The 60,948-nt window shown below is 37.6% G+C and overlaps 1 protein-coding gene and 1 non-coding gene across 2 annotated transcripts; both read left to right on the top strand.

Annotated features, from left to right (window-relative positions):
- Positions 1 to 5,334: 5,334 nt before the first annotated feature.
- Positions 5,335 to 5,416, top strand: TRNAS-AGA (transfer RNA serine (anticodon AGA)). Its single transcript has one exon. It is a non-coding gene; the product is annotated as a tRNA-Ser (tRNA).
- A 21,402-nt stretch (positions 5,417 to 26,818) lies between these two features.
- Positions 26,819 to 30,239, top strand: LOC143631094 (auxin efflux carrier component 3-like). The gene is made up of 6 exons (XM_077099949.1): positions 26,819 to 28,170; positions 28,387 to 28,648; positions 28,836 to 28,921; positions 29,022 to 29,179; positions 29,267 to 29,343; positions 29,858 to 30,239. Exons 1-6 carry the CDS (start codon positions 26,943 to 26,945, stop codon positions 29,922 to 29,924), a joined length of 1,878 nt encoding a protein of 625 aa, XP_076956064.1. The 5' UTR covers positions 26,819 to 26,942; the 3' UTR covers positions 29,925 to 30,239.
- The last annotated feature ends 30,709 nt before the right edge of the window (positions 30,240 to 60,948 follow it).

The following is a 60,948-nucleotide window of genomic DNA, read 5'->3' as shown; positions in this document are numbered from 1 at the left end:
GAGGTAAGATCTGTGAAAGATGATGATAGGAAGAGGGGCCGAGGCGGTTGCAACTATAGGTCCTTCAAAGGTTGTGACCCGCCTAAGCTGACTGGTTCAGGAGACGCAATCACTACTCTTCAATGGATAACCGCCATGGATAAGGTTATCCGCATCAGCGAGTGCCGTCCTGACCAAGCTGTCGGTTATGCCACCCAATCATTTGAAGATGAGGCTATGTATTGGTGGGAGAGTGTGGAGCAGAGGAAGACCCGTGAAGAGATCAAGGCGATGAGATGGAATGACCTAAAAGACATGGTGATGAAGAGGTTCTGCGCTGATACAGAAGTTGAAAGAGTGGAGATGAAGTTTCTGAACTTGAAAGCGGGAGAGATGACACAACGGGAGTATACTACTGAATTCAACCGCATGTCTAGGTTGGTACCTGACATGGTGAACACCGAAGCTAAAAGGATCAAGTGTTACGTAAGGGGACTTCCACGAAATGTTCGCACTTTGGTTAAGTCTAGTAAGCCCGCAACATTTGACTCGGCCGTGGAATTGGCCGAGATGATTTATGAGGACCCATCGCCTTGATCTCTTCACGGGTCTTCCTCTGCTCCACACTCTCCCACCAATACATAGCCTCATCTTCAAATGTTGGTGGAATGACCTAAAAGACATGGTGATGAAGAGGTTCTGCGCTGATACAGAAGTTGAAAGAGTGGAGATGAAGTTTCTGAACTTGAAAGCGGGAGAGATGACACAACGGGAGTATACTACTGAATTCAACCGCATGTCTAGGTTGGTACCTGACATGGTGAACACCGAAGCTAAAAGGATCAAGTGTTACGTAAGGGGACTTCCACGAAATGTTCGCACTTTGGTTAAGTCTAGTAAGCCCGCAACATTTAACTCGGCCGTGGAATTGGCCGAGATGATTTATGAGGACCTTGCCAGCTGTGAAGAGGAGAAGATGGAACCGAAGAAAAAGAACCCAACCCCAGAACCAAAGGAAGCCAATGAAGTGGATCCACGCAAGAAGAAGGCAAGGCAGAAGGGGTTCACTGCTTGTGAAAAATGTGGGAAGAGACACTCCGGAGAGTGCAGAATGGGATTAGGTGTTTGCTACAGGTGTGGAAGAGCACGACATTCCTCTTGGGAATGTAATGATTACCATAGGTGTCACAACTGTGGAGGACGTGGGCACCTAGCAAGGGATTGCAAGAAGCCAAAGGGAGGACATGAAGGAGAGAAGAGTGCTTGAGGTTAAACATATTCCTCCGTATGCTTAGAGAAGCCATTCAAGAAGGCTAGATGCTAGCCATAAGTATTAAATCTATGTGTAACTTATTGATGACTCGATGCGTGTTGTTTTATGTTGAAGTTTAGACTGGTGTTTATTAATTATGGTACGAATTGTCTGAATGCATGTTAGTCATGATAAATTGTTGTGTTGTGATAGAGTGTCGACTTAGGCTTTAGCATTAATATGATATAAGACAAAGCCTTTTGAAGATCGAAACGAGACTTGGTACATTGAGGGCCTCATGGACAAGCTACCGTAATAGCTAAAGCATATGAATACCACTCGATGACTACAATTAAGGAGTAAGAAGGATAACCTAGAAAGCAAAGGCGATAAGGAAGTGTTCGTTTCACAAGGAACAAGTTAGGTTTCGGGGACGAAACCTCTTTAAGGAGGGAAGACTTGTAACATCCCAAAATTTCAAAGTGATATTAATTATATTACTTACTAATAGAGGGAAAGTTTACTCGGGTTGTCAGGAAATAAATAATAGAGTAGGAGTTGGTATGAGTCGGGCTAGTGTTGGATTAATGGAGACGGGTTAAATGAGAATGGGCCTTAGGTCCATGGGATTTCAGGGATATAAATATCCCCTAAACCCAAAATATCTTTCATTCCTTATTCTCTCTAACACTCCAAAAACACACACACACCACCAACTTCGCCGGCGGAACGGACGAGAGAAGACCGAGATCAGAGAGAGAGAGAGAGATTAGTTGTGTTAACAAGTTAAACGAGATCCAAACAAGCTCAAAAAGGTATGATTCTTGATCTTTAAAGTTTAAAGATCCAAGCTTTTTAGTGTATAAGCGACCGAAAATGGTCGGGAAGCGTAGTGGGTGATATTGAACCATAGAAAGGGTGTTAAAATCGCTCGAAATGCTGGAAAGAAACCGAACAGCGGCTGTCTGGGCAACTTCGCCTGCATCTGGGCAACTTCGCCTTCAAAGCGATGAACTTCGCCTGCAAGCTAAGTTCGCCTGATGGCAACTTCGCTGTAAAGTTAAGTTCGCCTAACTGGTAACTTCGCCTGAGGCCAAGTTCGCCTGATGACAACTTCGCCTGAGGCCAAGTTCGCCTGATGACAACTTCGCCTGAAGCCAAGTTCGCCTGATGACAACTTCGCTGTAAAGCTAAGTTCGCCTAAGGTTTAACTTCGCCTAAAGCCAAGTTCGCCTGAGGTTTAACTTCGCCTAAAGCCAAGTTCGCCTGAGGTTTAACTTCGCCTAAAGCCAAGTTCGCCTAAGGTTTAACTTCGCCTAAAGCCAAGTTCGCCTGAGGTTTAACTTCGCCTAAAGCCAAGTTCGATTAGAAAATAAATTAAAAGCGATAAGTTAAAGTAAGCTAATACTAGGCCACCAGATTAGATCAGGCGAGTATTGATACGTGTGACTTGTACAGTCAGCCGAGCTCAGTTAAAGAAGGGATTTACAGCTATCAGAAAAAGAAGCAGAGTTCAGGTGAGTTTCTAGCCCCATTCCTTGTTATGTTTTCGGGGTGTGTGCATACTCAATATGTTTGTTAATACACTTATCCTAAGAGATAAGTGTATGCCTTATGTGGATAATGTGAAATGTATGAATGATTGCTTGATGGTACGTGAACGATCTTCGGATATTGCACGTACTGTCAGGTTGTAACGCTATGTATAAAGTAAGTATGTTATGTATGTTTATGTGTATGAACATGATAGAGATAATAGAAGAAAGAAATGATAATGTATGGTCGTATGGTTACGAAAATGGTACCGAGCCCTAATAATACTCGAGGTATGATGTATGGCTGTATGGTTACGAAAAGGGTACCGAGCCCTACTAATACTCGAGGTATGATGTATGGTTGTATGGTAACGAAGAGGGAATCGAACCCTACTAATATTCGAGAACTAAGGAACCGAACCCTACTAATATTCGATATTGCACGTATTGTCGGGATATAAATAAAGATATTAATATTGTATGTAATGTAAGGATGATGTATGAACATTATGAATGAAAGCTTGTCGGTACGTGAACGATCTTCGGATATTGCACGTATCGTCAAGGGAAGTGAATAGCTCCTTACATGGATATTAAATAATAACTTATAGATAGTGTTCCTTCTATGGAAAGTATAGTGTTCCTTCTATGGATAGTAAAGTGTTCCTTCTATGGAATGTATACAGAGTGTTCCTCCTATGGAAATTATATATAGTATGGTAATGGTAATGGTTCTTTTAATAGATATTACGTGACGATCCTCCTATGGATATTTATACGAGGGTAAGGTAGTAATATGTGTCTTCGGATACGGGAAGAAATATATGGGAATAAATTGTATGTTGCCTGATTAACTAGAACTCACTCAGCGTAGCTGACTTTTAGTATGCACGCAGGTGAGCTGATTATAGAGTTAGCATGAGGATGACACACGGCATGGATTGAACGGCTGGCATCTGAAGAAAGAAGTAAAGATGTTTTAAAAATAAAGTTTTGTGTTATGGTATCAAAGAAAAAGATTTAATGTTTTGTAACAAATGATTGATGTTTTATATTCCGCGAAAAGTTTAAAAAAAAACTCTGATTTGAAGAACTGTGTTTATGAGTAAATCCGACGCTAAAGTAGGGTCACCGGGTTCGGGGCCTTACAGACATCGACCCTCTTCCGACCCTTGTTATTGTTTATGACTTGATTACTACATGTTGACGTGCTTCATATGTTTAGATAAGTTAGCTAAACAGTGTAACTAATTGCTCGAATGGTTCTTACTAAGTATTAAGTAGCATTATCACTCGTATAACAATTTAATATTATGTTTGTCGTCGAAGATTAATGTTAAATCAAGAAAAAATCAATGCTCTTAGAGGGTGTTTGGGATTCCTTATTTTACCTCCTTATACTAATTCAAGGCATAAGTTATTAGTTACAAAGCTGTAACTTATACCTTATACACTCACAAAAATATAACTTTTCCAAACACCTTATAACTTGTAACCCATAAGTTATATGCTATAAGGAGCTAAAATAAGAAATCCCAAACAACCCCTTATTTGGATAGAAGAAATAGTCACAATAATAGTATTTAGCAGACATCATGACGACGCACCATCCTAACATAGCTTCTTGCCACGCCCTGGTTCGAAGATTTTCATCTATACAAATAGGTTAATGAAAGAATTTCTCTAAGCTATTAGGCACGTAATACATTTCAACTATCTCTTAATACTTAGGCTTACGTACATTCTCTCGTGACTTACTCAATTTTCTGAGTTTATACTTACTGCTTAGAGCTATAGCCTAGAGTTAATCCGATATGTTTCTTTTGTGTGTTAACCGTTAAAATAACATATCAACTCACAAGAATGCAATTTAACTTCTTTTTTTTTTACTTTGTAACAGCTCAAAAATCCATCTAATCTACTCTAGTCCTAGTATTTTACCTCATAAAGTCATAGTAAACAAAAAGACTCGAATAACTTCATTAACGCAGGGCTGGTTCAACGTCCACGGAGGCCTAAAAACTAACTAAAATGTCGAGACCTTTTTATTTTCTTTTCTATATGCATATAGCGTCAGAGAGTACACAAGAATTATAGAATACGGATGATATGGCATGATAATGAATATGAAGCAATCATCCTTACCTTGTGGCTCATTATTGTGTTACTAATTTAAAAAAAAAATTACTTTCAAAATCTCATAATACATAACTCTTATTTAAGATGGAGGTCCTATAAATCTGGAGGCCTAAAGCCATTGCCTCATTTAGCTTACCCACGAGACGGCCCTGCATTAACGACCATCAATCAAGTTCCTCTGACAACCTAAAGATTATGTACGTGTTTGATTATTAGCTTTGTAGGTTTTAAATTTCTTTCCTACCTCCTTCATGAAAAATAATATCATTTCTTATAAGTTGTGTTGCTATGGTTATCTTAAACTTAAATGCGTAGTACTTTGAAATGACTCGCATTATATCACTGGTGAATTTTATAAGATTCGACTTCTCTCATCATAATTAACTTCCAAAGTTACATTCATTAATACCAAATTTAATTCAATACAAAGTGGACGTGCCGGAGTGGTTATCGGGCATGACTAGAAATCATGTGGGCTCTGCCCGCGCAGGTTCGAATCCTGCCGTCCACGTTTTTGCTGTACTTTTGATACAGCCAAATAGTTTTTTTAGAAAATGTTGTCGATTATAGCAAAACGAACTGTAAGTTCAGTTTTTACGAAAACATAGAACCACAATCTTGGTTTGTTTCGGTTTGGTTTTTTTCGTTTTCTTGCACACGCACACCTCTAGTTTATATTTACAATCCTGAGTTGATATATGGTTTATAAATCTTATTTTCTTTTCTTCATCAAATTTTTTTCAGAACAAGAGCCGAGTATTCAAGAGGTCCAGTTTTATGCATCATATCCTGCAGGAATGAGCTTTTGACTGATACTACTAAGGTAAGTTAGTTTTAGTTATATCTTATTATTCTTAAAATAAAATTGTTTGTTTATCAGAGTTTTGAAAGGTTTTAGTTTGTGCTTAGTTGTATACATTTGCACTCGGGAATTGCTTTGAAGTGGAAGAATGGGGACCGATTGAATGGTCTGTAAAGACTGTAATGGCTAAACATTTCGAGCGTCAGAATCACCATACGCGTATCATGGTGTAAGTTACATTGACACATTGAGTTCTCTAATCTGCATAAATTTTAGAAATGTATATTGAAATGTTTTGTCTTTTTGCATCAATACCAGGCTCACATTGCCTCTAATGGACACCTTGATGGAAGTGGCTTATAGTAAACATAAGCTTATGAGGGTGTTGTTATGTTACTCATTTATTGTTCTTTAATTCTAAAGTCTATGTTTCACCATACTCAAATTGCATGCTAGCATCTTCAATTAATATGGATATACTTATTTATCAATAAAGCCATATATCCATCTGGTTTAGTATCTGGCTATTATGCTTTAAATAGAATATATTAGTTTGTTTTTATTTAAATACATATATACTTGTCTCTTTTTTTTTTATAAGATAAGTTTTGAAAATAATGTATAAACTTTCTAAAGACCTTAAATAGAGCAAATTTTTTGGTAGAATTTAGTGGCTTATATTTTTATGAATTTAATGTTAAGAAATAAAAAAAAATGGTTATTATCCTAGGCAGAATAAATCACTCTTCTAGCTATGAGATATGTGGTTTCATACGTTAGATTTGCACAACATTATATCGCGTATAAGTTATACCTTTGTGTGTCATCATCAAACATTCAAAGTTTCAAACGTCCTTATTGTTGCGAGGCATGTGTAATATGCGACTAGTATTTTGTTGCAGTACACGGCTACGAGGTTACATGTTATGGTAGAGATTTGTTTTTGTGCGAATATAGAGAGTAACTGCGTCTGCTTGAATGATTTTCTGTTTATTTGTATTTCACTGGATCAAGTTAAACCCATTAGACTAGGGCTAACGGACTAAGTCTACTAAATGAAACCTAAAAAGGCCCATCACCCGTTATTTCTATTTGACTATTTATAAGTTATATAGATAAGAGAAAAGATAGAATACAATAATTGTTTAACGTACTTAGATACCAGAATACTTATATTCATGATATCGATCCATCAAATCACATCACAAGATCTCAAAATCGTCAATACATATCCAATTAATCATTGGTTCACCGAAATAAACAGTTTTTGGTCGTTAATCGGTAAATTTTTTACTTTTCTTAACCAAAACCGTTTTGAGCGTTTTAGTATTTTTGGCTGAGCGTTTTAGTTTTTTGGTTGAGCGTTTTAGCTTTTTTGCCTTTGAGCGTTTTGTTTTTGTCTTTGAGCGTGATTCGCGTACCTATTGTACGTTAAGCAATTATTGTACAATAACATCACCCGTATAAATAAAATAGCGTAATATGCTCTTTCGTAATAAATTAATCATTTTTTTAAAATACGTTTGCATTTTATTATCATACTATACCTCTATAGTAATGTAACATTTAAACAATTTTTGTTATTTAGTGGTTATTAGAATTTACTATAATACTTTATACTGTTTATAACTTAAATTGTATTTTTGTGTTTTTTTTAATCACCGGATATAATATGTTAAAATAAATCATTTGGATTGACAAGATGAAAACTTTGTTTGAATAATGTCCCGCTCCTTGTGATGTGGTGGTAAATGTGTTAATGTTACATAGCAAAAGATTAAGGTTCAAACCGGACTAGTTACTAAAAAAAAAATATCAAACTCAAAGGAATGTTCTTTGTCTAACACAAGGACTCTTTGGAATTGACAAACCTACTCCCAAAAATCACCATTTCCACCACCCATGCTCATATTCGGGATTCACCTTGAAACTCACATACACATACTTCTAAAACTATTTCTTTATATATTTATTTCATCAAAGATTCACTTTACAAAAAATAAGTGTTTTTATTATATTTGGATGATAATAGTTCAAAAAGTTCATTAGTAGTATAAGAGAAACTAGAATTTGTTAATTCATTCTATAACATTCACTTTTTTATTTAGATTATGTAAGGTCCCGAACCCGGTAGCCCTACTTTAGCGTCGGATTTACTCATAAACACAGTTCTTACAAATCAGAGTTCATTAAAACTTTCGCGGAATATAAAAACTTTCATGAAACGTTACAGCAATCCAAAACTTGCCTTAATTAAACATTCCTGTCTTTCAAAATAAACGTCAATTACATTAAAACATCTTGAGTCTTCAGATGCCAGTCTCCTATTCGCCCACCATGTGTCCGCTCAAGCTAGCTGTCTCATTCTACTCACCTGCGTGCATACTAAAAGTCAGCTACGCTGAGTGAGTTCTAGTTAATCAAGCAACTTATCATACAACCACTACATACAATATATATGTATCCGAAGACACATAGTCCACAGTCTAACATGCCACTGCTTAACCACTTAATTACCCCTATAGCTTAGCCTCTTAATTACCCCTACAGCTTAGCCACTTATGCCACTTTATGCCACTTGATGCCACTTTAATAACGAATATCGTTATGCCATTTTGCCACTTTAATAACGAAGTCACGTATAGGCTTACCCTACCACGTACTATCGTCATGCCACTAACACTCTTACTAGACTCTGCCACTTCTATCACAATCTACCCCTACTTGTCTACAGCACACTTTATATCAATACAATATTTACATAATAAGCAAGTCACATCATAGAATACATACACACTAACAACCACTTGACAATCACTATCCTTGGCGATACGTGCAATATCCGAAGATCGTTTACGTACCGACAAGCATTACATAATAGCTACTTGTATAACATCTATACACTTACCACTTAAGGTAAGTGTATTCACACTTTCACATCTAACCTGCTTACCTTACCACTTAGCCTCTTATTTACACCTACCACCTTGCCACTTTAATAACGTATAACGTTATGCCACTTTGCCACTTTAATAACGTAAAACGTTATGCCACTTTGCCACTTTAATAACGTAAAACATTATGCCACTTTGCCACTTTAATAACGTATAACGTTATGCCACTTTGCCACTTTAATGAAGTAGTCACGTATAGGCTTACCCTACCACGTACTATCGTCATGCCACTAACACTCTTACTACACTCTTGCCACTTCTAACACGCTCTACCTCTACTTGTCTACAACATGCTTCATATCATTTACATAATAAGCAAGTCACATCATAGCATTCATACCCACGTAATAACGATGGCACGTACAGGCTTTCCCTATCACGCGCTCACGTTATGCCACTAACACCCTTAGACTCTTGCCACTTCTAACACACTCTACCTCTACCTGCCTATATCACACTTCATATCAGTTCAGTATTTACGTAATGAACAAGTCACATCGTAACATTCATACACGCTATCAACCACTTGGAATTTACTATCCTTGGCGATACGTGCAATATCCGAAGATCGTTCACGTACCGACAAGCATTATAAAACATATACCTCGTATAACATCTATAGCATACACTTACCACTTAAGGTAAGTGTATTCACACTTCACATCGAGTATGCACACAGCCCCGAAAACATAACAAGGAATGGGGCTAGAAACTCACCTGAACTCTGCTTCTTCCTCCGATAGTTGTAAATCCCTTCTTTAACTGAGCTCGGCTGACTGTATAAGTTACACGTATCAATACTCGCCTGATTTAATCTGGTGGCCTAGTATTAGCTTACATTTACTTATCGTTTTTAATCTATTTTCTAATCGAACTTGACTCTAGGCGAAGTTAAACCTTAGGCGAACTTAGCTTTAGGCGAAGTTGTCATCAGGCGAACTTAGCTTTTAGGCGAAGTTGTCATCAGGCGAACTTAGTTTTAGGCGAAGTTGTCGTCAGGCGAACTTAGCTTTGCAGGCGAAGTTCATCAGGCGAACTTAGCTTGCAGGCGAAGTTGTCGGCTGCAGCTACTGTTCGCTCTTAAATCCTTCGTTTCTTAACTAAATAACTCGATTTAGGTATCCACTGAATCGTCTGACCAGCGCCTACAAACCCCAACCATCAAATCGACCTAACATCGATGTTTAAAGGGTGCGATTTAGGCATATAGGTTACAGGTTCTTTTTATCAATCGATTAACCCATCAAATCATAACCATTTTCAGTAAGATTAGCTTTGTTGGATTCGTTTTTACCATACAAACTCAGATCTATCATTTCTCAAATCAAACCGAACCTATACGAACGATTTCTAACTATAAACGTACCTTGAACGAGTCGAACTACGAACACGGTTAAGCCTTGATGTTGTTTTGGTCCGTCACGACGTTCCAGCACCAACAAGCTCGGGTTTTCGCCTTCGGATTTTGGTTCGGGTTATAAGATGGTGTTGTGTGTGTTTTGGTGGTGTATGGAATATGTGAGAATGAGGATTAAATGGTGATTAATGGTATTTATATTTAGGGATCATGGGCTTAAGCCCATGGACTCTCCTTCCTTCTTTCATAACCCAAGTCCATAACCCATATCCATTACCCAACACTAGCCCGACCCATACCAACTCCTACTCTATTTATTTATTTCCCGATAACCCGAGTAAACTTTCCCTCTATTATTAAGTAATACAATTAATATTATTTTGGAAATTTCGGGATGTTACAGATTAATCATTTTCCTCAATCAACTTTCATTGTATCTTTAGTAAGTAAAACATCTTATTAACACATCTACAAGATATATTACATCATCAAGCTTAGGCAACTACATCATTAGATGTCTATAATCAACTTAATGAATGTACTTTATACTATACTATGTGATGATACATAATTGTTACAAGAGTTAGCAGATTCATACATAAACAAACCGGCCATAGGCAGGGGCAAATCTAATGTGGTTTCACCGGAACTCACTGAGTTTCAGATTTTTCGTAGAACATCCATATAAAAAGACTAGAATGAACCCATATATAAAATACATAGTGAACCCATAAACAAATTGGACAAATGCTTTAGTGGTTAAAGTTGTGCTTTGTAATTGAAGAGATCCGTGTTCAATTATCTCTTGTTGCATGCTTTCTAATATTTTTTATTCAAAACAGATTTAGGGTTTCTTTCTTTCACTCTTCCACCATACCGAATGTACATTAACTAGATTCAAGCAAAGGCTAAGTCATGAAGTATTGTTGCACATGTCTCCATGTTAGCTTTCTTGTGTGCTGTGTAATTGATGTATATGCTTCATATATATCTATAATCTAACTATGGGGAAAGATGAAGATGTGGCCTAATTAAACAAATGTGATTGTTTTAAGTGTAAAGGTGCAAGCAATTGCATCATTTGTATTTATGTTTATGAAACTTTATCTTCTTATGACTTGTGAAATCAAGAGGAAATTTAAGATAGATTTAACTGTAGGAAAAAACATGGTCATCAGCCCACTCGTAAAGTTACACCAATGGCAAAGGCATGTGGATTATCCTATGTTTTTTAATGGAGACGATTTTTAATTATTGTATCGTATTTTTATTATGTGAGTAACCTTACTTGACCCAAAACGTCGCATCAGCCCGAAAATTTTTATGCCCAATCCTATGAAATCGAGCACCTAAAAACAATGAACCAATTGGAAAAAATTTCTGGATCCGCCACTTGCCATAGGTAAACATCCTAGAAAATGACTTAAGATATATAACTTGTGATCCGTTTGGATTTGTGAGACCCATATATAATACGAACTAAAATGATGTAACAAGCTGTATGTTTTGACAAATGGCCTTAGCCGGTTTTCCCTACTCTCAAAATCACATTTCTTCGTGTGAAACCCAAAATTTAACTTCCAAAACACTGTACTCCTTAATTTTAATATTTACACTTGTTTAGTTATATAGTTTTTATATTACTTATCTCCGTTTTATATATAAAACTTGCTTAAAATTTACACCCTTTATAACAATTGTTTTTATGTTAATTCATTATTGGTATGTCAATATTCGTGCAAAGTTAATAAGAGAACTTTTGATGCTAGAAGGTGCATGTTCACCCCATAAGCGAAGGAATCAAAATTTTAATTATAGATACAAAAATCTTCGGTTAAAAGAAAAGCGTAGAAAGAAAAATAAAATTGAAATATGTCGAAACCCGACGTGTGAAGATGGTAAAGCAATAGTGTGAGAGAATCACATATTACTTTACAGGACGTGTCGTGTAAAGACCGGTGTTTGGTGCACTCAACTAGTTACTTAGACACCCTTTTCTCTCCACTTCTAATTGTTAGTAAGTAAAGAGGAAACACACTTGTATAGTTGGGCCAAGAGATGAGGATCTTGTTATATCAAAAGTGGCAAGAATATTTGAGGAAATAACATGTATTAATTGGTTAGGTTGGTTAGCCTAACGTGTGAGGATGGTCATGTAATTGAGTGGTGTGTGGTGTTAAGCAGAAATGATTTTGATAAAGGGAGGATGTAAGGTTCAAATGTAGGCCACCCTTTTTCTCTCCACTTAATAACTTGTTAAAAAGCAAGAAAAAACACACTTAAAGATAACATGATCTTGTTGTATCAAAAAAAGGCAAGAATAAGTAAGCGAAAAGTGGCAAGAATAACCAAGGAACAGGTGTTTGGTTAACAGAACTTTTATAAAGGAATTGAAAATTCTGAAGTAACTGAATTTGAAATCTAATTTTATTAAAAGATTTGGAATTTGAAGGAATTATAATTCATCAAATGAATCGGAAATTGTGATAAGAGAAACAATAATGAAAGAGTTGGAATCTATCACTGTCGTCACCACCCACCGATCATTCACTGTTGTTTGTTACCATTGTCGTCGCCATAACAACAATCATCGTCACTCGCACCACTAGGGTCAGGCCCAAGAATCCTCAAAACATTTTGGGCTCGAGACAAGTGATAAAAATGTGAGCCCCAATAATTTTATTTTTGATGTATGTAATGGGTTTAAATATATAGATTTTTATGTCTTTTTTTAATTTGATTAAATAGTTTAAACAATTATGGGCTGTGAGACACATAAAAAAAATATACTGCTATTTTCAAAACTAGAACTTGCGACCTTTGAAATTTCTTATAATATTTTCCAACTATAATAAAGAAATATTGATGACAAAATGAATGTGTAAGGTAACTGTGTTATTTAAAACATAGATAAAAGTTTAAATAACTTTAGGCCCATTGGAAGGGCGGGCCCGGAGCAGTAGCTCACCCTGCCCTAGGCCCCCCTCTTTGGGTCGGGCCTGCACACGACCACCCACCAAACGTTGCTGCCACCAATATCGTATCATATGCCACCATTTATTAGCCCTCAATGTTTCCAACATCTACATTACCATCACCATTGTAAGGTGTCAAGCACGTGGATGCGATGATGGAGGCTGTGGTGGCAGCGAAGAGTAATATTGGTGTCAAAAAAAATTATAGGGGAATAGCCTAGTGCCTAACTTTAGTTGCATGAATCGTTGGGTGGTGGCGATGGTAATAGATTCTAAATTTGATAGGTGGGTGATCCGATTGTGATGTTGTATCACCATAATTATGCAAGGTGAAATTAACATGAAAGCATCTATTAATACACTAAATTGCATGATTAGTGGTCTAATTATACAAACTTTATGTCATGGACCATTCTTGAAGAAAGGAGTTGTGTAATCTAGAATGGATGTGGGGATCTATATTGTAACAATTTAAGTCCATGAAACACAAGTTTAAGATTAGGTATGTGGTGATAAAGTATTAAAGTATCAAATGTTAGGGTTGTGTGTGTGCATGTGGAGGTGCATGGAATGGATGATTATGCCACGCGAACAAGATCAAGCAAGATGAGGAATTTATGTATATTGATATGATTGAACTTCTATAGGTATAGCATGTAAACTTTTTTTTAGGTAAAACTTTTTCTTTAATAGCGTTGAAACTATACTCGATACCTGAATAAAACTTACTGAGACGAGATGTCAACCGTCCATACCGATTTGATGCTCCAATCATACTCACCCAGGAACACCATCAATAAGGAAACCCACAAGTATGTGAAAAACCCACTGAGTCGGGTTTCAAACGCAAAACCATAATATCTCAATCTTTAACCATCACCGCCATACCATTTAAGCATAATATTGAACTAATGATAAAACTCATTATATTTGCATAGACCGCCAATGAGCTGGTGGTTTAGCGGTAAGGAAAAGACCTAGCGCTCCATGTAACCCATGTTTGAAATTTGCCCCCATCATTTAATTTCGGCGACACTAGGTGATGATAGGAGACCGGACGAGTAGGTAGCGTTCACTAGTTGGATCCTTGAATTGAATGAGTTTTATCTCACCTTACTGTCTGTGAGTGTTCATGGGAGTTAGCTTTATGTGAAGGTTCACAAGCATAACTTATTTATAGAATTCGTTGGCCGTTAGAAAAAATATATTTTCTTAGACCAAGTAGGCCGACATGGCGCACCTATTTTGACCCAATGCTCCCCAAGCCTAACCATGCCTCTAAACCTAACCATCCATCGAGACCATTATCCCATCACTAAACTTCAACCCTTTACACTATCCAATTACATCAACCCAATTTACCTTTTAATTAATTTACTTTTACTTACTTAATTTATGCCTTCTTTTATTAAACTTCCATTTTACGAAATGTCATCGACCAAACCAAGAAGAGCCGCACATGAATTTGTGCAAACAAACAATTTCAACAATATTCATACATTTAATAATAATAATTCTATTATCAAAGTCATTTATGTCTTTCAAATTACATCATATAGCAAAGTACAATTTACATCATTTAGTAAATGGACGGAACAACTTGTGACCCTATTTGTAAATTTGACCCCATTTGTATGCGGAGATGGAGTGGTGGTCGTCTTAACGTTCAAATTTAACGGATGAGCACAACGTATAACAAAATTGAGGCCACGGGAGCTCAAGCGGTTAAATTTTAAAAATAGAGTCGCAACTTGTTTATGCTCATTTATCACAGGAACGCAAATTGTACTTTACACTACATCATATTATGTTGTTATTATCATGTCAAGTATTACAAATAATCACCCACATATATGTGAAGAGGATTATAACAATGGTGAAATGATATTATGCTGAGTTAATTATTTTAGAGTAAATTGCGGTTTTCTTCATTGTGATTTGTTTAAATCTACAGTTTTATTCCAATAGTTTCAAATCTGCGATTTTCGTCCATGTGGTTTCATTTCACTTGCAATTAAACCCGACCTAACTAACCATGTTGAGTCTGGTCGTTAAACCCATCAGTGCGCCCCTCGCATGAGGGCAATTTTGTCATTTTTCTCTTCAAATAAACCCAACCTAATTCGCAAGCCCCATCGCGTGAGAGGTTGAGGTGTATTTGGGGAAAAAAGGACAAAATTGCCCCTCACGTGAGGGGCACACTGATGGGTTTAACGATCAATCTTAACGGGGTTAGTGGGGCTGAGTTTAATCGCAAGTGAAATGAAACCATATAAACGAAAATCGCAGATTTCAAACTATTAGACTAAACTTCATATTTGGACAAACTACGGAGACGAAACCATAGTTTACTCATTGTTTTATCTCAGCTGCACAATATGATAACAACTGTTAGCTTTGCCATAATGATAAAAGTGGTTCGTGTACTAACAGACCTATACAACTCTCCACCAATTTTAACGATTTTGGTTTCGGTTTAAGTAACCGTACACATCAAATATCTTATTATAAAAATGATACGTAAAGTTAAGAAAAAGAATTTGAAATGAATATCGATTGCACGAGTGCATCTAGACTAGACCCACTTGAAAGTTGAAAGTGAAATATGTATCCAAACAAAACAGCTAAAATCCATAAGACTTAACATGTGCAATAATAATCACAGGGCTCCAAATTGTTTGCTTTACACCGTCTAGTCCTTTTCTTTCCTTGGTGATTTTCAAACACATATCATATGATATGATAATATGATATGACCTCTTATATACTCTAGAATTTGTTTATTATGTAAGGCCTTTTTTTTGTACACAACAATCATAAAACATTAAGATATCATGAAAACATAATGAAAGGTTAATACTATATTAGTTGATGTGGATCGAGGTGAGAGCCGAAAATGCTGAGGTGGCGCTAGGGGCGGACCTATTTACAAACTAAGGGGGCTGCCGCCCACCTTAAATTTTATTTTTTAGTGTTATTTGTATGTGAAAATCCCGATCGTCCCTCTTAAAATTAGTGTTAATTCCCGATGTCGCCCCCCAAGAAAATAATTCCTAGGTCCGCCACTGGGTGGCGCCTCAGTAACTGGCGAGAACACACTTTCTCAGTTGACGTGGATATAATGAAGCTAGAGAACGATTAAACTAAGAAGGTTCTGGGTGCATATAGATTATAAAGGATGCTAAAAGCTGAAGGAAGTGTTCCTCTTTAATCGACTGTGCTTAGGCTATAGTGGAATCAACAACATGGTAGTTGGAAAATGGATATTCGACAATTATCGTAAGACCCTATCTTGAAAAATTCGACACAACGCTCTACCCAATGTTTAGGAGGGTAAGGTCCATTACCGTACACTAAAGTATTGGGATGATATAGAGAACAAACATTAGTCTAAAGCGTTAAACTTTTTATTACTAGTGGTGTATGTTTTTGAAATCTTTAACTTCTTGGAGACAAATATGTATACACAATAAAAAAAAATCATTAAACTATTTTGTTCATACATATATATTTTTTAGTTTTTAACCGCTAATATAATAACCAGTACATGACTTTTTTCATATGTAGGTTCTATATATATATATATGCGAAATTTGTTCTTATATATTTTTTTTAATTCTAGGATTAAAAAATATTGCATATCAACTATTTTTTTCTTATATTTTAAAATTTTAAGATTGAAAAATAAATAATTTATTTACTTTTGACAGTTCTCACAATGCAGGTTAGTTCATACAAATAGGAAGTTAGGAACATATCCTTGTGAAGTTGTGTGGCCTCATCTAAGAAAAAACTAGTGGATGTCTTTATACCTAGTCTTCAAAAAATCGGTTTTATCTCTCTTATCATTTCATAATGAATAAGGCTGAGGGGTGTGAGGCTTCAGCGGGGGCGCTAGAGCCCCTCCGCTCGCGCCCCAGGCGCTAGCACCACACCCCCGGGGCGCGAGAGGGACGCGAGAGTGGCGCGAGCACGGAATTCAAAGCAGGCGCAAGCCCCTTAGCGGGACCAATATGGCGTAAAGGGACATTGGGAGACGTGAAAGAGCCGTTGGGACATGAGAAATGAGCCGTTGGGCTCTTTAATTTAATAAAAAAAAATGTGTTCTTCCTATATATAAACCCAAGATCACATAAAACAATTACCACACCCAAAATCACATAAAACAATTACCACAACTTCAAACAAAAAACCCAAAATCAACCCATCTTCCAAATTTTTTTTTAAAAACATGGCTGGAAATTGGTACCCAAACCTAGATTCAGATTGTTTTTTTTTAGTACTTTAATTTTTATTTTATTTTTAGATATTAATGTGTTTTTTTAATTAATGTTTGTTTTTTTAAATAATTTATGAGTTTTTTTAATACATTTATAAAAAAATAAAAAAAAAATCCGCTGGAGCCCCTCCACACCAGGGCCAGGGGCTCCAGCGGGGGCTCCAACACCCCCCTTATCCAGTTTCTCTCTCTGCCACACGTCATAATATTATTGGCTGGAGCCCACACTCGCGCCCCCATTAGAGCCCCCCACACCTAGAGGTGCACAAATCGGTTTTTTTAAAAAAACCGGTTCGGTTATTAACCGGACCGGTTTTTTTTGGCCCGGAAAAAAACCGGTTCGGTTAATAACCGGACCGGTTATTAACCGGTTTTTGTATATGAAAACCCTAACCGGTCTAACCGGTTAATAAACCGGTTTTTTTATTAACCGGTTTTCTAATAACCGGTCTAACCGGTTAACCGTTTTTTTTTTTTTTTTTTTTTTTTTAGGGTTTGGGGTTTAGGGTTTAGGGTTTAGGGTTTAGTTTGGAAGACCGAAGCCATTCTTTGCTTTCGTTGTTAGGGTTCTTTGCTTGGAAGATTAAAAACACATAACTTTCATTTATAGCTTTTACATAAAAAATACAAACATTAAATCGTTATCGCATATTCGTAACTCAAAAATACAAACATTAAATAATGCTTAGACACGATTACATTAACAACTTGCTGTTTCTTTAACTAATTTTCTTCGCTACCCGATCCCGAGCTATTCCTTAGGTAATCGTCGTACGCGGCTTCTTCATCGGTCATTGGTTGAGTGTGTCCTTGATTGACCTCGTCTTCATACAAGGCCGCCTCATAGTCCATTTCCCCCTCGAGTGAGCGTTGATGTTGTGCCCTATCTAAAGAGTCCAAGTAATCCTTGTAGCAAATCGACATCTCTACAGCTGGTGGAGTGAGTCGAGTCCTCCTAATCGATATAACCCTGCCAGAAACAGAAAAAGCAGACTCCGAAGCTACCGTGGAAGCTTGGACCGTTAGTAAATCTTTGGCCATGGCGGCGAGGATCGGAAACTCATCCTCCTTACCTCTCCACCAAGCCAGCAAATCAAGACTTCTAAATTCATCCGGAGTCATGTGTTTCACAAAGTTGGTACCACCATACCTTCCAAGTTCACTGCTTGGGGTGTTTACCTTTTGACGTTTACCGGCGTCTTCCCAAATCATGTAGTACATCCCCATTTCAAGGTCGGTTTGGGATTGGGATTGGGCAACAGCTCTTAACGAGTCATGAATTTGGGAAGACGACCCGTATTTTGTAAGGTAAACATCATACATGTTTGACAAGGTGGTGTTGAAAGCATTCTTTAAAGTTTGGTTATAATAGGGGTTTTGATCGTCGTTTAACTCTAGCTCATTACAAATTTTTTCTATTAAAGCTTCAACACCACCAACATTGATGCAAGGGTTTAACGCAGCAGCACATGTCAAAACAGCGGGTAGTTGTTGAAAATATTTTCTAAATTTTTCTTTCATTTTTACACCCATATCAAAATAAGGTGCACCCCTACAATGAAGTTCACTCAACTTTGTGCACATGACAGCAATTTTTGGTAAAGCAATGGGGCTTGTTGGATAGTAAACCCCGGATAAACTAGCTGTGCAAGATTTAAAAATTTGAAGGATCTCCATAACGATCTCAATCAATAACCAGTTTCTAGGATCGTACGGTGCACATTTACCCCTATTTGACAAAATTTGATGAAACGCAATTAATGATTCTTTTTGTTGGATGGCTTTCTCAAACATATCACAAGTCGAGTTCCATCTTGTTGGACAATCCCAATTTGGCCCCAACCATTGACAATTAGCTTCTACACAAAATTTTTTGTATCTTGAAAATGTTGTATTGTTGCTAAAAACATCTCGTAACATTCTTTTAAAATTGTTTCTTTGCGTTTCGATCACGTTTAACCCATCTTGCACGGCCAAGTTGATAATATGTGCAATGCATCGGCTATGAAAAAACGCTCCATCACAAATAGGTTTATACTTTAATTTTAAATGGCCAACCGCGGCCGTATTGTTGGATGCGTTATCAAACGAAATTGAAAAGATTTTATGTTCAATCTTGTATTGTCGAATGACTTTATCCAAGAGTTTAAAAATATTTCTACCCGTGTGCGGGTAATCAAACAATTGAAACGCAACGGTTCGTTTCATCATTTGCCACGACTCGGGGTCAACCCAATGAGCCGTCACACAAATGTATGAGTCGGGCGAACCATTAGGTACCGACCACACATCCGTTGTTAAGTTTACACCAGTTTGTAAGTTTGAAAAGTATGAAATTAGTTCGGATTTAGCGTTTTTCCATGATTTAAGACAATCTCTTCTAAGGGTCGAACGACTTACGTGTTGGTAGCGTGGTTGAACATACTTTTGCATCATCTCCGTGAATTGAGGGTTGTCGAAGTGGTTGAAAGGAAGTGTTTGTTGAATCACAAAGTTTGAAAACTGTTGACGTACCGCTTCAAGGTCGTACGTAAACACCGTTCCTTGATTCGTCATCTCCGGCTGCGAACTACTTCCCGATTCGTCCTTCAAGGCCTTGCAAAAGGGCCTTTGTACATGCGCTTTTAAAGTGGAGTTTGCATCTTTGCCATAAAACTTCAAACAATGTTTGCATCGAGCTTTTTGGCTACCGTTAGACATTTCGCATAGGTCGAAATGTTGCCAAACATCATGGTTTCGTTTCGTGGGGATGACCCGAACGACCGTTTCTCCCGTGTTCGAGGCACCCATGTTGACGGATGAAGCAGCACTTTGGGAGGCCATGATAATCGACTACGAAATAAGAGCGTATGGAGTGGTAATGTGGTATAATTGAGCGTGAGATAACAAAATAATCGCGTATGAAATAAACGTTTAGAGCGTTTGGAGTTGTATAATCGAGTGTGATCTAACCAATACCCAACCTAAGCTATATATAGATGTTTGTGGGGGTAAAATGGGGAAAAAAAAACGGTCAAAAAATAAAAAAAACGGCTATATGGCCGTTGCCCAACGGGAAAAAACCGGTTTTTAACCGGTTAACCGGTTTTTTTATAACGGTCAAAAACCGGTTTATAAAAAAACCGGTTAACCGGTTTTTTTTAATAACCGGTTATTAAAAAAAACCGGTTTTTAATAACCGGTTATTAAAAAAAACCGGTTTTTTTATAACCGGTTCTAAAACCGGTTTTGGCTCCAAAATGTGTAACCGATATACGAACCGCCGGTTTGTAAACCGGTCAAACCGGTTTACAAAAAACCGGTTTTCTTAAAAACCGGTTTCCGGTTTAAACCGGCAAACCGGTTCGATGACCGGTTTTTTTGACCACCTCTACCCACACCCCTCAGCCTAATAGAAACAAAATGCTTTATAATTATACTGTTGAATGTTTGAATAATTAGTATACAGTTTGGCTGTTTTGTTAAGACTTGTGAGCATAGTTCATTGGCATCTTTATATTTAATTGTGGTCAATGATTATACAATATATGATAATGTTAGTCAATAATGCATGCCCAAAGGCCAAAAGACATTGAAATTTTAGGTAACCTGAATGTGACATACGGATTTGTATAGATTCACTTTAATAATTTTAATGTTACTTCTAAGTTCTAACACCTAAGATTTTAAAGTTTATTTTCTATATAATTATTTATAAGTAATTTAGATTTATTAAAAACATTTTTGATAGATTAAATATAATAAGTTTACAAAATATTTTTCTCAAAAAGTAAAATAAAATAAAAATTATAGAAACAAGATCCTGGATGTGTTTATAATATCTAACCTCACGAAATGAAATGTTACCATTAAATTTCTTTTACTTTATGAGACTCAAGACCCGAACACCGAAAAAGTAACCATGTTTTGAAGCTTGAATTTTCAAAACGATTGAAATGACAAAAATTTTATCATTTTGATCCCCCGACTCTTAGAAGGTTGCTAGTCAAAGCCACCACTCTGGCTTTGACTTGTGAGTGAACGTGAATCTTTTGACTCTACTTTTTGTTAATTAAATGTAATAGAAAAAATAACAAATATTTAAATTATTTATTCCTTATTACAGTTTGGAAATACTCTATTGGATGGCAACTTCTAAACGACAATATTCCATTAGATCATTCCGTATATAATACCTAGACATTTTATGTTTGTTGACCGTTGAAAAAATCAAAATATGGTAAGATGATGGTCAACCAACATGATATCAAGAGACTTGATGTTTCACAGTTCACAAAAGATCATGATTTTAGATGAAACCCGAGACATCTATGTGGAACCATGAACTAGTCTGATCGGTTCATGACTATGATACATAAAATAACTACATATTACAAAATAAAAAAAAAATAGTAAAATTAAATGGTTAGGTCAATTTACATAGATGGTTTCTACCTCCAAGTTCCAAGTTTCAGTTTGTGCCGGACCATTACTCTGTAAACTAAACCGGCTGACTTGCTTCGATTTTAATGATTTATTATGGTAGATAATGTTTTAAATTTTTCTAAATTTAATCTTTCATCGTATCCTCATTGTAATCTTATTTAGAAACTAAACGTCAATAAGTCCTTAAAGTTGTTTTGTTGTTTTAGTAACGTTATAACTTCATTAAAACATAGATACAAAATTTTTTTTATCAATACATTGTTTTTTTTAAACAAGAGAAACCAATATAACTTTAGATAATATAGATAAAATGTATTTTTGCAATTGGCCACCCTCTAGTCCAATGGTATGGGGGTAACGGTTTTCCAACAATGGTGAGTTTTTTCCTTGATGGTGCTCTAGGATGAATTAGACCAAGACTGTCAAAATCAATATCAACGGTTGACATCTCATCTCAAAAAAAATCACAGAAATAGACAGATATTGGTGATAGTTTCAAACGCTATTAAAAAAGAAAAGATAAAAAGTATTTTTAACTAGACAAAATATAACTAAATCATTAAACTAAGAATAAAATCTATACTTTATGATGTATGTCGGTCCCTCCGTACACCTAAACGGCTACATGAGTACTAAAGATACAACTCTCAAATCTCAAGTCCTTCGTTAATCAATCAACCAAACAACTAACGCCGTTAGTTTACTTTACTTGACAAGGACGCTTCAAACTGGGGTTTTACTATTTAGTTATATTGGAATGGAATGGAATGGAATGGAATGGAATGGAATACCTAGACATCTTACAAAAGTTGTGCCTTTAATGTTTGTAACAAGTAATCGAGAGTCATATATTTTCTTTAGAGTTAGTGGCCACGGTCGAAGCTTTATGGCGGCCTGGAGCCCCCCCCCCCCCGCGTTTTCCCGTTTTTTGCTCAGTCGTGTAACTTTTACCCGCTTTATGGCGGCCTGGACCCCAGCTCCACTGTGTTTTTGTCCAACCTTCACCACTGAATTTAGCTGTGGTAAAAGTCGTAACGAATAACGTAATGAAGCTTAACCCCAACTCGTTTCAAGTGTTATATTAAAGTTTGAATTTAGCTGGTACTTGAAAAACCGGGACCAACGGATATGTTAGATTTGTTTGTTTGTAATTGTATGAACATTTTAAGGATTCTTAGTTTGCCATGATATTTCAAAACTATTGGTAAAGAATGCTTTGTGGAGGTAAAAACATCAAATTACACTTATAATTTAACCATGTTAGCACATATTATATGAAGGGGTTGAAAGCCTGTTACATATTGTTAAAGGAGTAGATTAGCTAGAAGTAGTTACAAGTTAGCAATCTAGTTAGATTAACATTTGTAATTTCCAAGTTACTTTTATAGATCAAAGTGTTTAAATCCTATTATGAGATTTCAAAATCTCTATTGTAATCATGTTCGTCTATTACATATGTGAGGTTCATCGATAGTAACCATTAACTATTCTCAATGTTAATGCCAAAGCTTTCATACACACGCGTAAGGTATGTTGACCCTAATTCTAAAGGGTAATAAGCATATTGAGGTTCGTTAATCTCAATTGTGATCGGTCAAAGTCTTTAAACACGTATTTAGTTCATTGGTCTTATTTATGAATGTCAAAGCCTTTGAACACATATATGCGTCGTTGATCTCAACTTATCCTATGTGAATTATAACAAGCATTCGTGAATGACATTATCATGCCAAAGTTCTTACACATGCGCCCACACTAATATTAAATGGTAAAATCAACTTTGGACTCAATGGATCATATTCACTTTAACTTTTAAGAGAAAGAAGTTAACGGGTATGTTCAAAGTCGAATGTGTAATCGACCACCAAGATGCTCAACTTCATTTCGTAATTTCTACTCCTGTTTGTTTGCAAAATCTTTCTCCGAACACTTTTATTTACTTCTTACATATCAATATTCAAAAAATATTTTCACTCATAGTCTTTAGTGATTTCATTAATCCAATTTCAATCTATGAAGTAAGGGAAATTCAAGAGCCTTCAAGCACATCACAAAATTGCCTCTTAACTCTTATGATGTTCTCATGTGCCTACTAACCAGAGAGGATCGAGTATACAGTAATTTGTCTTTTATATGTAGAAGTTAGCTGTGATTAGTTCCTTCTGAAGGAGGCGCAACCATGAACTCTCAGGTTTAAGGAGAAGTTAATAGTGACGAAAATCTTGATCGATAACAAAGGAGTGCTCGTGTGGTGATGATGTTAACCTTCATCAAACCACTATATCTTGTATTTGTGTTGTGATGCCTTTATATTACCTATCTTTAATATAATTTCCTAGTATTTCCATAACTTGTCTTCACAAGCGTTGTACAACTAGAATAAAAAATGTACTTATTCATCCCTCTAAGATTTTGTATCCGATACGCGTTCAATTTAAAATGTTCACCTGTATTCTGAATAAAACACACCTAAAGACTTTTATTCATTAATCATGATGTTTGTATCCTATTGTGTTTTAAACATCACTTATCGAGAAATCAATGATTGTGTCAGTTCGTCAAGAATAAAAAACGCTTACCAAGTGATCATTACGTACTAATTCTACCATCTGTCATGACACAATTGCTTCCAAAAGAACGGACATCTAAGGGTTTATAACTAGTATAGACACTAAACATCACCACATAAGAAAATTATGAGAACACTATCTCCCCGTATCTCCAATAGATAGTTATTTAACCAATCATCTATCCTTTATGTCTAAGCATACCTCAAATTAAATATAATCATGTGACATGATGAAAGTGGTACCCAACCCATTATTAATTTTGAGACTTATTTTTTGTTCATGTTATCTTTATAAACCATAAGCATTATTGTTTTGAGTTTCAATATTTATGTTACAATATGACAACACTTACAAATAAAGACAAAGCCTAGGACGACGGTGCAGGGGGGCAAGGTTTGGGTGGCTGGGGCCATCAAAAGCAAAAGGTTTGTTAAGTGTGATTTTAGTTTCATATCTTAAATTCCCAATATCTATTTTTTAATTATTTCCATGCTAATGATCATAAAAAGCTTTGCAATTACTCTACTTAAGGAAAAGTTTAGTTTGTCATTTTTCCCCAACAAGAATCAATCTCATTGATTTCCTTTTGTTTTATATACCTTTGTAAAATCTAATTCCAATTGGAGACTTTTATAAAACAAAGCATAAAAATGCATTAATTTTCTAGAAATCAGACAAATCAGAACAAAAACTTTGACTAAGATTAGACATGTTGAGTCACACTAACTCAAACTTATTATTACTAATTTGAGTTTAAATTAGTATTGTCGCAACTTAAACTCGTTTGTTAAACATAATCAATTTTTTGAAAAATTATTAAAATAGACATTTTCACTTAGCGTTTCATACTTTTATGGTAATGTTAAAACAAATTCACGCATATAACGATGAAATACGCAAATCCTTTGTCGCGTAACCCTAATTATTTTCATTCTATACAAGAATAACAAAGCCATAAATAACATTACACACACCAATATATCTTTGACTGAAGATCACTCTTCACTTAGTTTATGTTAGTTTTAATTTAAAGGAAGCATAATAAAGAAATAGACAGTCATTCAGTCTAAATCGAATAAATAAATTTAAAACACTATAAAACAACTATAGGTGTAAACTAGCTAGGCAAGCTCTACTAAGCTCGGGCTTAACTTGTTTAATTTACAGAGAACTCGAGCTCGCCTTGTTTAATGCTATATTTTTCAATCTCGATCTCAGCTCGTGACTAGCTTTTCAAGCTTGAGCCCTACACGAGTTCGGCTCGACCATTATTTATAAATTAATTAACGTATATTTATGTATGTTGTTTAATTACACTTTTATTTATAACATTATATATATTATTTAATTATAGTTATCATAACTTTTTATATGTTACAATAAGTATCAAATAAGTAAACTGTAAATATATTTTAAAAATTTATATAAGTAACATGCTTCTAAGCTAACTCGAGCTCTATAACTGAAGCTCAAACTCATTTATTAAACACTAGGTTATAAACCCGTGTATTACCCGGGTTTGAAAATATAAATCTCATTCACTATCTTATTAAATGATTCTGGTTCTTCAAGTTGCAAAAATTGTGTACAAAAAACACATCAAAACTCTTGAAAAGTCACAAGAGCTGATAAATGTAAAATTCTTCTAGTTTCAACATATCTTGCTATTGAACTAACGGTTGTAAGTGTTTCTATCGGAAAGAAATTACCAAAGGATTTAAATTGAGGTAATGATATTAAATTATTAACCATCCATAACCAACAATAAATAAACTTGTGTGGCTTACTTCATGTTTTTCTTCTAATAACGTTATAGGCATTTTATCACAATTTTTGGTAATATCGGCAAAGATAGTTACGTCGCCATACTAGAGGCTGCCACGTGTCCGCTGACTCATCAAGGTCCATCACGATACGCGATGACAGTGCAAAGTGCGCCATCAAAGCGCCACATTGCGCCCAACGCCCTTCGCCCGAGCCTATGCGCTTGCGCGTCGGGTGCTTCGCACCCTCCGCTAGGACCACTGGTGCATGCTAGGCATATAAGAATATTATAATGGAAAATCTCTTTCTTATAAAGAGCTTTCATTTCTTTACCACTTTCCATGTGGAATGGGTTTTAATTACCTTATTTATACCCATGTGGTATGCTTCCACTTTCTTATATCTTTCAATGTGGGATGGAATTTCCTTATTTCATATCCTTAACATAAGATAACTTTATTCATGGAATATTTTTATTTCCTTATAGAATGGTTTTATTTTCTTTATTTGAATTTTCTCATTCCTTATTAGAGAATAATTTGATCCTTCAACTTTACTAAGTTTGTCAAATTTGAATCGAAATTTTTTGAATGTTACATCATCCGAAACAGATTTTGAGTTTTAAACCGGCTTATACACCTCAATTAAAACCCGTATAAATTTTTATTAATTGTTTTCTTTTAATATTCTATATTTTAAATCTTGATGTAACTACATTTATAATCACTCACTCACTCACTCACTCACTCACTCAATTCCTATATATACACTTCCCCATTTCTAATAATATTATTAACCTATCCCACACTCTCTTCACTAGCCTTAGCTACTTCCACCAGGTTCACTCCCCCAACAAAATCTGTCAGAAAAGATAACGAATTTCCACTTTCCCATTTTACCCTTCCTCCACCATGATCACCGGCCATGACTTCTACAACGTCATGTCCGCCATGGTCCCGTTATACGTCGCCATGATCCTCGCCTACGGCAGCGTCCGCTGGTGGAAGATATTCACACCGGACCAATGCTCCGGCATCAACCGCTTCGTAGCGATATTCGCCGTCCCGCTTCTCTCGTTTCACTTCATTTCATTAAACAACCCGTACGAGATGAACTTCCGGTTCATCGCAGCGGATACGCTCCAGAAAATCATTATCCTGGTGACCCTCGCCCTGTGGGCGAACTTCACCAGGAACGGGTGTTTGGAATGGGCGATAACAATATTCTCGTTATCGACCCTACCAAACACCCTTGTCATGGGGATCCCGCTGTTAATCGCCATGTATGGCGATTACTCGGGATCCCTCATGGTACAAGTGGTGGTGATGCAGTGTATTATTTGGTACACGCTTTTGTTGTTTTTATTCGAGTACCGTGGTGCTAAAATGCTTATTATGGAGCAGTTTCCCGAAACTGCTGCTTCAATTGTCTCATTCAAAGTTGAATCAGATGTTGTCTCTCTTGACGGACACGATTTTCTCGAAACGGATGCGGAAATCGGTGTTGATGGGAAGTTACATGTGACGGTTAGAAAGTCGAACGCCTCGAGGCGTTCGCTAGGGTTTGGGTCGACTCCGCGCCCGTCGAATTTGACTGGCGCGGAGATTTATAGTGTTAGCTCGTCTAGGAATCCGACCCCGCGCGGGTCGAATTTTAATCATAATGACTTTTATAACATGATGGGGTTTCCGGGTGGTCGGTTGTCGAATTTTGGTCCTGCGGACGCGTATTCGGTCCAGTCGTCACGTGGACCGACTCCGCGTCCGTCGAATTTCGAAGAGAGTACCGCTCCGGGACCGTTGAACTCCCAAAAGTTTGGTTATTATCCACCTGCTCAGACCACGCCTGCTAGTTACCCTGCGCCTAATCCTGATATCGCTTCGACCGGTACTAAGACTAGTAAAGGTGTTCAACAAGTGCAAGCTCAACAAAATGGAGCTCAAGTTAAACCTAATCACGACGCGAAGGAGCTTCATATGTTTGTGTGGAGCTCCAACACGTCGCCAGTTTCTGAAACTGGCGGCCTCCAAGTATTTGGGGGTAATGATTTCGGAGTGAGTGCGGATCGAGATCCGCAAGATGCCAAGGAAATTAGAATGATGGTTTCCTCTGATCATAACCAAAATGGTGAAAGTAAAGGTAGAAATAATAAATAACCTCATATTTGGTCATATGTCATGTCAGGTTTTAAAGTTTCTATATATATCTAGTTCTGATGTATTGAAACTATAATATATCAATACAGCAGAACTAGATACTTAAAAACAAAAAAGTAAGCTAGAAACTTTAAAACCTAACTTGACGGGTTTTACATAATTATATACTTATGTACAATTAAAATTATTTTTGGTGTAGATGTGACGGAAATGAGGCAAGAAGGTTTTAACTTTGCGGAAGAAGAGAAGGGTCAAGTCGGGTTGAACAAACTGGGTTCGAATTCTACGGCGGAGATCCACCCAAAGGGCGTTCCAATGGATGATAATGGTGCGGGAAAACAGATGCCGCCGGCTAGTGTGATGACCCGATTGATATTGATTATGGTTTGGAGGAAACTGATCCGGAACCCGAATACATACTCGAGTCTCATTGGTTTAATTTGGTCTCTCGTGTCGTTCAGGTAATCCCACACGTGAACTCATCGCCTCCTTTTTTATAGGGACACCATACTACTAGACCACTCGATCACGAGTGATTTTTTAGCAGGCGTGTTTGTGTTCTTAAAATAAGTAAATATAAATAATATTAAGATTAAAAGTTAATATCTATTAATTTATTTATTTTTATAATATAATTTGTTATTACAGGTGGCATTTGGCAATGCCAATAATAATTAAAAAGTCTATTTCAATACTCTCGGATGCTGGTCTTGGAATGGCAATGTTTAGCTTAGGTAACTTTTAAGTTTTAATTAAAATTAAATGTTCTTTAATTTTTTGTATTTTTAATCACTTATATTTATTAATAAGTTTAATTGGTATGTTATTATGAAGGTTTGTTTATGGCACTTCAACCGAAAATAATAGCATGTGGGAATTCAGCGGCTTCATTTGCAATGGGGGTTCGGTTTATTACGGGACCAGTAGTAATGGCAGCGGCTTCAATCGCCGTCGGTCTACGTGGCACTCTCCTCCATGTCGCTATCGTACAGGTAACCAACAACTCTTTACCTACATTTTATTATCATTTATTATGTTGATAATTAACGATTTTTTTTATTCATATGGTTGATTTACAGGCTGCACTGCCACAAGGAATTGTACCCTTTGTTTTTGCGAAGGAATACAATGTTCATCCCGCAATTCTTAGTACTGCGTAAGTATTGTTCTTTTTTTTAATCATAATTAGTTTTTAGGTTAATTAATTAAGTGTTAGGGAAATTAAAAATTTCACGATTTAGAATTTAGAAAAAAACATTCCTTATAAATTTAATACTAAGGTGACATGCACGTGTATGAACACGTAGCGAATATAATAAATAATGGTTGCATTAGTCAATATTAATTGATAATGTAACATTGTGTCGTAATCTAGTTAGCGTAAAGGTCTCAATCTCTACTTTGAACATGTAATTATCGATGATTTAAAGTTTATTTAAAGGTTTTTATAAATTTGTTAGAAATTTAATACTAAGGTGACATGCACATGTATGAACACGTAACGAATATAATTAATAATGTTTACATAAGGTCATAAGTCAATATTAACTGATAGTGTAAAGCTGTGTCGTAATCTAGTTACTTAGCGTAATGGTCTCAATCTCTACTTTGAACGTGTAACTATCGATGACTTTAAAGTTTATTTAAAGGTTTTTTATAAAATACTTCAGGGTTATTTTCGGGATGTTGATCGCTCTACCCATTACTCTAGTCTACTACATCATTCTCGGATTGTGAAGATTAAGGAAGGAAGATATGTTTTTAAGGTTGAAGAGATTTCCAAGACACTTGGAATATGAATTTTTTGACTAGATTTAATCCTTGATGTAAGGATCATGCTTCCTCAATTCATCTCCCAATGTTGTATCTTTTAATATGTTGATTTTCAAGAAAATGAGGATAATAATGAAGAAGAAAGGAGGCAAATATGAGGAGAAAAAGGGAGAGTTTAATCTTCTTATTTTCCCTTTATTTTGGGGAAAAAGAAACATGTTAATGATATGTTAGTGAAAAGTTTAGGATTTGATCTATATTAAGGTTAATGTTTTCATACGCTAGTGTTTGTTTGCTTTTTTATGGATATGGATATCCCTCTTGGTGTAATTATTTAAGGGTTTTAATTAAGTGACTATTATTAACAATCTAGATGGAAAATGTGCACCTTCATCGCCTAATCAATTTTAAATGGATTGAGAATGGTTGAGTCGCCTGATCGTGTTTTAAATACAATGTTGTGTACTTTTACTTAAGCATGCAAAATTAACTGAACTTTCAGTGAATAGTTTGTGAGTCTCGTTCAACATGAAGTTTGTTTATATTTTGCTTAATTACTTAACAAACGAACACGTAAATTTCGTTATATGCTTGCTCGTTTACATTCATTTATGTTCGTAAGTTTACATTTCTTTAAGTTTGTTCGTAAATGTATTCATTTATAGTTTCTTGTCCTGTTACGTCTTTAATTATGAATTTTTCAGCCTAAATATTATTCTTCATGTTACTTTTTGCTAGTTTTAGCTTAGTATTTTTCGATTGTTTATGTTCATGAACCGTGTATTTATAATGTTAATGAATGAACATAATTGTTCGTTTTCTTAACGTGTAAACAGAGACATGCTCTCTTCGTATTCGTTTGTTTGGTTAAATTTAAGTTAATGAATGCGAACATACTCCCTTCGTATTCGTTCGATTTGTTTACAAGCTTACTTTTACCCACGTTCTAACTAATCTGGTGTTACTTAAAATAGGTTAGGTAATGAACATATCTATAAAAAAATATATGCATTGAATATGTCCATTGAAGTATAATATTTTGACCTATAAATCAACCATCCATATGTTGATTTTCTAAAAGGAAGGTTAAAATGTTTTATTTTGTTTCCATTTCGATATTTTATTTAAAGGTAATAATTTTTACCTTTAACTATATATGATGGATTGTCGACTATCTTACTTGTCCTATTAGTGTGAATATAACAAATGGATTCTCATAATCTCATTTGTAAACAGGCTAAAAGATAGTTACTTTAACATAAAGTGGAAACCAACATGCTTTTTTCTACAATATATTTTGATTAATATATTCATTATAGTAATGTTTTTGTTATATATATTTAATTGACTAAAGGGGATTGTTTGTAACATTGAGTAAACACATTTGGAAGATAAAATAAAAGTGAAAGGGACTTTGTGAAAGCAAGGGTGTAGTAAAAGTGATTACTTTGTGGTGGGATTCAAACATTTGGTCCCTTCTTTATATTATAAAAAAGGCATCTTTGCATAATAACATGCACAAAATCAACCAAAAGTTGTTTCAAAGCATGGGGGAATTGAATCATGTGTTAGCCACATAATTAAAAAGAAGGAATCTTTTTATAGGTTACACTTTATATTTCATAAAAAGTTAAATACTTTTTAATCTTAGAGTTGAACAAGAAAACCATAGTTAACATTTGTGTTTATGTTCTTTTAGATCTAGATACATGTATGTTTGATGGTTCATATATGTGCTTAAGATTAGTGGTTATATGTGTGAGTGTGCCTGTGTTGGGTTTGGTTGTGATGGGCGATGGTTGGGGTGGTGGCTACTGGCTAGCGATAAAAACACGAATAACTGAACATGCGAGAATGCATTTTGACAACATTCGTCTTGATCAACGGTCATGGCATGGTTGTAAGTTGTAACCCATCTCCCCTTTATCTAGAGGTGAAAAGTTTAAAGACCGTAATTAAAATAGGTAATGTGATATCTAGAGCTGGGGAATTTACCCATCATTCTAGATTCTCACATTAGTATTATTTAAGGTATGGCATTTCTTGTGAACTCAAGTGACTTGCCAATCATTATACATTTTCCTTTATGAAAACTTAAATCAAAGATTGTAAAAAAGTTTAAAGTGCAAAACACTAAATCTATCACACTCTCATTTATTGAGTTAAGGGTCCATGCTCCACACGACCCATGCTATGGACATGTGGTTGTATTATTGTGTGTGAAAGAGAGGAATAGAGGATCCAACTAAATTTGGGAAGAATGTAACTTGCCAAGGGCCTTTATTTAGATTACTCATAATTGCATTTTTATGTGTCTCGTTCATATTTGTTTTTAGAATGACAACTTCACGAGACCTGAACACTCAATATCTGGAAACACAAAATTTTCTCCAACACTTTGGTATCACTAGATCAAAGCCCTTTACATTCGCGGTTATTTATTTATGATATATATTATTATATAGGATTTGGATTAAATACAAATTAAATGAACATGCTAATTGTGAGAATTAAGTAGAGTAATTATGTAATATGATGTAACTACATAATTACTCTACTTGATTCTCACAATTAACATGTTAATTTAATTTGTACATTAACTTCCTCCTTGTTATATATGCAACATTTGTTGGTTAAGAGGAAAATTTGAAAAAGAATGGAAAGCATAACTGCATAAGGAAAGAAAGGTTTTATGTCATGTGGAGCATTTGATGTCCTTTAGTTCATATCCAAATGTTGATTAAAGTCCTTTATTGATAAATTGGTTTGTACAAGTAAACAATGACTGATGAAAAATGTAATCGAAATGATTTTTTGGTGGAGGGCGATGTGATACGTGACGCCCATACGGATATGCCCTCAGCCGGAAGGCTAACAACAAAAATGATTGATGTGGTGGTTTATAAGTAAAAGAAGTGACCACTTCTTATTTCTGGTTTAGTAAACATATATCAAATCTCTTATTTATCTAGTGTTTCCATTTGGGTTTCATAAATGTTAGTCACAAGTCACAACTAAGCAGAACTAATTGTGAAATCAGCAATATTCGGGATTTCAAAATAGTGTCATCTTACAATCTAATCAATCAACAAAGATTATAAAGAATGTTGGAAACTGTGTTTATGACAAAGATTATAAATAAATTAAGGAAATTGTGATTATAAAAGAATGCAAGATAAAACACAGTTTGTGCTAGATATTGTGACGCGTAACATCCCAAATATAAAGAATGTTGGAAACTGTGTTTATGACAAAGATTATAAATAAATGCAGGAAATTGTGATTATAAAAGAATGCAAGATAAAACACAGTTTGCGCTAGATATTGTGACGCGTAACATCCCAAATATAAAGAATGCTGGAAACTGTGTTTATGACAAAGATTATAAATAAATGCAGGAAATTGTGATTATAAAAGAATGCAAGATAAAACACAGTTTGCGCTAGATATGGTTTCTCAAAAATATTTGGGATGTTACGCGTCACAATATCTAACGCAAATTGTGTCTTATCTGCTTTCACATGTTACTATGTTTGAGTTATTTATGACAAGTTCTTATAAATATAAATAATACTTATAATATACTCAATTTGTTATTAAATAGATACTTTAATTTCCTGCTTCTTTTATTCATTCTTGGTTTACTACTTTACTTTCTCATTCAACACACATTCACATCTACTTTTTGTGTGGTTCACATAAGCCATGCATCTCATGAGTCCCCACAATGGTTACAACTAGACGTGTCAAAACATACATTTCTCACCATTTTGTTGACCAAATTCAGACACCAAAATAGACACATCGCATGCTTCATTTACTCATAGTTTCTCCAATAATTCGTACACTATTTAAATCGTACGAAACGATCACGAACAAAAAAATCCAACAGTTTCATAACCTAAGACGTGGTTAAGGTGTCGAACATGCACATGAGCACATTCGAGTGGCTAAACGAGGCTGGATCTAGCTCGGGTCAATCAAATGGTTGGAATGAGAGCAAGAGACGGGTTGTTTTCGATTTCGGGTGAACTACAGACATTGTGGCATGGGTGGGTGGCCAGGGGTCGAAGGGGACCAGTCTCGTGAAGGATGAGAAAGACAGCTCCTTCAAAGAAACCACTTTGTGTCAATGTCTTCTCTTTAAATTATTAATGTCAATGATAAGATATAAAAGTATTTATAAATAGAGAAACTGGATTTTAATAATCTAAACTAGAACTCATTTAATATACGGAGTAATATGAATTCACACTAATAATTAAACCAGTGTCGAGAACAAACTCACTCGTGTATTAATCATAGATTACGTTTAATTTTTACTAACAAAGTTACGTTTCCTCATCTCACCTATAATTAACAAAATTAAGTGTAAATCTATGGATCGTGCGAGTGCGAATACACTTAACAATGAAAATGAAAGTTCTAAGTGACACCGGTTACATTGTTTGTGTAAATTATTATCGGTTATTGAGTTATAGTTTAATTATTCAAATCCAGTTTGTATTGAACATAAAATATTATGAAAAGTGGATGAATCATATAGAAGTCATTTTATTTATCGAATTTAACGATAAATAAACAAACAAATGTACCTGCTAAATTTAAATTAACTCGTAGAGTAGGAAAAGGGGTATTTAAATTTTTTTCATTTTACTTTCTTGGACAATCATTAAGAAGCCGTGTTTACAACAAAATAGAAGGCAAACGAAAAACAAACAAGAAATTTGTACCCATAATCTTTTTTAAATTAAAAACTAAATCGCTTAAAATTTATATTTATGGATTTGGGGTCGTAACAAACTGTCCATGACCCGTTTAAAAATTAAACGGAACTTTAATTTTTTTAATATTTTAAATACAAAATAAGATATTGTAAATTTTATTATAAAATGAAAAAATAAATGGAGTGGGATAAAGTACGATGGAAAAAAGCAAATGCTTTGTTATCTAGAAAGAGAGATGTATCATAAAACACACCTGCACCGGAAGTTATCTGATTAGAAGTGTCTGGCTCTGCTCACATATTTCTTCTATGGCCCTCTCTTCAATTATTTGCATCAAACCTATAATATGCATATAATTATTATTTTCTTATATTAAAAAAATATTATACTTACAAATATAAGAAGTCGATTTCGAGTAGCTCATGAGCTGTCATCTCATTTACAACCCTATATATACGTGGTGGTTGACGTAATAGAGTTTAGAAAACGAGTGAAGGGCTTTATAATCGTCTTGTGTATCATGTTTTGAAAAAAAAAACATACAAGTGTTTTATGCATCACAATTCATCACTTAGAATTGGTTTAGAATATTTTGTATTAAATGATCACCTCTCTATACAATTATAACGAAAACAAAAAGAACACACTGAACTATTTATTTTCCAATATTGTAAAAACCTAAAATTACAGAAAATAGATGCATAAAATTTTAAAAAATATTGAGCATTAATAAAAATCCAAATGTTGTTTTTTTTTTTTGCAATAATATTACGTCATGTAATAATAGTTCTCACTCTATATATTATAGTTTACCAGTACCACTATATAGTCTAGCTAACATACTCGTTAAGTAAATTGTATATTTCTACTACAGAGTACAGCCTGCAGGCTAGCAGAAGATATGACTAGGCCAAACGGCCCAATTCAAGAGCGGGCCTTGTAAGTTGAGCGCAAAGAAGTGAAGAGCCATATAAGTCCACTAATTAACATTTAATAAAGTATAATTCTTAAGTTAAAATAAATTTTACAGCAAGATGTAGTTAAAGTTAAAGCATTCACATTGGAATCTATATAATCATATTTTCTATATAATATAAAGAAAATAACTAAAACGCCACTATGTTGAAATCTTTGTACCTTGTAATATAGAAAATTAGAGCACACATTAAATTTAGAGGCTTATATTCAATCCTATATATAAAAAAATAATAAAATAAGTGTTTGTAAGTATAATAGAAATAGAATGTTAAATATAGGAGGTTGCTAAAAAGTAAACAAAATTAAAAAAGACTGTGTTTTTAGTTAAATTATGGAGATGAAGATGAAGTCTCCAACGTGAATCTTTCTTATATGGTTAGACTTTGTAGTCTGTAACTCACGTTGGGCATTTCAAGTGTTTTAAATATGGGGTTAGTAACTTCGGATACAATTGCTTTTTTGGTAACCATGAGACCCGTTATTCGAAACTCGTGGGACCCGCCAATACTATTGAAAGCAATAATAAAAATAAGGTAAACTGCAACTTGTGCTAGGCGTGTGATTTTAAGAGGTTATGGTAGGGTACCAGTGACAACAACACTCAAAATGAAACTTCGCTATAGGGAAATAAAAATTTTACGATTGCACCACCTTGAAGGCTCGATTACAAATTTTCGCTTGATTTGATAACCAAAAGAAAAACACAATACTTTATAAATGTAGAACCCATGTACCCCAATGGCATGTTGTTTTCATGAACCTAAAGTGTACATGCATCACCAATCCTCGTCCTATTACATGATTAAATGGAACATCATGTCATTCACGGATGCTACTTTCATGACCATATAGGCATATATCATTATATCATCCCTTCATATATATATATATATATATAGGATCAGAATCATAAGAGAACCTTTTTGAAATTGAGAACTATGAGAACCATTTTGGACCACAAAAAACCCTAAAATAAAAAAAAAACACAAAAATCAAAAAAGTATAAAAACCAAAACTCTTATTTTATCATCCCGGTTTCATAAAAAAATAAAAAAACTCGGTTTAGCTAAATTATATACACATATGTATAATATATACATATATGTATATTTACATGTTTTTTTTGTACACATGTGTATAATTTAAGATAAATGATATTGTACATATGTGTATATTACGTAACTAAAGATTATATAAAATTATACATATGTGTATAATACGACGTTTTTTTTTTGTTTTTTTTTTGTATTTTTTTTATTGAAACCGGAATGAAATATAAGAATTTTGGTTTTTTTTACTTTTTAAAAATTTTTATTATATTTTGTTTTATGATTTTTTTAAAGGTGTTTTTAGTGGTCCAAAATGGTTCTCAAACTTCTCAATTTGCAAAATGTTCTCTTAGGATCCTTACCCTATATATATATATATATATATAGGGTGGGATCTAGAGAGAACTAGAGAACTAGTAAATAATTATTTTTAACTATTTTAAAAAAAATTATTTTGTGATTTTTTTTCTTTCCTCATTCTAATAAGATGATATTGATACTAAAAAAAAAACTTGTCGGTTTAGTACTATAGTGCATATGTGCACTAATGTCTATTGCATATATACAATAGTGTTTTATTACATATAATACAACACAATTGCATTATCCAATACACACTATTGAATATATGCAAATACGAAACTAATAATTGTATGCAAAACACATTATCGCATATATGTAATACAACACTAATGCACATATGCACTATATCGATTTTTTTTAATTTTGTATATAATATAACACTATTGCAAATAAACAATACAAACACTATATATGTTATTAAACACTATTTCAAATATCAAAATGCACACTATTGCACATATGCATTATAAAAAAAGTCGGTGTATTGCATATATGTATTACTCGTTAATTTTTTTTGTGGTGAAAAATAACAGCATATAAGAAAGATGAAAGAAAAAAAATTTTAAAAATATTTTTTTTAATTAAATTAAAAATACTTCATTATCAGTTCTCTAATTCTCTCCATAAAATGGAGTTCTCTCATGATCCTCTCCATATATACATATATATATATATATTGATATATATACAGGCATTAATGAATTTGACTATATATTTGGATTTTTCGACCTTGCAATATAAGATATAAATGCATATGGCCGTAGACTCAGTTAGATGGACATACTTGCTATGCCACTAGTTATGTATTCAATATTTTTATATAAAATTAATTGTAAGAAAACAAAAGATTGTAAAGAGAACTAGAGAAGTCATACATCTAGTATCATAATAATTAGTAGTAATAAAAACATAGTTAATAATTGATTATGGAGTTAACTAGAATTCATAACACTCCCACTAAGACGTATTTTTAATTATACACTTTGTCCTCATGGAATCGTTTGGTTCTTCTTTATTATTTATGAACGACACGTTTCTTGCAATTGGTGGATCTTTGTACTTAGATGCATGTCATACACTGTCATACGTTCTCCATAATTTGATAATGTTATTGTTACACCGTGTCGTGGTATGTGAACATGTAAAGCTGACTAAGATCATATTTTAAGGGAATCTTATATATACATGATAAGCATGCCCAAATAGACAAGACTTATCGTTTTTATTTAAAAAGAGACATAAGTCATGTGCTCTACAAATATATCGGGAATATATACAGGTTTGAACTATATTTCTGGCACATGTACTAAGTGTGCAATTTTAATTTTTACATATATTAGTGCACATATCATATTTAAGTATATTATTTCTAGATCAAGTCCTTCACCTTCTTTTTGGTTTGGTGCAATTCCTTGTGTACGTTTAATGATTGGAAAGTTATTGTTATGTATTAAAAAAGTTAAAATTAAAATGAAGAAAGTTATATCAACATTTCAAGCAAACTTTTAGATGATGAATAACAATAAAAAATAAAAATGAAGAAAGTTAATAACTGTAGTAACTCAGATTATTATAGAATAAACAATAATCTGTACCGGGCTTATTCTAGGCTAGGCTTGGGTTGGGCCCAAGACCAATGTAGACACAGACGTAATAAAACTTTAGAAACATTATAATATAGAGTAGCATAATCGAATATCTCTTGAGCAAATAAAAATGTAATTATATTATTATATTCTAATTGTTGATAATTAGATAATGAAACACCAAGTAAATACATGTATAAAAACAAGAAACAATTAACATAGCAATAGTTTTTTTAACAATGATATTAACACCATTATCATAGTTTCATATTTTAACATCATTAGGATTATTAAACTTAATTAAACCATTGAAAAAAAATCATGTAGAAAGTACACAAAAGGAGTTTCAAAGTAAAGTAATAATAAACCAAAGACTTTCAAGATTCCATGAACCAACAAGTGTACATCAATGATTAGAAACAATAAATTTTAAATTATGTAGATGACAAAATGATCAACATTCAACAACAACAATAATATAGAGAAAAAGTTGTCAATATTCTTAATCAGTAGCCTTCAACAATGTGGCCCTTGTATTATCCGTTTCACCACCTTCTTAGCCTCTACTTTTTCTTCAATTTTCAATTTTGCCCTTGTGCAACATTTTTAACACTATAGTAACACTCATTTTCACATAACAAGAAACATAAATATTAAGAAACTTAACCATGCATGGTATACATATGTTATAGGTAACTTAATAAACCAACAAGCTATAACAATGAGAAAACAAGAAGATTGATCAAGAAGATCACAATCGTCGATTGTAGTCGTCCGCATGTTGATGAAGGTTGATCAGTGCTATGTGGTGGCTTCTTGTAGTAATAAGGGAACCATGGAACTAAAGGGTCTGGTGGTGGTTGTCCACTTCCATAGTAGTTAGGGTTATTTGGAGGGTTGTATGGGAATATAGGGGTAGGGTTATAACCGGTTTGAGAAGGCGGTGGAAAGGTGGTTTTTGGTGGACTGTTTCCACCACCACCACCACCACCAACACCAACACCACTGCCACCACTACCAATGCCAATTGGTGGTGGATAGCATGGATATGGACATTCCTGGCCGACAACGATAAGCGAAGAATTTAGGGTTATGTAGAGGAAGAGGGAGATGGAGAGAAATTGGTAGAGTTTAGAGGACATTTTGTAGTGGAAAATGGAGAGAATGAGAGTGTAATATGAAGTGGATAAAAGAGAAGAGAAGAAGAAAAGGCCAAAGAGGGTAGGAGGGTTGTTTGAGTGGAAATTATTACTAGTCAAATGGAGAACATGCAATATTTAGGACTTAGAAGTCACTTTTGTTAATGGTGAGGGGCCACATATCCCATTCATGCATAATGACTGAGTCATGATATATGTAACCGAAGTTAACTCAGTTGATGAGTCATGACTGTGTCTAACTCAATTGGGTGGGGCCTTATTTAGAGTTGGAGGATTGTGGTATGTTTGCCGAGGCGAGGGGTAAAGAGTTTGTTTCCAGTGAAATCTTCGACTCCAAAATCAAGTTAACATTTACAAAAGATAGTAGCAGTAAACTATCTATAATAAAAGGTGGTGACACTATACAGTAGTACCGGATTGAACATGCTAGACACAAGGAGAAGGTAAATCAAACCTCTTTTATGTACCTACACACTCTCTAGAGATATATGTACACTAATCCCGCATTTAGGTATGGCTAAGGCTAAAGTAACAAAAGGAGTTAAAAAGAAGAGGAGGGGGGAGGGGGGTGTTATTTCCCGAAAAGTATTTTTGCAAGTTACATGTATATATATCTTTTACTTCTTTTCTCTTTTGGTAAATATTAATAACAATAACATATAAAAGTAGTGAAAAAAATAAAAATTAAAGCAGTTATTGATTAAAAGCGATTTTCATGAGTTTTTAAGTTAAATGATATCATTGAAACTCTCCGCAAATATATACTCGTAAAAGACCCAAAAGTGTGAGTGCCTAATTAACTATTTCATCTGTACACATTTATAGTTTTAACTTTTTAACTTTTTAAGTATATATATGTTTAAGTATATAATCATTAAACATATTTTTGTTTTTATCGTATGATACAGTTTCAAGGAATTGACATGGATCATTCATTATATAAAATGCATGGTGACAAAACAATTTTTGGCCTACTTGGTGTCGATGTCTTAGTTGTCTAATAATTGTAATTGTGATTTGTGGCAATGTGGCATAGAGTACTCTTCATCACATGCCGGTTTTCTTCGGTTGTTAACTTGTTAATTCCTCGCTTGTTCCTCTTCCATAGCTCTTTTTTTCCTTTTTATAACTCAACGGATCATCTAAGAAGATCCGTGAATATCGAGAAACTTACCATCCAGAAATTACAGTGTAGACAATGGTTTGCAGTAATTTATTTAACCGATATGCAATATGCTATATAATCAGCACCCTCTATTTAATAGAAATATTTATGAAGATGATCAGGTGGTTAATGACCGCCAGTTATCCAATTTGACCGTTTAAAAAAACAAAAAAATCAAGTATAATTAATTATTTTTACTCTCATTACCATAATATGATGTGACAAATAAAATAAATTTTCTAAAACTCTTTTAATCTTCAAGAGAAATTGACACAACAAAATTTCCCTACAAATAAACTGCGACGTTGCTACTTTGCCTTCAGCCACCGGCACAAGCAAAAATATAATAATACTTTTTATGTCTTTGTAAAACGACTTATCAAAATTTTTTGTAATTTTGCTTATAGCTTGTTTTGGCCGGACACCTTTTCAAATAACATGTTTTAGCCCGGTTAACATAGACTAAAAGAAGACAATTTCTTTTTCTATAAGAGTCAATATGCACTATGAATATCAACTATCAACTATCAACTTGAGGGTTGTGTTAAAGGTATCCGGCCAATTAAAGTTTCTTATAGTGCTTTTATTGTCCTTAAGGGAATATATAAACTTTATGATTTATAATCATACAAAGCTACTTTAATTTCTCAACAAATATATCATAGTAAAGATCGGTCTTTAAATATCAAAAGTTCTAAATGCTTTTAACTTTCTATCAAATGCAAACATCACACCACCAAGACATCCAACCTTTTAAAGTTTGATCTGGTCAGAAAAAAAATAGCATGCCAAGTGACTTTGAGAATCAACTTAATTATATTTTAATACTAGTACCACACATCCACATAATGTGAAATTTTTACAATGCACCATTACAAATATGTATTTTTGACTGGCCTATTTGAGACATCTTTTACACTTAATATGATAATGAGCTGATTCAAAAGTTAGCAGACTGTTATATAAGTTTAATAACCAAAAAATCAAAAAAGATAGATACCAAAGTTAAAAAATGGCATGGCTAGGTACAAGTAGATCAATTATTAGGCCAATTACAAGTCAACAAAAAGGTCTCGACGACCTAGAGGTCGTGACAAACACCACATGTGGTTTACCTAGTTGTCAGGCCTCCGTCATTTAGATCCTCAATTCCATTAAACAAAACTTTCCCCCCAAGTTTCGCAACATTCAAAAATTAGTGTGAGCCTTTACTTGTTGTCCTACGTAAATTAGGCCTCTATTTAATGTATCATTTTCATGTTTCCAGTACTGTTTTGTAATTTCATAAAATTGTCGAACCTGGTAAATTTAGAAATTCTTTATATAAAGGGCTACATATTTGGTAATCGTTTAAAGTAGATACTACTACATATTTACATCTTTAAACATTGGAATTATATAGTATTGAGTGTTAGTTTAGAAACTACACTAGATAAGTAAGACATAAAAATAATATGAAAATGATAATGGGAAAGGAGGTTAAGGGGACAAGAAGAAATGAAAAGGTGACATGAAGGGTTTGTCGTACACATCACCAAGGGGTCCAATACCTCGTTTTCGATTCATCTCTGACTCAGCTGACAACAAACTTTGATACGGTCTGATATCCGAACCTTCTTTTCCCTCTTTTTATGTTTTATACGATAAAATAACCAAAATTGCTTCTTTTATTTGACATTATACAATTTAAAATAGTTTGTTAAGAACCTAAGCAAGGCCCGACCCAATGGCACAACAAAATGGACAACAAGATGAGTAGAGGTGCACAAACCACCGGATAGAAACATGTTTTGGGTATAGTCAGCAAAAGTCAAGAACCAGGTCAAGTAGAAACTAGTTCCGGTATGTTCAAGTATGACCGGGTTTTAGATAGGGTCAGGTCGAGTTTTGACCGGGTATTGGTGGAACCGGTTCTGGCAAGTGGTAGAAACATCGGGTTGAGTCCAAAACTGTTTTTTTTTCCCAACTCTAAAGGTAGAACTAGAATCATATAAGTCAAAGGATGAGAACATGGTGGTACTTAAGATTCATTAAAAATCTTCGAACTGAAGCTAAGAAAAATTTAGGCTTTTGAAGAGGTAGGTCCCAGCAGAGACCAGTTGGTCCCGCAAGACTCACCTTGAATAGGGACGTCTGCGCAAAGGCCATCTGCTCCCGCAGGACCCACCATGCTCATAGAATCTTACGCGCAGTACGCAAGCTGTACACGCAGGGAAAGCCTCCCAGTGGTGAAGTACCCCGCCTGTTCCCGCAGTTGCGGATACAAGCCATCAGGGAAGGCTACCCGCAGACAGCAGGGCTACACGCACAAGGGAATAGCTACTTCAGTAGTCACATGAAGGAATGAGCAAGGCGGGAACAATCCCGCCAAAATGAGCCAGTCCGTATGATTCTGAAAGATCTTTTGTACTATACCTACCAAGGTATGGATAGGACAGACGATCTGACCAGAACAACCCATGAGCCAATCACAGGGTGACAGCTCACCGACAACAGTACGAGGAGGAGCACCCTCTAGTACTGTTTGTCACTATTAGCCGCTGCCTACTCACCAACTCTTACTGACGGGCGTGCGTAGCCTACAGTTGGTAGAATAGTGTTACTGTTCGCCGTAACCTATTCACCAACCAGCATGGCCTGCGTATAATCCACAGTTGGTGGGACGTGCATAATCTACAGTTGGTGGAATAGTGCAGCCGACTTTGTTACTGTTGGCCGTAACTTATCCACCAACCAGTATGGCCTGTGCATAATCCACTGTTGGTAGAACAGGAATACTATTCAGCCGGCTGTACCTGCTTGGAAACCTACCTTCGGCTATAAATACTCCAACATCTTGGAATGGTAAGATCATCTGCTATCCAGTTATCTAGAAATCTCTTAATATACACTTATATTCAGAGCAATCTAGTCTGATTCTCACGCCGGAGGGTGGTCACAAGGAGGAACCCCCCCCCCCCTTCTCAGTGACGAGCTTACGGTGTTTGTTTTGCAGGTCTCCTGAAGAACAGCCTTCTCAGCTAGATCTCATCCGTGGGAAACATTACTTAACCCCCAGATTATCTACAATCTGTCCAGGGTTCACTTAGTGTTTCTTCATTGGCGCCATCCGTGCATAAAAGCTAGAACTATTTTAGTTTTTTCACAATTTCTGAAGAAATGGTTAACGTTACTCCGGTCCAAAGGCCAGTAACCGACCAAGAAACCCTGGTAACAACCCCAGCAACTGGGGGGAACACCGGCGGTTATACAATCCTTACGAACACTACCCCGACTACCCAAGCCGGGGCAAGTGCAGTAAATATTCCACTGGGGTTCACCGATACCCAGCTGGAAAAACGAACGAAGGTCCCTCGCCAAACACTAGATCAAGTGAAGGCATGGGCCGAAGCACGGCAAAGAGAATTCCAAGCCGAATTGGATGAACGCTTGCGTTCAGTTCAACAGGCTGACGAATTCGCCAGTACTCGCCAACACCTCAATATGAGCAGTGACTGCGAGTACTCAGACGACGAGTTGGAGTCCGATACCGACGCAAACCCTCGCCATAAGGCGAAAGGGAAGCGTAAGGAAACGGACGTCCAACCAAAAAGGAATTTTGGGGAAGCTTTTAAACCAATCGCGGAGAGAAACCCGCGTGACTTCTCCAAAACCTTTAGACCAACTGCTACAAATGCAGGAAAGTCAAAATTCGCAAGGGACATTGCGAAAGCAATCGCCCCAAGAAGTGCCAAACAAATGTCCAACATTGGCACTTATGATGGTCTATCCGACCCAGACGACCATTTGAACAGGTTCATTGCGGGGGCTACCGTCAGCAACTGGACGGAACCCACGTGGTGCTACATGTTCCAGATGACTCTGGTCGGAGCGGCCAGGGCATGGTTCGATCGTTTACCGATCCACCACATATATGACTGGGCGGACTTTCAGAACAAGTTCAGCCAGCACTTCAGCCAACAGAGGAAGTACACTGAAGAGCAGTGGACGATCCTCAACTGCGTGAGAGAGGAGGATGAATCTTTACTAGACTTCATCACTCGCTTCAACTCCAAAAAGCTAAGTCTCGGCAACATAAGTGAGGATCTGGTTCGCGCCGCCTTCATCCAAGGCGCCGAATACCCAGAACTTATCCGCACATTGACGGGTAAGGATGGCATGCCATCAACATGGGATGCCATCATGACGGCGGCAAAGCGCTTTGCCGAGACGGAAAAGCAACTGGGAAGGGATCTTCCCCAGAGTACACACCTCTACACGCAGAGGACAAGAGAAAACAATGTCCGGATCGCCCGGCAGAACAAAAAGAGGAGGCTAGGTATCTGGCAGTCAAGGGTAAACTTTGACACCTCATCCAGCTCTCGCCCTCTTGTTGGCGGAAGGGACAACACACACCCTTCAAACCGAAAACACCGGTGGACGCCACTCACGAAGAGCGTCACGGAGATATTTGCCACGGAAAAATTGCCATGGCCAAAAGCCCCATTGATCCGGCAGAAACCTAATGCGGATCAAAGCAAATCCTGTGATTTCCACGGGACAAAGGGTCATGGTACTGAAGAGTGCACATCCTTGAAGGATATTATTGAGACATTTGTCAAGGATGGAAGACTTGCACATCTCGTGGCATCAATCAGGAAGGGAGGAAGGAATGACAACCGGTACAGAGGTAACGGACGAAAGCCCGTCGACATCAGCATCAACATGGTTCATGGCAAGGTCAGAGGAAGAAAAAGACGAGTAACAGAACCATGCGCGTGGAAGGAAGCTGAGGTGCGCTTCCCGCGAGTGCCAGGAGGCCCCAGCAAAGAAGGCCCCATCGTCATCAGAAGCCAGCTGGGGCATTACATCACTTCCTGTACTCTTGCTGACAATGGCGCTTCGTCGACAGTGATGTACAGGCAGTTCTTTGATAAGCTGGATGATGAAGACAAAGAACGCTTGGAGACGGTCTACGCTTCAATGGAAGGGTTTGACGGCAGTACAGAAACCCCCCTGGGTATCCTATCTTTCCCCGTTACTCTTACTGATGGGAATCATTCACGCACAGAAGACGTGGATTTTGTCGTGATGAAAAAGCCACACCACACGTACGACATCCTATTCGGAAGAGACGGGATGGCAAGATTCAACGCCGTGGTATCTTCAGTCCACGGCATGATGGGATGGCCAACGGCTGAGGGTGTAGCGATGATCACTGGCATTCCCCAGGTATGCATCGCATCTGTCTCATCTAAACCCAAACCGAAAAAAGCTAAACCAACCATCACCGAACCGGAAAAATGGGCCTTCAATGGCAAATACCCCGACCAGGCCGTTACCATTGGACCAACAATCGTTGATCCCACCCGCACCCTACTCAAACGCTTACTGCAGAAAAACGCTGACATCTTTGCGTGGGCACCAGCTGACATGACTGGTGTACCCCGAAGTAAGGCGGAGCATAAGCTCAAGTGCGATCCGGCTGTCACGCCAGTCGTACAAAAGCGCAGAGTAATGGGGCCTGAACAAACTAACGCGTGTAGAACCCAAGTTAAGGAACTCCTTGACGCAGGCATCGTACGCGTTAGCAGATATCAAACATGGGTTGCAAATCCCGTAATGGTACCGAAGAATGACAAACAATGGCGCATGTGCATAGATTTCAAAGATTTGAACAAAGCATGCCCCAAAGATTGTTATCCGTTACCAGAAATTGATCTTAAGGTTGATTCGTTGGTACCATTTCGCCTTAAATGCTTCTTGGATGCGTATAAGGGGTACCATCAAATCCACATGGCCGTAGATGATCAGGACAAAACCGCATTTCGGACGCCCGATGGTACATTTTGTTATAAAATGATGCCATTCGGACTTAAGAATGCAGGGTCCACGTACCAACGACTGATGGACAAAGAGTTTCATGCCCAAATCGGGAGAAACTTGGAAGTCTATATGGATGATTTGGTCATCAAAAGCCCCGAGCCAGAAGCGATGTTGAAAGACATTGAAGAAACTTTCAACACGCTCAGAAAGATAAACATGAAGCTCAACCCGAGCAAGTGTTCATTTGGGATGGAAGAAGGGAAGTTCTTGGGAGTCATTGTTACTAAAGATGGCTTCAGAGCGAACCCTGAAAAGGTCGAAGCCATTATTAAAATGGAATCACCTACCACCATCAAACAGGCTCAGACACTGAATGGACGACTAGTCGCACTTAATCGCTTTTTGGCAAACCATGCGGATAAGTCGTTTCCTTTCGTGTCAACATTGAGAAACTGCTTAAAGAAAACGCACTTCCGCTGGACACCAGAAGCGGAAGCAGCTTTTCAGGAGATTCGGTCACGCCTGATCGAACTCCCAACACTTACAGCACCACAAACGGGAGAGGAGTTAATCCTATACCTTTCCGCAACAGATAGAGCAACCGGGGCAGTCCTGCTAATAGAACGAAAAGGCATCCAGATGCCAATCTATTATGTTAGCCGTGTACTAACAGACGTAGAAACCCGGTACTCTACCCTCGAAAAATTAGTCGTAGCACTTATACACGCTTCACGCAGGTTAAGACGATATTTCCAGGGCCACCCAATCACCATTCTCACCAACTTCAAACTCTCAAACGTTCTAGGCAAACCCGAATTATCGGGACGTCTAGCCAAATGGGCAATTGAATTGGGAGAATATGCAATTAAGTACAAGCCAAGACCAGCCATAAAGGGCCAGGTCCTGGCCGATTTTATTGCAGAAGTCCCCGCTTCGCGGGAGAAAGAGTGCCAGGAGGAGGCTCAACCCTCCCCAGCACAGGACATCAATGATGTCTGGCGACTCTACACTGATGGAGCAGCCAGTAACGAGGGTTCAGGCGCAGGGTTAAAATTAACCAACCCAGCAGGCCAAGAATATACTTACGCTATTCGGTTGGATTTTCCAAGTACGAATAACGAAGCCGAATACGAAGCATTCTTGGCCGGTTTGAGAATTGCGCGTAAGATGGGAGTGAAAAACTTGGAAGCCCACGTGGATTCCATGCTGGTGGCCAACCAAATAAATGGGACGTACACGGCTGTGAACGACACAATGGCCCTGTACCTCGCCCAGGCAAAAACCCTCATGCGTGATTTTAATGATTGTAAAGTCATACACGTCAAGCGCAGCGAAAACAAATCTGCGGATGCGTTAAGCAAGCTTGCGTCACTAGCCTTCACCCATTTGGGAAAGGACATCCGCATTGAACTCCTCGAAGCACCATCAGTCCCACACAAGGAAATTTGTGTCATCCAAACCGGTACAGAAACGTGGATGACACCAATAATAAATTACCTTGCAGCAGGAACACTACCAGAGTCAAAAACACAGGCAAGAAAACTACGCTGTAAAGCACTAAATTATCAACTCGTCAATGACATCCTTTACAGACGTAACTTTCTTGGCCCACTCTTAAGATGCGTGGACAACCAAGATGCTGACTACCTCCTAAGGGAAGTACACGAAGGCATCTGTGGAGTACACGCAGGTCCCCGCGCTGTTGTAGCCAAGCTAAACAACGCGGGATACTTTTGGCCGGGGATGCATACGGATGCACTGGCATACATCAGAAAATGCAGGTCTTGCCAACTTTACGCACCCAACACGCACCGCCCGAAGAATGAACTGGTTCCAGTCACTTCTTCATGGCCATTTCAGAAGTGGGCCATCGATGTGACAGGCCCATTTCCCACAGCAGCAGGAAATGTTCAGTTCCTAGTGGTGGCCATCGACTACTTCACCAAGTGGATAGAAGCAAAACCTTTAGCCCAAACAACCGCGAAGCATATCAAAAAATTTATTTGGGAATTTATTATTTGTCGTTTTGGACTTCCACAGAATTTGGTGAGTGATAACGGCACCAACTTTGCTGACAAGAAGCTACAACAGTGGCTAAAAGAACTTCAAATCACCCACACCTTTACCTCAGTGGCACACCCGCAAGGTAATGGTGAGGTGGAAAGAGCAAATAAGAGCATCGTCGAAGGCATCAAGAAGAGGCTATCGGAACACAGATCCGGCTGGGTGGACGAGCTTCCGCACGTCCTTTGGGCAAACAGAACGCTGAAGAAGGCCAGTACGGGAGAAACCCCGTTCAGCCTCACTTATGGCACTGAAGCCATGGTCCCGGTCGAAATTGGTCTACCCTCGCCAAGGGTCTTGATTCAGCCAGAAGACAATGATGCGGAAAGACGGTTGGATCTTATGCTAACCGAGGAACGCAGAGACTTAGCCGCATTGCGTGAAGAGAACTACAGACGACAAATGCAAAAGTACTACAACACGCGGGTAAAACTCTGCAACTTCAAGATAGGAGACTACATACTGCGTAACAACGAGGCTTCAAACCAAGAGCGCCCGGGAAAGCTGGCCCCGGTTTGGGAAGGGCCATACATTATCAAAGAAGTCCTGGGAAAGGGCGCATAGCGGCTCGAAAGGCTCGATGGCACTCCCATCCCAAGAACATGGAATGGAGCTCAATTACGCAAATGTTATATGTAGATCAATTCCAAAACTTGTAAAGGCCTAGAGCCACTTCTAATGGAAATGATTCTCCTTTCATAATGTGTTTACCTTTATCCTTATGAACTTCCCACTGGTGCCGGTATTTACCGCATAAACGGGGAGAAGTAAGTCGTTACGTGTGGAAGGCGGCAAAACCCGCATAAACACAACGTTAAAAATAAGGGAAACCTACACGCAGGTATGATGTAAGTAAAGTTTAGCCATCCTTGTAAGTGCAAGTGACGGTCTTACCCGCACAAGCACAAACAAGGAAGCAAAACTTCAACCTATCATCTACCACGTTCAAAGGTTATCCTAAAAAAAAAAAAAAAAAAAAAAAAAAAAAAAAAAAAAAAAAAGATAAGGAAAACCTACACGCAGGTCAGATAAGGGTAAAGTTTTGCCATCCTACTAAGTGCAAGTGACGGTACTACCCGCACAATCACGAAAGAGGAAGCAAAACTTCACACCTATTATCAACCACGTTCAAAGGTTAACTTATCCTCAAAGGATGAGGAAAACCTACACGCAGGTCAGATAAGGGTAAAGTTTTGCCATCCTACTAAGTGCAAGTGACGGTTCTACCCGCACAATCACGAAAGAGGAAGCAAAACTTCACACCTATTATCAACCACGTTCAAAGGTTAACTTATCCTCAAAAGATGAGGAAAACCTACACGCAGGTCAGATGAAGGTTAAAGTTTAGCCATCCTACTAAGTGCAAGTGACGGTTCTACCCGCACAATCACGAAAGAGGAAGCAAAACTTTAACCCATTATCAACCACGTTCAACAGGTTAACTTATTCTAAACACTTGGAAAATTGCTAATTTAAACTAAGTATGCAAGTCATAAGTTTATAAAGCAAGGAACCCAAAGAAAGAAATAACAATCTTATACGCAAAAAGATTTATATTTCACAAATAAATTATTACAAGAGTGGCCGGGTAACTACCCGCCTACGAAAAGAAAAATAAATACATCCGTACAAGACTATCCTAGCAATGGGAAGGGATCTTCGGGATCAAGCTTCAGGGCCGCTTCCACTTGGACCCGCTCCATCAGAGGAACGGGGCGGTTCAAGGAAAGCTTTAAGGATAGCTAACCCATCATCAGCAGCAGCTACTTGGTTCACCTTCTCCACCACCGGATGCGGGAAGGCGGCGTATTGATTTACTGCTTGGTCATATATGGCTTCGGTATCTACATTGTACAAAGGGAAGTTGGATGGCGGGACGCCTTTCTCAACAAACCCTAGACCAAGCAGGAAACCGACCCGTTCCCCATCCTCGTGAGAAGCGTTGAGGGCTGCGCTCATTGCATCATCGTAAGATGTCTCTGAGAAGACCCGATGCACAACCTACATAAGAAAATATACAAGTGTCAACACCCTAATTACAAAGATAAGCGTGAAGACATGAAGATAGACATACCTGAGACAACGCTTCTCGAAGAAGCCATTCCTTGGCAACCAGAGCTTCTTTAAGGGCGGCTTGAGCTTGGGTGCAGGCGCGTTCGGCTTCGCTTTTGTTAAGTTTGGCAAGTAGCACTTCCTTTGCGGCAGCCTCTTCGACGCCCTTAAGCTTCCGCTCGGTGTGATCAAGCACGCCCCTCTGGTCCAGGATCTCTTGAAGTTTCTTGGCATCCTCCATCGCCAAGGCATCATGAGCACGTTGGAGAGCCTCCAATTTGGCCTTGAGCTCCTCGTTCTCCACGCGTAAAGGCTCAGCAACGGCTTCAGCCTTGGTGGCCCTCTCGGTAGCGTTCCTCGCAGTCTCCTTAGCCAGCCGAAGCTGTTCGTTAACAGCTTGGGCAGCCTTGGAGCGGGCCTCGAGTCGCGCTTGAACCTCAACCTCGAGGGCCTTGAAGGCCTTCTCCTTCTCCGCAGCAGCTGCGGCCAACTTTTGGTTCTCCTCCCGAAGAGCCCGCGCTTGAGATACTTCCTTGGCGCGAGCTGCTTTTAACTTGTCGTTTTCACGACAAAGCAGCTCGACGCGCGGCTGCATCCGGGCTTGGAGAACCCGAAGCTCATTGGTTAGCCTACCCTCCTGGTAGCTAGCCATGGCTTCCCCCAACGCACCATGGGGAGCAGCGTGGTGAGCCCATTCCACGCACTCCACAGGGGTACGAAGGGTTGTTCCTCGGCATATGTTCCATCGCGGAACATACACTTCATTGGAATCCGAAACTGCAGAAAACAAAAAGCAGTTAGGAAAAGATGATAAAATATATAAGTGAAAAAGGGCCAAAGGAACCCTACGCACCTGTAGGGTCAATTACAGGCCGATAGCCGCCGAACCCATCACCTGAACCCAATGGAAATCCATCCAAGAGGTCAGGCAGATGGGAAGGTGGCGGAAAGATGCGAGAAGCCCCACGCGTACCTGAGGGACCGGCCGTCGTTGCCGGGGGCATAGTAGCAGCCGCCGTGGTCGCCGCCGTGGTCGCTGCCGCAGAATCCGCGGCAAAAGTAACCGCCGGCTCTGTGAAGGATGCTGTAAAAATTGCACTCACAGCCGGCGGTGACGTCATCTCGGCTGGAACAGTCGGCTCAGGAGCAACTGAACCAGCGGAAGTAGGCGCAGGCGCCTGGTTCGACGCCTCAGGTAGGCTGACCAAGCCTACCGTCATTGGCGGAGAGGTAGTACTCGGCCCCTCACCCTGGAATGCGCCAACATCCACACCTGCGTAAAGAAGAAAAGTGTTAAAAGACTTGGAAGATTAAACTACGAAGATAAAAGCCAAGAGTTGTACTTACGGGTTTTCTTGAGCTTGAACGTACGGACGGGCGGGGACGAACCCGATGGAGCCGGTCTCTTGATGCCGGTCACCGTCGTCGTCATTGGTTCTCCGGAGGTAACAGTCGTAGCCTCCGGAACAGTGGTCTTCTCACCACCGGGGTTCCCCGCCACCTCTTCACTATCTGACTCAGTGTCAGATAGGAGCACCGGATCGGCTGTAGAGGCCGCCTTCTCCTTCCCTTTCCCGCCGGCAGCCCTCTTCTTCCGCACTAACGGAGGACCATCTGCGGATTCCTCAGAAGAAGACAGGATGTAAGGAATTCCAGCAGCGGGTACAGCACTGAGGGGTGGAGGAGAGAATAACGCCTTACCTGGCCGCCGGTGGCTCAGGATCTCGTGGCCCAGCGGGTAGACCTCCACAAACCGATCCGCTGTTTGCTCCAGGATGGGCAACTCGTTCTCGTCAAGAGCACGAGTACCCACCCGCACGGGACCGTCAGCTTCCCGCGGGTACAGGAGCGACTCCAAATTGTTCCCCTCTGAAAGAAAAGAAACAGTTAGAAGACAAACTCATATCAGCAAGAAAGACAAGACATACCATAAGGAGTAGAGTTCAAACCGTATTCGAGAAGGATGGGAACCTGAGACGCCTCCTTCCATACCCGTCTCATCCCCAGCATCACCATCCCGGACTCCGCAAACCGGTAAACCGGAGATTGGACCCGGGATATCTTTGCAAACCATTCCGCCTCCTGGTAGTTGGTGGCGTGGTGGCTCGGAATGGCTTGGCCATTTTTAAACTTCATGGCAATGGGGACGGCGCGGGCAGAAATGTAGAAGAACTCCCTCTTCCACGATCGGAGACTGCGCTCGGTCGCGCAAATCTTCAAACCCTTGATCCGGGTTGTCAGGGTGTACCACCCCTGGATGCACCTCCAAGTATAGAAGGTCATCAGGCGGTCCACATAGGGCTCAACACCCAATATCCGGCACACCCACTCGAAGTGGCGAATCTTCGCGATCGCCATTGGGTGCAGCTCGGTCAGATGAACACCGTGCCTTTCGAGGACACGGTAAACAAACTTTGTCAATGGGAACCTAAGGTTCCCATAAACAAAGAATGCAGCATATACCCCGATCTTGCCACTGGGGGCATCGTACACGGTCTGATGGGGTTCAGGAAACTCAGGCTCGAGAGGATCGAGCATGAACTTCCTAACAACATACCGGTACTGATCGCCGGGCAGAGCACACTGGCACTCGCCAGCAGTACTCCTGTCATCGGTGGTAGACTCGAGATCATGTGAAGACATCTTGCAGAAAGAAAGCGATTTCGGGAAAATGCTTGCCTGAAAAGGGGAGTATTTGCCGGAAATCGCTAAGAAGAAGAAGAGAAGGGTGAATGTGTGAATTAAAAAGGACCCTCTCCCCCTTTATATACTAATCGCAATTAATGCGGTGAATTTAATGCGGAGGAGAGAGAAATCGAGGGTGCAATGAAACTATGACGCGTGGCAAAAAGCAAGCTGGCAACAGCTGTAAAAGGGACGCGTGCCAGAAATTTCGCGGCCACGCGCCCGAAAAATCGCGCCCACGCGCCTGAAAAAGCGTCTGGAATGACCATGTACTGTCACGTCACCATAACTTCCTGCACGTCCTGACACAGTCAGAAGAAACCGTCGCACGACGTTTCAGATGTTTGGACTGTTCTTATCCTCACCAACCTTTCGAATTTCAAAATTCAAAATTCAAAAAGATTCAAAAATAAGCGAGAAAATACCCCTTACCTTGGCAATCAAGTAACCATAAGACGGATGCGGGTACAGTGTTAAGGCAAAACCTTTCACATACCTAGCACCAGCAGGGAATTGAAGCCACGAATACCCCGGCAACAAAGTAACTATAAGGCGGGTGCGGGTACTGTGTTAAGGCAAAACCCTTCACATACCTAGCACCCGCAGGGAATTGACGCCAAGGGTACCTTGAAAGTAAAGTAACCGTAAGACGAGCGCGGGTACAGTGTTAAGGCAAAACCCTTCACATACCTAGCGCTCCGCAGGGAATTGAAACCAAGAAGGATCTTCTGGGCAATGCTTGCGGAAACGGAAATAACATCCCCGCATAGCGGGAACGTCGAGAACTACATTGTTTGAGGCTCCAGGATGGAATTGGTGGTTTAAACATAATTGATCACTATGTTCAAAACCACTAAAACCTCAAGGAGAATCCACACAAGTGAGACTCAACGCTCCTGACTTGCGAGAAGGTTACATACCTACCCGCATCATACCCAAAGATCAAGCAAAAAAATCGGGAATTTTTGCAAGTGACATTAGGAAACCCGCGGGAAGAATCCCCACGGAGAACCTTAAAACTAAAAACCCTTTTCAAAACCCCTTGCTTAAAGTCCAAAAGTTCACCTCACTTTATTAAACATTCATGAGAAGAACATTGGACTGGGGGGACTTGAAGAGGTAGGTCCCAGCAGAGACCAGTTGGTCCCGCAAGACTCACCTTGAATAGGGACGTCTGCGCAAAGGCCATCTGCTCCCGCAGGACCCACCATGCTCATAGAATCTTACGCGCAGTACGCAAGCTGTACACGCAGGGAAAGCCTCCCAGTGGTGAAGTACCCCGCCTGTTCCCGCAGTTGCGGATACAAGCCATCAGGGAAGGCTACCCGCAGACAGCAGGGCTACACGCACAAGGGAATAGCTACTTCAGTAGTCACATGAAGGAATGAGCAAGGCGGGAACAATCCCGCCAAAATGAGCCAGTCCGTATGATTCTGAAAGATCTTTTGTACTATACCTACCAAGGTATGGATAGGACAGACGATCTGACCAGAACAACCCATGAGCCAATCACAGGGTGACAGCTCACCGACAACAGTACGAGGAGGAGCACCCTCTAGTACTGTTTGTCACTATTAGCCGCTGCCTACTCACCAACTCTTACTGACGGGCGTGCGTAGCCTACAGTTGGTAGAATAGTGTTACTGTTCGCCGTAACCTATTCACCAACCAGCATGGCCTGCGTATAATCCACAGTTGGTGGGACGTGCATAATCTACAGTTGGTGGAATAGTGCAGCCGACTTTGTTACTGTTGGCCGTAACTTATCCACCAACCAGTATGGCCTGTGCATAATCCACTGTTGGTAGAACAGGAATACTATTCAGCCGGCTGTACCTGCTTGGAAACCTACCTTCGGCTATAAATACTCCAACATCTTGGAATGGTAAGATCATCTGCTATCCAGTTATCTAGCAATCTCTTAATATACACTTATATTCTGAGCAATCTAGTCTGATTCTTACGCCGGAGGGTGGTCACAAGGAGGAACCCCCCCCCTTCTCAGTGACGAGCTTACGGTGTTTGTTTTGCAGGTCTCCTGAAGAACAGCCTTCTCAGCTAGATCTCATCCGTGGGAAACATTACTTAACCCCCAGATTATCTACAATCTGTCCAGGGTTCACTTAGTGTTTCTTCAGCTTTAAATAAAAGGGTTTTATTTTTAGTAACGTTTAAACAATTAAATTTTTAAATGAACTTATTAAGTTATATTTTTAATGTTTAAACTCAATTATCAATTTCATTTAAGCCAATTTTAATTAGAAAAAAAAATTACATCACCTAACCCATAACCCAATAATTCATTTAAAAATTTAATTGTTTAAACTCAATAAAAATTTTTTTTTTACTTAAGGTCCAAATTTTTTCACTATTAAGACCCAAAAGATTTTAACAATTTTCAAAAACGATCCTCGTTTAAGGGTTATTCATAAATTTAGAAAATAAATATTCGTGTCACTACTCACTAGTTATCTGCCTCTAGTTGCTAGCACCAACTCATCCATTTCCACTAATTCATTTGCTTGGTGAATACTCAAAGCTTCATCAAGTAGTACCACAAATTTTGGTTGAGTTCAGTGTTATCAAGCATTACTTATATGTAGACAGTAGCTTTCAAGCATCATAACTAGCACTTTAGTGATTTGATAAATCTTTGGTACTAGATTGTTTTTTTCTTAAATAATGTATATTGCGTATTACAATTTTCCAATCAATGGATCACATATATACCAAAGTTTTATTTGCGTGGTTTATATTTTCATGTCTCATCTGTCTCAAATTAGACAATGTTATTAGTGGGTCCAAAAGTGGGATGTTACATTTACATAATGTAAGTCTTAACTCTTAACATATTGTTTAATGATAAAAAAAAAAGAAAAAATTGGCATAGGTATCAATAATCTTCATCCAAATATTGTATTTTCTTTCATGTTGAAGCATTTTTTATAAATTGTTTAATGACATGTCATTTTCACTTAATTATAATTAATTCCGGTGTCATGTTTTATTAATTATAATGAATCTTGATGATTAAATAGAGACAACTATAAACATTACTGCCTAAGATATCCGTGATCAAATACTCATTTATAAAAAATATCACTATTATTTCTGTCTTTCCTAATAAACATCTATATTGCAAAAGGTTGATAAATCATATTTCATTATATAGTTCATATAAATATAAAAAAATATTAAGATTAGGTATACATTCAAAGGTAATAGGAAAATAGTGGTCCAATGTATAGACTAGTTGGTACCTCAGTGGTGGTTAAGATGTTACCTTCATATATATGGGATTTGTATTCGTCAACACAACGTTTATTTCTTGAATGTCCTCAAAAAAGAATTTATTATCTGATATGTTTAGAAGTGACGGACTCAGGATTTCTCTTCAATGAAAGACAAAAGAAAAGTAGGTCAAATTAAAATGAGCTAGTTCAAACATATTACACTAAAATGGACTCAGACTCGTTTATTAAACAAACTTATTTTAAACACAATATAGATAGGTGCTATCAAGAATATATAATAATCAATGCCACATCAAGCAATAAACACAAATAATATTCTTTCAACAAATAGGTATCAATTTTAAAGAGTCCAAATTATTTTATGTTACAAAGAGCAACAAGAAGATGATAACATGATAGTGATAAATTGATAATCAACCTTAACAAAAATAGTAATTATAATTAACCAAACAAGAAAATAATTCCCAAAATTAATGTATACAATTATTCAACAATCCTATATTATTTTGACAATATATTCTATGATTCACATAATCCTTTATTTTCTCATAGAATCAGAAATACTTTTAAGACATTAATTAGTATAATTACCAAAAAGCAAGCATGCCAAGTACCACTCCGGCAACCATAAGCGACCGTGGCGCCACCAAGACTCTCCTATGAGCAGATGCATGTGAGTAAGGGTCCACCGGATACAAGTTACCCGGTGGACCAGTAATGTAAATATATGAAGGTGGCGGAGGGCAGTTAAAGCCAGGTTTAGGCGATGGCTTGATCTTGTGTGGTGGTGGTGGGGGCGGTGGAGCGGTGTAGCATGGCTGGTTGCATGGACAACCACCACACTTAACTTGATCATCTAGTGGTTGGCTTGGAGTGGTGTTGGTGAGCTTCCTTGGGTTTGTTGCTTGGTTTGGGGCTAGAATCGTTGCGGTTATGATGAGAAAGAAGATCGGTGATATCGACATGGCGGTGGCGGTGGCGGTGGCAACACTAGAGGAGGGTGGTGGTTATGGTGGGATTAATAGTTTGAGAGATGGTGAAAGAAGAATGAATGAAAGCAAGTGATTTTATTAGTGCATGGATGAAAGAAAAGGAAACAATATAATAGAGAAAAAAAATAAAGTTATGAAATAGGTTTTAAGTTTAAGTTTGGTTTTAAATAATAAAATAGGAACAAAGAATATGGTGTGCTATTATAAATTTGAAGCATAAGTGCAGCAAAAATGGTAGTAACGAATAATATGGGGTGGTTGGCTTAACTAGGAAGGTATCTCACGAATATTGCACATGGGATCCCCCCAAAGCACTTTTACTTTAAAGTTTGTTACTTTCGAATGGTGTAAATAAAACAAGTTATTACTTAGGGTTATCACCAAGAATAGTTAAAAATTGCTAGGCTAAAGACGAGAATAAATAAGGGCCCTACGTAAATTATCGAGCTTAAACTGAGTAACTGGATTATGGTTTGGGATGTGTATAGTTTTTTTAGGGTCAGGCTAAATGTACCCCTCCTGGTTGTTTGTTATACCCCCCTTTGGAAAAACCAACTTTCATATTACCCCTTAAAATCATATAATTAACAAATTAACACAAAATTAAGGATTTTAGATTATTTTTTTTACAAGTTGCGTTTTCTTTTTAAGATTTCGGGTTTGGGGTTTAGGGTTTAGGTTTCCGGGTTTAGGGTTTAGGGTTCGGGTTTGGGTTTAGGGTTTCGGTTTTCGGGTTTAGAGTTGCGGGTTTATTTTGTAAAAGATAAAGAGGTAAAATAAAGATATTATAAATATATATACTATTAAAATTCAAAAAAAGATATTATAAATATTTATAATATTAATACTAAAAATATAAATTAATAGTAATAATTGATAGTTTTTAATTTAATATATGTAGTGTAAATTATTAAGTGAAAAAAATGTTGTATGGACTAATATGTATATAAATAATGTTAAGAGCTAATAGTGATTGATTTAATAAATTTAAGGGGGGGGGGGTTATATTTAGTAAAAATGGTATAAGAGGGGTACGTTTAGCAGTAGCATTTTTTTATTATTATATATAATATGGAATTTAATGAATTGGGTTACAAATTCCGTCAATAATATATTTTTTAAAAATATATAATATATAATGATTTTTTTTTTAAATTGACCCTTCGTGGGTGATCGGGCCTGGGATTGGCGCTCGTTAATAAAACCTGGTTTTCTATAAAGATCGGGTTTTTTTGTTACATAAATCAGGTGCATTGGTACCGACATCTCTATTTGTACGCTTAAAGTGATATGTGACTGTGAGTAATAGAAACTTTTTTTTTTTAACAATTGGGTTCGGTTTGCTTTTTATAAAAAGTGAGCGGTTCAAGCTTTATTATCGGTCTTGTGTGTGTATAACAAGAATACATCTTGAAAGCAATAGACTCATTTAAATCCGTATATTGCACCTTTGAATGACATTAAAAGGAGATACCATTCATCATTAATTAATGTTGGAAAGGCTAATGATAAAAGAAATCGTCTCCTTCTTCTTTTTTTTTAACGACCAAACTAAGTAACGCTAGGTACTCCGTACGCGGCCCCCATTGGTTAAAGGTAGCCTGAGCCGGCCACTAGTCCGGACGGACGGAGCCCCTAGCGCTCCACCTATTGAGGGATTCACCGGATAAAACCCGACCCCCACACCCTCCAAATGACACGACAGCGAGGAGCCGGTAAAACCTGGTGAGATCAGGACTCGGACCCTGGCAAGCCATGGTTATCCCCCATATCTCCCATATAAACTGGTGGTAGTGAGGTTTGAACCTCCTACCTCTCACTTATAAAGTGAGTGCTCTACCATTGAACCACAACCAATTTATAGTCGTCTCCATCTTCTACTTTCCAATATAAAAAGTTGTAGCCATTAATAACTAACGTTGATTTTTTTAATGACCAATATAACATATAATTGCCTAAATACTTAGTAAATGATGAACTAATGGCAAAAGGTTACCACTAGCTGACCCAACTCAGTCATACGGAGCCATTAAGCACCCCTAAATTATTTCCAGTTCCCAGGAAAACCTACCCGCCCACAGGCCCACTTGTGGTAATCCCGAACACCTTAAGGAATAAGGATCGAACTGCACAGTCTTCCTTCATTAGGCCACCAATGTACCTTTCAAATTGAGCCACCAATGCCCTCTTCAAAGTGTTATTATGGGTTTGAACCTAGGTCTCTATTGAAAAACCCAAACTTCCTACAATTACACCACAATGCTAACCAGTGTTTTTTGTCTTTTATTATTTGAGTGACCAATATATTAGGCTATGCGTAGTGGAGGGGCTACAAATTGGGGCGTTTTACGCCGTGTGGCGCACAGTCAACAAGGGGTGAGAATTTGTTTTTGGGGTGTAATGGTGTAAGGATTACAAATAGTAATATAATAATATATATAATGATAATATATATACATATATGTATATATAACACACATATGCATACATGCCGGCCCCACCACCTCCAATTCGCCCCTTCTTCCAGGCGACGAGAAGAACTCGCCCCCGCCCCAAATCGCCCAAAAATCGCCGGAGGGGGGGGGGGGGTGTTCGCGCCCTTCCTCACCCCATTTCGCCCCCAACCCACGCCCACTACACATGGCCTTAGATCAAGAAAAAAAAGAGGCGACTTTCAAGAAACAATAGACCAAACAAAACAAAGAGCCAGGACAATGAGTTACATAAAATACGTTTTGATTATAAAAAATCGATAGTGGTATTTGGAATCACATAGAATTTAAAGCATAGGGAGTTCTTCCATTTTCCCCATTTTATCCGCATGTAAAAACCGGAGTAAACTTCGAATTCGATAGGAAATCCTGAAACCCAACACAATTGTATATTAGGATTTGGGATTAAGTTTTAACTCTTTTTCGTTTGGCAACATTCACATTATCTCCCCACAATCCATGATACGCTTGCTCTACAGCTGTAGTGTCCCGGATTATGTGACAAAAAAAACCCATATTGGGGTGTGTGTGTGTGGGGTGGGGTGGGGTGGGGGGGGGGGGGGGTTCCAAATTGGGCCACCCGACCTCGTTCTTTTCTCGGGTTTCTTCCATTGTC

This window comes from Bidens hawaiensis, unplaced genomic scaffold (genome assembly GCF_021521415.1).
Source record: "Bidens hawaiensis isolate Kalapana, Puna unplaced genomic scaffold, B.hawaiensis_p1.1 tig00005935_1, whole genome shotgun sequence".
Lineage (NCBI taxonomy): Eukaryota > Viridiplantae > Streptophyta > Magnoliopsida > Asterales > Asteraceae > Bidens > Bidens hawaiensis.
Note: the sequence above shows the minus strand (reverse complement) of the source record. Positions and strands in the feature narration are given on the sequence as shown.

What these genes read in the sequence shown, in the direction of transcription:
- LOC143631094 (XM_077099949.1), top strand. Translation starts at nt 26,943, where the DNA reads ATGATCACCGGCCATGACTTCTACAACGTCATGTCCGCCATGGTCCCG. An exon ending in TCCATGTCGCTATCGTACAG is followed by an intron (nt 29,180 to 29,266) that starts GTAACCAACAAC and finishes GTTGATTTACAG; the next exon opens with GCTGCACTGCCACAAGGAAT. An exon ending in CCCGCAATTCTTAGTACTGC is followed by an intron (nt 29,344 to 29,857) that starts GTAAGTATTGTT and finishes AAAATACTTCAG; the next exon opens with GGTTATTTTCGGGATGTTGA.